General features: G+C 33.1%; 5 protein-coding genes, 1 long non-coding RNA gene and 2 pseudogenes across 9 annotated transcripts; 2 read left to right on the top strand and 6 right to left on the bottom strand.

Annotated features, from left to right (window-relative positions):
• Positions 1-8,534: 8,534 nt before the first annotated feature.
• Positions 8,535-11,113, bottom strand: LOC146897721 (rRNA 2'-O-methyltransferase fibrillarin 1-like; annotated as a pseudogene). Its single transcript, XR_015023087.1, has 6 exons — positions 10,802-11,113; positions 10,485-10,580; positions 9,936-10,013; positions 9,636-9,812; positions 9,192-9,260; positions 8,535-8,907 (listed from the first exon to the last, which is right to left on the bottom strand). The product of XR_015023087.1 is annotated as an rRNA 2'-O-methyltransferase fibrillarin 1-like (transcript).
• A 4,417-nt stretch (positions 11,114-15,530) lies between these two features.
• On the bottom strand, positions 15,531-19,535 carry LOC146897722 (uncharacterized). 3 transcript variants are annotated; one of them, XR_015022820.1, is made up of 5 exons: positions 19,232-19,535; positions 18,995-19,075; positions 17,771-17,871; positions 17,357-17,615; positions 15,531-15,980 (listed from the first exon to the last, which is right to left on the bottom strand). It is a non-coding gene; the product is annotated as an uncharacterized LOC146897722 (long non-coding RNA). The 3 variants fall into 3 exon arrangements; XR_015022819.1 differs by having other exon boundaries at positions 15,531-15,996; XR_015022818.1 differs by having other exon boundaries at positions 15,531-16,031.
• A 12,101-nt stretch (positions 19,536-31,636) lies between these two features.
• LOC146897723 (cytochrome P450 86A8-like) lies at positions 31,637-34,396 on the top strand. Its single transcript, XM_085734902.1, has 2 exons — positions 31,637-31,773; positions 32,309-34,396. Exon 2 carries the CDS (start codon positions 32,399-32,401, stop codon positions 34,019-34,021), a length of 1,623 nt encoding a protein of 540 aa, XP_085591028.1. The 5' UTR covers positions 31,637-31,773; positions 32,309-32,398; the 3' UTR covers positions 34,022-34,396.
• Positions 34,397-34,719: 323 nt separating this feature from the next.
• On the bottom strand, positions 34,720-40,630 carry LOC146897724 (ascorbate transporter, chloroplastic-like). The gene is made up of 11 exons (XM_085734901.1): positions 40,426-40,630; positions 39,090-39,622; positions 38,603-38,710; positions 38,214-38,369; positions 37,891-38,106; positions 37,079-37,288; positions 36,340-36,477; positions 36,017-36,118; positions 35,852-35,917; positions 35,252-35,336; positions 34,720-35,174 (listed from the first exon to the last, which is right to left on the bottom strand). Exons 1-11 carry the CDS (start codon positions 40,478-40,480, stop codon positions 35,077-35,079), a joined length of 1,767 nt encoding a protein of 588 aa, XP_085591027.1. The 5' UTR covers positions 40,481-40,630; the 3' UTR covers positions 34,720-35,076.
• Positions 40,631-48,252: 7,622 nt separating this feature from the next.
• On the bottom strand, positions 48,253-53,507 carry LOC146897725 (putative glycerol-3-phosphate acyltransferase 8). Its single transcript, XM_085731805.1, has 3 exons — positions 53,129-53,507; positions 52,532-52,844; positions 48,253-49,747 (listed from the first exon to the last, which is right to left on the bottom strand). Exons 1-3 carry the CDS (start codon positions 53,452-53,454, stop codon positions 48,869-48,871), a joined length of 1,518 nt encoding a protein of 505 aa, XP_085587931.1. The 5' UTR covers positions 53,455-53,507; the 3' UTR covers positions 48,253-48,868.
• Positions 53,508-58,889: 5,382 nt separating this feature from the next.
• On the top strand, positions 58,890-59,297 carry LOC146897726 (uncharacterized). Its single transcript, XM_085736454.1, has one exon. The coding sequence runs from the start codon at positions 58,890-58,892 to the stop codon at positions 59,295-59,297; it is 408 nt and encodes a 135-aa protein (XP_085592580.1).
• Positions 59,298-64,319: 5,022 nt separating this feature from the next.
• On the bottom strand, positions 64,320-67,833 carry LOC146897727 (F-box/kelch-repeat protein At3g06240-like; annotated as a pseudogene).
• On the bottom strand, positions 67,686-71,615 carry LOC146897728 (uncharacterized). Its single transcript, XM_085735748.1, has 5 exons — positions 71,334-71,615; positions 71,061-71,211; positions 70,468-70,863; positions 69,781-70,257; positions 67,686-68,661 (listed from the first exon to the last, which is right to left on the bottom strand). The coding sequence occupies exons 1-5, from the start codon at positions 71,492-71,494 to the stop codon at positions 68,347-68,349; spliced, it is 1,500 nt and encodes a 499-aa protein (XP_085591874.1). The 5' UTR covers positions 71,495-71,615; the 3' UTR covers positions 67,686-68,346.
• Between the last annotated feature and the right edge of the window lie 474 nt (positions 71,616-72,089).

A 72,089-nucleotide genomic window follows, 5' to 3' on the forward strand; every position in this document is an offset into this window, starting at 1 on the left:
ACTCGGTTGGTGCATCATGATCTACTTCACCATTTCTGGTAGATAACTCAAGTTAGTAAAGATCATGAGAGCCATGCGAAAGAAGAAAGATGAACCCTTTTGAGATTACATATAAAGGTTTAATATAATGGTCATTATAATGAGGGACATGTACGGTAGGATGAAGTGATACTTTCTCCAACAAGGTCTTTGGAAGGAGATGAAGTTTGTAGAAAACATCGGGATTGAAGCACTTATGGACTTTAATTACTTGCTTGCTCGAAAAGGCCAAAATAAATACATTTAATACGAGTAAATGTTAGAGGTGAAAAAATATGTATATAACAATTAAGAAAAGGCGTGAAGGGCAACTCGGGAAAGACAAAGACAATAAGGGTCCATCTTTAATGTACTGAGATTCTACAAGAATGTGTTAGCCCAGAATTCAAGAAGGAAGAAGTGGAGTTCTTGAAGGTATGAGATCGACCTGGAGTTTATTAGTAAGAGGGGAAGCTGAAAAATTATGCATCCCATAACAAAAGGGGGTACATGAGAGCATAAATCCAAATAGAGGTATTCTCCCCTTGATAAGAGGGTTGGGACCACAAATATGGCCAAAGAGGAGAAGGATTGTGAAGAAGACAGAGCTACATGTGGGTTTCAACATATTTGAAGGAATGTAAATCCCAAGGGGAAACATCCTCGTCGTTATGAGTGTATAAGAGAAGGTTTAAACATCTTGGGATAGTTTACCGATTATAACTACTACAATATATATTTTTTCTCGAAGATGGAACCACCTCCCAGCTAACAATGTTGTATCTAGTTATTTCCCAAACTCAAAATTAGTTTTACGAAACGAAAGTACAAGGAAATGATCTCGTTTACATATAAGCATGATGTTGGGTCAAGGAAGAAAATAAGGTTGATGTTAGCTTTTTACAATGAAGACTTAACCAACGGTGTGCCTAACCAACATGTCTCTGACACGCCTGTGGGTGTACATGAATGTCGTCGTAATAAAACGAGTATCGGATCCACAGGAACTTGTGAATCTCAAGACTACATTTTTCTCCAAAATATGTAATTAAAGAGTGTTTTTGTACTTTCGGAAGATCAATGTTCAAAATTATTGAAGATATGCAAATGGTTTAAAACACCTCAGATTCATTGGAGTACATCACTACCTTGAACTTTCCAAATCCTATTCATTTCTTTTGCCTTGGAAAAACAAGAGTAAGGATGAGGTAATCTCTAAAGTACCAATAAATCTATCTCTAGTAGTAAAAGAAGTGATTCACCAACTTGGCTTCCTATACGCATGGTTTCCATGTCGGCTCAACCCATTAAGTCTGATTACCCATTTCATCCAAAAAGTTCATAGGCGATTATCGTGTTTTGAAACTCTTATCTAGCCTTATATATTCAACAAATACCTTCACCTTTTGGGTTATCAATAGTTGCCTAAAAAAAATTCTTAAACACACGAAAGTTGTATTAGGTTTTAATTCCCCTAATAAGAAAATAATGGGAATATGAAAAGTTTGTCGTAGAACTACTTTCCATGATCCTAAGACACATAAAGACTACTCACTCATCATAGTAATGATCTATCTAATAAAATAAATAAAACAAGAAACTTTTATTAAAACAAATGCAAGATTTTAAAAGTTCTATGATAGAGTGTAGTTAGAAATCAAGGTTAATCTTGTCTTATTTATAGGTTAAGCCTTTTGATTTTGTGCATCTTCAAATAATACAAGATATTAAGGATAGTTTTAACACAAAACCATCCAAGTTATACTAAAGAAAAACCAAAAATTAAAACTATAAGGGTGTTATAACCGTAGCCTGGGGTTACGGCTAGCCGTAATAGGCTGTAACAACCACTACCATTTAAAGCCTTAATCTCTGGCTTGCTTGGTTCCTTCCTTGGTGACGGTTTTGGATCTTTACAATATGATTTTTTTTACAGTGTTTAATTCAGGAGGGTTCGATCATCATTGGGTTAGTTTTTTAAAACTAGACCTGCTAGTACTAAGTCACCCCAAACTGAAATTTTATGACCGACAATTTGATGTCCCGTAGTTACTCGCCCGTTTTATCATTTTTCAGTTTGGTTTTTCCGGTTTGGATCGATCCATGGGTTTTTGTCACCTATAGCCGGAACCATATGATGAGTTCACAAAGGTCCAACGGAGAAATGATTTGTCCAAGACTGTGAAAATTAGTGGTGATCGACCTTAAGAGGTCATGGATCACCTGACCAAATGTCTTCAGAGGAACGCAAACCTATTTGCATTGACAACTACAAAAATTCCAAGAATAGATCGTGAAATAGTCTGTTACAATTTATCCATCAACAAGAAGGATCACTACGTGGTGCGGTGTCGAAGTAAGCAATTACCTGAAAAAGGCAGAAGCCACTAAGAAAGACGTAGAAGACTTTCTAAAGGTCGGCTTTGTATTTGAAGCCAAATATACTACTCCCTCCGTCCCGGAATAACTGACCCATTTTCTAAAAAAAAGTGTCCCAAAATAACTGACTCATTTCAATTTTCAATACAACTTTCATCATTCCCAATACAATACTCCCTCCGGTCTCAAATATAAGAAAAGATTCATTTTTTAGGTTCATTGAGTAGTTAATGTATCTAGTCTACATTGTAAAGCAAATACATTAATTATTCAATGAACCTAAAAAATGAATCTTTTCTTATATCTGAGACCGGAGGGAGTATAACACTAAATAATACTACTTTTATCATTCCTAATACAATATATTCTACTTTCCCCTTCATTTATACACTTTTCTTAATCTGTGTGAAAAACCAAAGTAGGTCAATTATACCGGGACGGAGGGAGTACTTGGTTATCAAATGTTGTACTTGTTAAAAAGGTTTATAATAAGTGGGACATGTGTGTTGGCTACTTTCATCTTAACTGGGTTTATCCTAAGGATTCTTATCCCCACCATAACATTGATAAATTAGTGGAGACCTTAGTACACAATGAAATATTAATTCCCTAAAAAAATGAAATATTAATGATGACATCATACATTATTTAAGTTACTTCTATAACATTTATCATGTCAAGTTTCACAAATCAAGAAAAGAACGAATTCATTCTTTAACGAAACTAACTTAGGTACCCCATTATTCAATATCATTTGATAGATAATTGACTATTACTTTTTTTCCATCATATCCATTTCTCACTCGTCCTATTTTTCCAAAACACAATTTGGATAATAGAATCTGAAACCTTGTATTGCTCAAATTTACATTACATCATTGACGTATAATATTAAGAACTCATAATTGAAAATGACAAAAAAATGAATCAAATTCTCCTTGTATCAATTGATCATATTTCATAGTACATTTACTTACACAAAATTATTAAACACCTAATGCTAAACTTGTGGTGGAAGAACATGGAGGTTGAGGTAAGGCTTGTTTCCTTTCTTGGAACACCTTCCCATTCATCATCACTTATGTTATTTCACGCTGTTGAATTATGTTGTTTAGTTTTTCCTGTGTTGTTTAAGTTTTTTTTTTGTGTGTTATGAACCATGCAAAACTTTCCAAACCTCAGGCTTAAACACAGTCTTGACAGTTCAGATTATATAACCCGAATTGTTTTTGACGATTTCAGATTTTATAATTCGTAAACCCAACATAACATGGCACATTTCTTGTTTTTTCGGATTATAAAATTCGAACACTCCATATACATCACTATTGTGCCAAGAATTCAGGGAAAAATGGTTCAGATTATATAAGTTGAATTGGAACATCACAAAGACGGAGCTTATTTGTATCAGGGATAGTCGGTTTAAAAACCATACTAACTATCCTAACCTCCATCTTTGTGTTTTAGGTCATTGTTAACTGTTCCTGCTGTTTTTTAGTTGAAAATCCGATTTTCAGATTATTTGATTGGATTGCTCCGACACTTGCCCATAAAATTAGAAAAAAGCGTGTTTTTAATGATGTCTTCTTAATATCATGTCTTCATTTTTTTTGTTATTTTCAATTATGTCTTTTTAATATTATGTCTTCATTTTTTGTCATTTTCAATGATGTCTTCTTAATATTATACGTCAATGTTGTTCGGTAAATCTGGGCAATACAAGGTTTTAGATTCTTGAATCCAAACTGTGTTTGGATTATATAACTCGTACAAAGAATATTTTGGGGAAAAAATATGACGCGCGAGAAACAACTAGGGTGAAAAAAGTAATAGTCTAAATAATTAAGATTCTTCGTCGCATCTTATACAAATTCTTATTGGGTAGGATTATCGTTATTTTCCTTGAGAACAATGTTTCCTACACACACCCATTTTCCAACCCATCCTTTTACACATGCATATGTAGCAAAAAGCCAATAAAATATAAACAATTGACCATTTGATATCGATTGGCAAGCCCCACCCCATTTTCTATTTCTTTCTCACCCTTTTTTCTCTCTTCGATCACTTGTCACACCGCTCTGTTTTTCTCCACCAGCCACCGCCTCCTCTCTCGCTGTCTTCGATCTTTCGCTTTCTTTGAACTCTCACTCTCGTCGAATCTCTCTCATTTGACCTCACTTGCCCCTCTATCTGTCTCTCTCTATCTCTCAATGTAGTTCCTTTCTCATTGTATCCTCTGTCGGCCTCAACGCCCCTCTCATCCCCATCCTCACTCGTCTCTCTATCTTCTTTCTACTAGCATTACACTTGTTATGTTTCTTATTGGTCACTATGGATTTTCAAATCTGGGTTTGTGAACTAAGAAATTAAAATGAATTTGACGCGGTGGTGATCAAATGTGATGAGGTTGGAGTGAAGATCCAATGGATGGCAAGGTAGAGAAATGGGTTAGAGGTAAATAGAAAAAGAGGGGCGTGGCTGGTGGGCGATGAGGGTGAAGGAGGAGAGAGAAAAGAGAATGAGAAAGTTGTAGTTGCAGAATAAGTGGGACAAAATTGCCCCTATTTTTTTTGTTAATAAACAAAACTGCGCATGCCATATGGGATGGTGCAGACTAAAGTTTGCCACATGGGGGTGTTCAAATACTAGCACTCTTATCAATTCATCATCATCATAAAAACGATAGGGTGGGTTACCAATAAATCAAAAATGAAAGATACCTTCTAAATATTCAATAGATTTTGTTAATAAGTGCCTCCAATTAAGACACTTTTAAAGATTTTAAATTGAGAAATTATTCTTTAAAAAATTAAAATACTGTAATTTTTAATACATTGAACATACAAAATTTTATAAAAACTTAACATTTCCCTAGTTAAATGAGTTGTTTTTTGAAGAAAAAAATATTTTCTATCATATACAATGATATAATAAATAAATCTTATTTACCAAAAGTGTCGGCAAAATAAAAACCATAATAACTCCATATTATGGGTGATACAAATTTAGAATAATTAATTTCATTTCGCTGACACTTTTGGTAAATAAAAATTAATTATTTACTAAAATTGTCAGCGAAATTTGATACAGTTGATCAACTGGAACCAAAAAGTGTCAGCGAATTGAAATTTAACTTAATGTTAGTTAAATTTGACACTATTGATTGATTGGATCCGTTTCAGTCGACAAATAAGCGTCCTTCCATGTTGACTATGTTTTTGAATGGATCGTTTGTAGAATAAGCATTTACCGAATATTCTAATCGTCATCATTCGAGTTCCCGATTCATTATATTTGATATTGTTAATCTGTTGGATCCATTTTAGTCAACATACAAGTGCCCTTTCATATTGACTTAAACAAAGTACAAATATTTGTTTTAAATTACTTTAACAAAATACACAATTTCATAATCAAATAAATTACATAGCTTAACATCAAGAATCAGGAAAAATATAGGTTTGGAGAGAAAATAGGGTGATTGGAAACTTTGAAACACAAAAATAATGTAACTAACAGTTTTACTCATCATTCTATCATATAAAAATGTCATTTAGGACCCTTTGGAAGATAATTCGCTAATCCTCCGAGACATATCTACCTGAAATCTATATTAGGTGTAAAAATATATTCATAAGGGGCATGCCACATGGCACGTCACATGTGTTTTTTTCAAATAAAAATTAAATAAAAAAGCCAGATATATATAAATGAAATTTAATTCTATGGTTTATTGTTGTTTTTTGTCTTTTTGTATTATTTTTTGATTTGAGGGGCAAATAAAATAAGTTTTCTGGTTGTGTACTTTGATTTGATATAACCTTCTTTCTATTTTTGTATTTTTGGTTTGATATAACCATCTTTTAGTTTATGTATTTTTTTATTTGATAACGACTGGATCAAGAATTTGTTAAGGAATGGTCTTTAATGTATTTGGTCTTTATTCTATTTTGTGTATTTTTTGTCTTTCTAAGGGAATAGTCTTTTCTATAATTTTCAGAAATGATTTTCGCATGTTGTAGAATAAGTGGTGTGAGGTGTGAGGGTCAGGGTAGTTGCCCTTACTACCCATACTTCCAGAATGACGAAGAGTATCAGAACATACACAATGTGTTTGGTTTAAAAAATATAAGCGTTCAATGCAACTTTTCATGAGCAAATGGCAAATGCAACAATTGATTCCTACATTAACAATTCTTCGTTTCTTTGTTTAGATTTGGTCTTTTTTTTCACGTTCATTCATCTTTCTTCTTTTCCTGTCCAACTGTGAGAAAAAATATGTTTTTTTTTTAAGTTATTTTCATCTTTTCTTTGAATTCTTTATTGCTGTTTTATTTGTTTTTAATTGATTGTCACATTATAAATTCATCGTTTCTTCGTTTAGATTTGGTCTTTTTCATGTTCATTATCTTTCTTCTTTTTCTGTGCAAATGTGCGGAAAAAACGTGTTTTTTTTATAGTTATTTCATCTTTTTTTGAATTATATGGTTTATTGTTGTTTTATGTGTTTTTAATTGATTACCACATTAACACTTCATCGTTTCTTTGTTTAGATTTGGTCTTTTTCATGTTCATTAATCTTTCTTCTTATATTATGCAACTTTGAGAAAAATGTGTTTATTACCATTATTTCATCTTTTTTTAAATTCTATTATTTATTGTTGTTTTATGTGTTTTTAATTAATTACCCCGTTAACAATTCGTCCTTTCTTTTTTTCTTCTTCGGATTTGGTCTTTTTCCCATTCATTCATCTTTCGTCTTTTCTTACGCAATTGTCTTTTCAGAAAAAGTGTTTTTTATAGTTATTTCATCTCTTCTTTTTTGAATTCTATGGTTTATTATTGCTTTATGTATTTTTTATTCATCTGATTTTGTGTTCCTATTTATGTATTTTTGTATTTTATAATGTGAACATCGATTGAGAATTTGTTAAAGATTGGTATTTAATGTCACTTTCATTTTTTTAATTATATGATTTATTGTTGTTTTTTTGTCGTTTTGTATTATTTTTTTATTTGAGGAGCAAATAAAATAGGTTTTTTGGTTGTGTATTTTGATTTGATATAACCTTCTTTCTATTTTTGTATTTTTTATTTGATAACGAGATGATCAGGATTGAGAATTTGTTAAGTAATGGTTTTACTGTATTTGGTCTTTACTATATTTTGTGTATTTTTTTTTTGTCTTTCTTAACTAGCCGTCTTTTCTACAATTCGCAGAGATGGTTTGCTCATGCTGTAGAATAAGGGTTGAAAGGTGTGAGGGTCAAGGTCGCTCTTACTATCCTTACTTGCATAATGATGAAGATTATCATAACATATATAATGTGTTTGGTTTCAAAAATATGAGAATGTTCAGTGCAACTCCTCACAAGCAAAGACAATAATTGGCGGCTTCCTTTACTTGAGAAGCAAGGAACATGGACTTCATAACCAAACTATTTGAAGAAAAAAAAATCAGCGTTCATAACCACAACGAATGTTCAGTGCAACTCCTCACAAGCAAAGGCAATAATTGGCGGCTTCCTTTACTTGAGAAGCAAGGAACATGAACTTCATAACCAAACTATTTGAAGAAAAAAAAATCAGTGTCCATAACCACAACTTTACAAAATCAGCGTCCCAACCAAATCCAAATGTTACCACGAATGCTCAAAATCTTGCTGTAAATCCCAATCTTGTTGCTCGATAGCTACGTCTCCATAATTTCTTCCTATAAGTTGGGTGATCATTAAGATTATCAATAAAAATTCATATAAGATAATATGAAAGACTAACACTGAAATTTATGACAACCCGTGTTAATTGATCTATGGTTTGATTAACACAAACACCAATTTTACTCAATTCTTACAGAGTTTATTAATAAAAAAATATCTTTCACCTTATAAGTTGGATTTTGCATGAATGAGTTAGATTCAATATAAAAAAACTTAATAATTCTCTTCAAACTTGTAGGTTACAATTGATAAAAAGTTACTGAATTTTTCAAAGGGTGATAAAACAAAGTGTTGTTGTTTTTTCTTCCCTTTCTTTTATAGCCTAATATATTCTATCCTCTCAACTATAATCAAATATAACTTCCATATATAACAAACTTTTCAGTAAGTAGCAATTTTAGAATTGAACTCAAATTGAGCAAAATATAGTTGTTTTATTTAACAAACCAAATTCAATTATCCTAGTTTAGTAGAAAAAACTAATCAAGCACGAATTTTAATCCATGGTTAAAATCTCAAAAAACAGAAATAAGCAAAAGGAATCCAATCTAGTCTAGTAATGAAAAATCAAAATAGTTGCAAAGGTATAGCTAATATATAGAGTGGTGGTTATGACTTTAGTGGTTGTTTCTTTTGCTTCCTGTAAGTACCAACAACAACAGCAATGGTTCCTCTCATAAGTGTCAATTTCTATCATCTCTCTAGCCTTCAACTCCTCTTCCCTTAGTTTAGCCACTTCTCTTTCATATACTTTTTTAGCTGACATTGTGGAGTCTATGCAGTTTGCCTGAAAATTGCAACAAACAAAGAGGTTGATGTCAATCCAAAAAAGTGACATACAAAGTTTACATTTATTTTAGAAGTGGAATTAAAAAATCTACACTAATTAAAATATATAGGTATAAGTTATAATTGGTTCATTTTAAACTTTGTATTATTTTTTACTATTTTACTGTTTAATTTTTTTCATAAGAGAGTTACTATTAATATAATAATTTCAAAATTTTGGTTCAATTTAGATGATAGGTAAAGATAATGTACAAAATATATAAAGAGGCATAATTAACAAACCTTAACTGATAGTAGGAAGTGGCCTTCAACTTTGAGGAAATATGCTGCATTTAGAGCTAATATTCTTGCCTGCAGACAGGAGCAAACAAAATGGCAAAGAACACACTTGAAAAAATAAATGTACTAGTCTACACCAGTTTCTCCATCACCCTTTAAGAACAGAAAAAATTTATTTAGCATCAGATAAACTTGGTAATTGGTATTATGGCAGCAAAAATGCCAAAGTAAATTCCAAGTAAATCATCATGGCTTGTTTAAAGCATTGGAGAACAAGATTTTGAGGGAAAGAGTATATATTCTTTTGAGGGTTCTATAGGGTATTTATGCCGTTCGGATTCTATTACCCGAACTGCATATGGCGTGCGAGAAATCCTATAGGTTGGGAAAAGAAGGGGCCAAACAAAGCATAGCGAATAATGAAGAAATTAATAGTAGGGAATAGACCTGATCAGGTTGAGCAACATCAGCAAATATGACATCAACCATACCAACCAGAATTCTGTATCTAGCAGGGTATCTTGCATCTTCAATGATGGGAATAACATTTGTTCTCTTCTTAGCCATATTCAACAAGTCTCTTCCACTTCTAGGAGAAAATTCCACTGCATATACCAATCCAGTCTACCAAAGAAAAGAAAAATTAAAGACTAAACTTGCAATGCAATGAATGTATCACAACAAGTAGAGTCTCAAAACTCAAAAGCATCATTATATAAAAATAGTATCAAGAATGAAGTTACTAACTAGTCCAACAATGTCAGATACATGAGAGACTGATGTTCCTGATGCTGCTCCTAAGTAAAGAACGCGTGCTCTCGGTGCCTTTCAATGCAAAAGTAAATAAATTTGTAAAATTATCACAAGCATGATATGGAAGTCTTCTTCTGATGATGAACGAAAGAAATATTAAGCCTGAAGATTTCTGCCATTCATTCATAACAGATATGAAAACATTCAATAAGTTCAATCTTCCAATGATTAGGCCGAGTGCAATTATAAGTATTCATATAATAAACACTCAACATTAAGTTCAGATTAGTGTTGTCAGAAAATAGCAGTTTGCTCAAATTTCGCTACACTAGGGTGCCATAGCGCCACAATAGTCTCTATTTGACAACACTATTTGTACTAAATATTGTATAGAGGAACAATTGCGGTTTATTGACATTCCGCTTACTATAGCACTATAGCCGCCGCTATTTGACAACACCGGTTCACATGAATTTCATGAAAGTTTAATGTTATTCAATTTAAATATATATCATAGAAATTTTTATATATATAAGAACTCACTATCCAGATGTCATCAAGACCTCCCAATATTGCAGCTGCCAACTTAGAACGAAAAGGATTCCAAACTCTGTACTCAACTTTTGTTCCATCTTCACCCTGCAAGAGATGGTTTAATTGTTTAATCAATAATCACCCAAATAAAAATGTCAACAACTTGAAAACAAATTGGTAGAGATGATTAAAAAATAGCCAAGCAATTATATACTAAAATTCAATCGGCACAAGGACATAATACAAGAAAATAGCATGATTAAAAACTTTAGTAAATAACATTAACCACAAAAGTTCTCTATTGTGAGTTAAGAGATAAAAAAAACCTGAATTGCAATGCGTTTCTCATTGTAAACGGATTCACCAGGGACAAGGTTCTTGGTTAGAAGAGCATCACTATTACTAGTCTTGAAAATAAAAACTCCTTCATGTCTATGTGGAATGATTACTCCTTTACTACCACCTCTCATCCCTCCTCCACCATTGCCTCGACCACGACCTCTGCCTCCACCACCACCTCGACCACCACCTCTTCCCTGAAAACCACGTCCGCCTTCACCTCCTCTTCCTCCATTATTATGAGCTCTGAGTGGTCCACCACCACGGCCATTGCGTCCACCACCGCGCCCTAATTCATTGATTTACAAAAGAAAAAATAATAATTATATCTCAATGCATGTTTTGTTTTAAGTATATCTACAAGCAACAAGAGAAATACAAGTACAACCATAAATTATATTTATCTCAAAATGTTCTATTGAATTTTCTAAATGTCAATGCAAACAACCATTAGAGAACAAATAAAATAGAGAAAAAAAATAAAAAATAAACAGTTAGTGCCACATTATACTAGTATATTGAAAAAATTGGTAGAATAAGATAGATTTTTGTTAGAATTTGACTCGTGTTTAATTGATATTGTTTCTGTCAAGAAAAAAAGATAGATTTTTATATATAAAAAACTAAACGAAGAGAGATGAATACTCATCTCTAGCTCTCTTAAATTTACTTCATAAATCTTTTACACCTAACAATACCATAAATTTACTATATTTTTCACTTCTTTCTCTTCGCTCGTACTCTTTCTCGCCTATTTCTTTCTTCACAAGTAAGGTTGACATGTCTATTAACAAGTTAAACAAAAATGGGATCTAGATATATATGATGTTATAGAGATACACACATGTCCACACTAAAATTAATTATAACCATAGATTTGAGATCTGACGATTCATATTACACATCAATTGACGATCAAAGTAGACCATTGAACTTCAAAATATCGTCATTAATTATTAGTTTTGAATTATTATATTGTGTGTTTAATACTCTATATTTTTCTAGAAGTCAAAAATACTATAAAATCAAAACATAACATTAAATATTTTGTAAACAATTTTTCATACGCAAGATATAATATTATATAGACAAATGTTAGCATACCGACTTACTTTAATGTTTTCTCATTAGCTCAAAATTAGTTGATTTACACAAGATATTTTACTTTTTTTTTTTTTAAATCACTTGATCCCAAGATAGAGTTTTTGGTTACTCACACTAATATTTTCTCGGTTATTTAAGGGGTACAACCCATACTAAATGGTCCCTCAAAAAAAAAAAACCCATACTAAATGGATTAATGTCAATCCAAAAAAAATCTGACCAAATGCCACTTGTTGCTGCTACTTTGACAGTTGAAAAGTGAAGGGTATATTAAGGATGGAGAAGGGAGAAGAGAAGATGTGTACGGAAACTAAGGGTTCATTTTTTAAATAACTAAAAGGTATAACTTCAATTTGTTTCTTTTAGGTTTTGAAACATTTTAAGAGAATAACTTTTTTTTTTTGACAAGTTTTAGGAGAATAACTAAAAGCTATATTTTTTTAGTATACATATAAAATGACAATAATCATAAAAAAAACTTACACACATATGTGCATGAGTGGAGGTTCGAACTTCAGTCGTCTGTCGACCTAATAATTTTGACATTTTACCATCTGAGTTAGGATTTGTAGACTCTATAACTTCAATATTATCCTTTTTGTTTTGGATTTTTATTTTTAAATACGAGATGAGACTATTATTTATATTTCAAAATAATTACTAGAAACTCATAATCATCTTAAACACACCCAGACTATTGAATTGTGGTGATTGGAGATATTTCAAATGGAAATTCCATATGCTAGTGTATTGCAACATTTTAGTGACTTAATTAAAACTTTAAACATGTAAGACTGACTTAAGAGTCAATTATAACTAAGTGATTACCATATTAATTTTACCATATTTTACTTACCTTAGGAAGAATCATTTGCGAGAACTTGAATTTGATTTTTGATGGAAACAATTTTTAATCATATTATACTTGGTACTTCTCGGTCGAACTCCAAATTACTAGGACTCACTTTCCTAGAAACCCGAGGGTTATTACAAAACAAATGTGTTTATTTGTCAAGTAATCCAGTTGTTAGAAATTCACATTTTTTAGGTAAATAAGTGAGGTGTTTGAGTTTGAACTAGGCCTTTACACACACATTTTTAAGGTCACGAAGAGAATATACTTTCTTTTTCTTGGCATTGGTTTTCAATTGTAACGTAACTCTGTAACTTTTTTAAGTCCTCTCGGACACAATCATTTTGACCTTTTAAAAATAAATAAATAAATTAAGAGTCAATTAACCAATAGTATATGCTGAAGTATTAAAGGCTGAAAGAGTTAAGTATGTATAAAGTCAGGTTATGGAAGACACGATTCATATGGCAAGGAATCAACGTCAATTTTAAAATACATGGTCGAATATTATCACTTGGAATTTGTGTTACATTATAAGTCAACTCTATAAATTATTGAGTGTTAATGTTATTGGTGACACATCAATAAAGCACCTTCAAAGCTATAATGAGAAGACAATGACTAAGTCAACATTGTGCATTAACAATGGAATGCTAGCAAAATAATGATAAATGTTAGAGTAAACTACTCCCTCCGTTTCAAAATGAGTGTCGCTTTAGCCAAAAAAAATTGTTTCAAAATGAGTGTCGCTTTCAGTTTCCAATGCAATAATAACTTTTTCTTTTCAACTGTACCCTCCAATTAATACTCTGCACACTACTTCCAAAGTATTACTTTTAAAACTAACCAATAGTTAATAAGGATAATTTGGTAAAATAACCATTCTCTTTCTCTTAATCATTGCATTTCTTAATATGTGTGTAAACACCTAAAACGACACTCATTTTGAAACGGAGGGAGTATTAAATTGGCTCCCGTCTTTGTACCAAATTCTTAAATTGGTCCCTGACTCTATTAATAACTCAAAATGGTCCCTGTTTTTGTCAAATGTTTTTCAAATTGGTCCTTGACTCTATTAGTTGTTTCGTATTTTGAATGATAATGACTCAATGTCTTTTGGATATTATTTAGTGGTTAATGACATAATGTCTTTTGGATCTTATTTGGTATGTTAATGACTTAAAATACAAAACAACTAATAGAGTCGGGGGTCAATCTGAGAAACGTTTGACAAAGATAGGAACCATTTTGAGTTATTAATATAGTCAATAACAAATTTAAAAATTTGGTACAAAGATAGAGACCAATTCGATGATTTACTCTAAATGTTATGTATGGGGAAGGTGTCATCTCGAATCCTTCACGAATGCCCCTCATTGATTAATTAACACCAATGGTGGATCAACCCGTGCATTCAATATTATCAGAGTATAATTTGGCATAAGCAACAGTTTCATTGTTTGTTTGATGTCTTTTACATAACCGGATTTCAACCAAAGAAAACTTATTTTGATGAGATATTCTTCATCAGAAGTCTCAATTATGTGTGGCTAGTTGCGATTTGATTGAAACAGTGGATCATCTTTTTTTGCACTGTTATGTTTTCGGACCGGTTTGGCATTTGCTTAGGCACTGGATTGGTATCACATTTGTTGATTCACATTGTTTGTTGAATCACTTTATTCAGTTTGGACGGCTGGATGGTAACTCAAAATCTCTTCATTATGTTTTTTTATATTATTTTTTTACTTAATTTGGTTTTCGAGCATCTGAATGATTTGGAAATAAGGAAACAATAGGTTGTTTAACAATAAGGATGAATCATTACATCAAGTTTTGGATAGAACTAAGTTCCTCTCCTTTTGGTGATTGAAGACAAATAACATCACATTTGCTTTTGATTATCATAATCGATGGTTTAATCCTTTAGTTTGCTTGAGTTTTGACATGTAATTTGGTTGGTTGCCTAGTTGGTTTTGAGGGCTCTGTACTTTTGTTGGCTTGATTTTTGGTTTGTAATTTTGTTTTTTGTGTTTTTGATTGGACACGCGTTGTGCTTTTCTGAATGCTTTTTTTTATGAGTAATATATAATTTCATTTTGACTTGTTAAAAAAACACCACTACAATATTGTATTCCACAAATTCAAAAACTAAATCACAGAAGCAGTTTTGTCTATTCCATTTTCTTATTAATTTCAATATTTACCGATTCCTTTTTATTAATTGTTTAACATATTAAAGTTCCTTAAAAAACATATTAAAGTAAGATGCGAAAAAAAATATTAAAATAAGATATCCACCTTCTAATAAATGTTTACACGTTGTTTCGTGAAAATCTAAAAAAAAAAAACACATCTTCATTGTCTATAGTAGCACTCATCTTTATATTATAAAGAACGGCTTACAATATATTTTCTAAATGACAAAAAAAGTATTTTCTATTGTATTTGTAGCTCTACATTTTTGTGTGAATACCTTTACATATTTTACATAACAAATTAATGCTATATTATTAATTTATATCATATAGATTATCCTTGAAATATTTTTTTACTAAAACGTTTATTTGTACTTTTGTTTTTGTTAATTTGAAATAACAATTGACATGTCATTTATGTGAATTGAGATCAACTTTCTAATTTTTTTTAGTAAATAGCTTTAAATCTTGATGTATCTTAATGACATATCAAATAATTATTTAAATTTATATAAAAATTTCAATGGATAATCTACATTGCATAAACATTTAGTCCAAAAGTGAGTTGTATAAAACATGTATTTTTTTTTTGTGGAGAGAAACAAGCTTAATGCATTTCATTAATAATCAATAATTCAATACATGATAGGAATTTATAATGAATACATAAACTAGCTTCCGACAAAGCCGCCTTAACTAAGCTATGAGCAACTCTGTTTGGTTGTCTCCTAATGAGCTTCACATCAGAGTTCATAAGATCAGTGCCTAACAGGTGTATACATTTACTAATTAACACACTAAATTCCGATACACCATATTGTGTTATGTAAATGTTGTCAGCTACCGTCTTGGAATCCACCTCGAAATCCATATTCACCAACCGTAGGTCCTTCACCCATTCCATAGCCTGTAATAGCCCGAGAGCTTCTCCGGTGTCAACATCAATGATAGGAGAGAACCAGTCAATCCGAGCTAACACAAAAGCCCCATTTGCGTCTCTGATGCAGATGCCTATACCCACACGTATCTTTTTTTGGTGTTGTAAAAGTATAAAACATGTATCTGATAAAAAGTTATTGAGTCGTGCAACATCATCCAAAACAACTATGTAGTAACTTGATCCATCATCTAAATTAAACTCTAATTAAAATAGAAATTCCAATTATAGCCATTCAAAACAATTAATCCTATTATAATTTTGAATACTATCACGGGTTCTAGTTATGGGAAAAACTCCAACCACATGCATTGCCGCCAAAATCATGCATGTTGGCTCCTATGAATCCCGCTATTGACATAAATGCATAAAACAAAGATTTTTTTTGGTTACAGCATAAAACAAAGATTATATATTGCTAAAAAAAAGAAAGATTATATATAGGTATGTCCACTCAAAAATAAAAAGATTTTATAGGTAGTCTAATATTAATTAATAACCATGCCTGGCCAGAAAATTTAACATATATATACTTAACTTCATTTTTTATTCATAATATTTTTATTCTTAAACATTATTTTAGTATGACGAAAATGCATGTTGAATTGTTAACAAAAAAGATATTACGAAGTATGTATGGAGAGTGACATCAATAACGAACACTACAAGAAATGTTGCATTTTGCCAGGGGCAGAAGCCCTGGCAAAATGCAGAAAGCCTTGGCAAAAGGACGTTTGCCAGGAGTTTTGCCAGGAGCAGAATACCTAGCAAATCCGCTCATCGCAAATGACCCTGCCAGGGCTTTAGCTCCTGGCAAATGCGCTCCTGGCAAAGGCCCTGGCACAACCCCTGGCAACTTTTCTGACGCGTGCAGACAGCCCTGACCCACTTTTCAGAGATCAAATCAAACGCTGCCAGGAGCTTTGCCAGGGGTTAACCCCTGGCAAAATGCGTACGATTTTTAAAAAAAAAAAACGTTTTTAAATTGTTTCAAAAATCAAAATATTAAAATTTAATAATTAAAATAATTTTAAAGTTGTAGAACATTTATAAATTATCATTCAATACAACAGCAAAACAAAACTCTAAACATTTATAAATTTCATACCTCAATTTCAAGATCATCACACTCTCTCACCAATCTCTCTCCACATAAGAAAACAAACACACCAATACATTACAATCAAAATTTCTGATTACATTAACAAAAACCAACTTTAAGTCTTTTTAAAATAATTTAGCCATCTAAAGAAGAAAAAAATAAAATATGTATGTAGCTAACATCTTCGAGTAGATAAATTTTTTGAAAGAAAAAAAAAATATTAATCCAACTAAGACAGCCAAACCATGCATTTCACTCTTTGGCAATTAGCCAAGATACCGAATTAGAAAATTGAGTGATACAGAAAAACAAAGATTGAGAAAACACAATGCATTCAAGAGAGCTAACCTTAAATTTATTCAATGCAGTACTGATGACAAAATTTCCATAAGGATCCGTAAGGAGCCTTGTTACATTAAGATCATTTAGCAATTCTATAATGATGCAGGAAGATATATCCACTCCTGAATCATGCAAAAACTTTTCCACTACATTACTGCCATATTTATTGCAGGAAAGAGATACAAATTGCTGCTGAAGCTGGTGGTGTAGGTTGCCTGAGACTGTTGGTATTTTCAGAGATAATAGATGTTGAATCACATAGTTGCTGCAAGATGAAAAAACAAAACACAATGAAGATTAGTAAAGTTGGCTATATTGGCTAGAAAGAAAATAACTAAATGCCTGTAAAAACAAACCCGTAACAATCTTCAGCTAATAGTGGAGCATGAAGTATGATTTCATGAATCAGAAGATTCTTACCGTAATAGGCAGCAACGACCCTAGCTTATGCCACGTTCTTAGAACAAACTCTTTCAACATTCTTCAAACCGCGAGACTAACATGCATTTTCACTTTAACCCCTGCAAATAGAGAGCAAATATTTGAAGCTAGCACTTGAGGAAAAGAAATAAATTCAATGATCCTATATAGTGCTTACTACAATTACAATGTTCCCCTAAAATTAATAATTTATAGCAGCAAAAAATGAATTACCTAGGGAAGAGTCATAGTTACTAAGTTTGAAGAGTCACGTCAGTAAGAAATAAGAAATCATTCTTAGATGAAGCAGTCTTTAAAAACTATTAGAGAACAAGGCTAATAGTAGATTATGAAAACATGAAGTCAGTGAATATTGAAGCACTTTAAAAAGGTTAAGAAAGGAACTTTGCGCAGGAAAGTGTACATCTTGTGCCCAAAATTGTGTCTCTTAAAGTATGAGTCTGAATTTGTGAAGAATTTGGAAGATATCAAAATGGCTTGTTGCTTAACTATCTAAGGCTCACTAGGTGATTAAAGTAGACATAAGAGGATTAGCAGTTTATGACAGTAAGCTCCATTAATTAGGAGGGCCACTAAGCAACTATAATTTTGTAAACCAATTAATCAACTTCCAAGAGGGCAGCCACATGCTATAACTTTAAGCTGTAGAGTAAGACTTCAAGCATGGTTAAAGCATCTCAACACCATGATTCACAACACACCAAAATAATGCAGGAGCTGATCCACACCAGAAAAAGAAAAACATTCATCTATCAAAAAACATTGCATACTAGCCACCATTGTATGCTCAGGTTGGTCCCAAAACCTTCAGAAAAATTGTCGATTCTTGTATATATCATAATAATAAATCATTATTACTTTTATAAAATATGAAAGTTTAAAAAATACATAACAATTCAACCTTATCATTGAAGATTTCATAGTTAACTTTACAATATTAGCAGCAAAAGGAAAATTGGTATACAAAAATTTGTATTTTCTATATCATTTCAATTCAGAAACTACAGTTTACAAATAGATTTACAAGTGAATTAACCAAGTTATCACAAGTTCACAACAACAACAACAACAACAACAGTGATTCAATGATTTCACAGCAACAAATATGTTATTAATAGTCTCAATTGCATATTCAATCACAATTGAAGTTATGAAAAAATCCCAAATCAACAACCCTAAATAATGAGATTTTTAGATCGGTACCTTCATAGTTGTTTAATTGCTGTTGGAAGCAAAAATCGGTTGATTCTTGATTGTCTCTTACTCCTTCATGGTCGGCAGCGGCTGGGTAGAGAGAGGTTGAAACATAAAAATGAGTGAGTTGAAAGTGCAAAAAAGAGTTGAGGGTATGCAATAAAAAAAAACTCAGGGGGTTTATAAACGAAGAGAAATAGAAAAGTGAAAGCTCTAAGTAAGCAAGCTAAATAATAGATGGCTTACATGAACAAAGAGAACACAACATTGAAGCTGCAAACTCCGGCGTGGTGGCTAACTACACGCGGCGGGAGAAAAATGGGTCAGCAAAAAGTTCCTCTTTTGGGGAAACAGAAGGGACCAATGGAAAGCCCTCGTCGAGGGGATGAAGAAAACGGTCTCACTTTGTTTGATCGGTGAAAAGGACGCTCAAAATGGAACCAAAAATGGTGGTAGGTGGTGTGGTTGTGTGAAGGAAGAAGAAAGGATGGTACGCTTGGTGTGTGTTTGCTTTGCACATGGTTGTGTTCTTGGAGAGAGAACAAGTGATAAAAGAAAAGAAAGAAAAGCTTGTGACGTGTCTATATTCGTATGGAACACAATATAGAATTAGGTCCCACATTTTCTAAAGTCATTTTGCCAGGGGCACCCCTGGCATTCCTCCTGGCAAATTTGCCAGGAGTTCTTGCTCCTGGCATACTTCCCTAGCAAAATGCAACATTTCTAATGATGCTGAATGGATGATTAAATATCCTATATTTATCGATAAAAAAAAGCTATAAATGAAAGTAAAAAGGTTATCATGAATGATGCTGAAGGTTTGGTTATTTGGAGGATAATGAATATATGAAATATGAAATAAAGTAATAAAAAGCTATGCAAAATGATGTCTGTTGATCTTGATATTGTTTAAACCATTTTGGGATTGGTTTTTTAACTCTTATTTTCCTTCTTTTTTTAGGTTACCATGATATAAGTATAAAGTTTTCACCGCCGGTTAACAATGAGTAATCTTCATTGGAAAACTTGTAGGGCACACAAGTTGCGTTCCTTCCTTTAATCAAATTTTTTTCTATACGTATGAGTCATGAGTCAAACCTTTGATATCATATGCTTAAGAAGCCCAAATCTCTTACTCCCTCCGTTTCAAAATGAGTGTCGCTTTAGGCTTTGGCACACAGATTAAGAAATGGAATGAAATAATCATTGGATATAACGTTTTTACTAAACTGCCCTTACTTTATAAGAGAAAGACAAAATTAAAGTTGCATTGAAAATTGTGTGAGAGAAAAGTTGGAGTATTTATTGAGGGTAAAGTTAGAAGAAAAAAATTAAAGTTGTATTGGAAATGTAAAGTGACATTTATTCTGAAACAATTTTTTTTTGGCTAAAGTGACACTCATTTTGAAACGGAGGGAGTACCATTTAGACCAATTCATTATTGATACTTTTTTTTCCCTTTCTAAATATGTCATTTAAGTATTTGAAAGTGCACGTCGTGGTCTTCTTTTTCAATTTTAGTTGAACACAGTTAAATAAAAATTATCTCACATTGAAAATAATATGACATGAACAAATATTTATAAGTGAAGGTAATTACCACTTTACAAGTCGGCTTTATGAAGATGAATTATGTCCAATATAAAGTCCTAATATGATATAAGAGCATATGGATTTAGGTCACCCACAATTTATATTCATGCATCAAGCTCAAGTCACACATATGGTAAAGATAACACTTGAAATGAGTTTATAAATAGTGGCATCTCTCACCTTACAAGTCAGTTTTATAGGGTTGTGTTAGGTTCAACCATAAATTCTAAGATGTTATCAGAGCATATCTAAGATCCATTTGACAACCTGTTATCAAGTTATACTGACATCGGTCCATTTAGGTCACACTCTAGATCTTTTAAGTCAAATAATTTTCTATGACTATTACTTTTTCCACCCTATTCATTTCCTCGTGCGCCCTATTTTTTTCTTTCCAAAAATGTCCTTGAAATTTTCGGATTTCATAATCCGAATTGGTGTTTTCCTTTGTTATAGGGCAAAAAAAATGAGTTACGAATTTTTTCGGATTTTGTAATCCGAAAATATCAAAAAAATAGGGCGCATTACATGATTTTTTCGGATTACCTAATCCAAACACCCCCTAAACACCCTTTTTCAAGGGAAAAACAGTTCGGATTATATAATCTGAACTGTATCAGCACAAATTCTGAACATGTTTGTAACATGGATAGTCATTTTATATATGGACAATATTAATCTTCCTAACTCTCATCATTTTGTTTTGGGTCATTGTTACCTATTCTTGGTCAAAAATCGGTTTTTCGGGCTACTTGATCGGATTGCTTCGAAACTTCTCCAAAAAATCAGAAAAAATTCAAGGATCATGACTCCCTCAGAAGAAACTTCTTATAGGACTCCGCCCCTCAAAATCCAAAATTCCATCGTTTAGACCCATTTTTCATTTTTTTAAAATTTTTCATATTCTCAGAAAAATCCGAAAAAATTTGCATTAGTTTTATTTTATTTTTAAAATTATTGTGAAAAAATATCAATGTGGAAGTAGGTTTAAATAAAGTATTTTTTTAAAAAAATAATAACAATGTGTGTGAATACTCACTTAAGTAAAGAAAAGTGTGTATACTCACTCCAAGTGGGTGAGAAATGGTTGTGCACATGTAATGTTCCAAGAGAAGCATATAGCCCACAGACAAAAATGTTTATTACTTCGTTACCACACTGGGAAGAAATGATTAGCATTAGCAACCGTCCCAACTACGATTCATGAAGTTTTCACCTAATAAGCTATACTCGTCTTTAAAATTGCCACTTGTAATATATCAAACAATTATTCGTTATTCAATGCTTTGTGTTGTATAGCATCAACCAGTAAAATCACCATGGATTGAATTTTAGCATAACTTTCTTCTTAAAAAAGAAAAGCTTAACTTTAATTGTTTAAGCCAAGTCATAAACTAGACAGCAGTCACTTTCTGTTTATATTAATGAATCCCCAATCCAACGTGCATTATTTTCTTTTTATCAAAGGAAAATGAAGAAATGAAAATAAAGAAAAGCAAGAAAAATAAATTGTTCCCTTAGGTGATGAACACTAGAGCATCAGCAAGAATAGTACTCGCAATCCCGCTAGGATAGGATGTTTTATAGTAAGTGTGAATTAAAAGTCTTAAATTGGATGGAAAAATCGATGTTGAGCAACATATTAATGAGAGAATCCATAAATTCAATGGTTTAAGATTTTGGGTTAAGATATGATGTTAAATTCTTTTTATGTCATGGCCAGGATGGATCTACCTTATTACGATTTGGGGCAGCTGACCCCTCAACTTAAATCATTTTGTAGCTAATCATATGATATTTTGATCACATGCCCCCACTTCAAATAGTGTTGTGCCCCCACATAAGATCACTCACTAATAACATATTGTTAAAACATTGATACTACATATGTTTTAAAAGCGATGACTTTACCTTATGAACAAACACGTTTGTAAAATTCATAGAAGTTGTGGCTGTATCTTAAACAAAAAGAGAGAAATGGGTTAGTGGAAGAGGTTAATGACATCATACGAAAGTAAAAAAAATGGGCCTATCCATTCATGCATCAAACCCAGAATTGCACAATATGCAAAAAAAAGAAGAAAAAAAAAATTAAACCTCACTCTCTTCTCTTTATCTCAAAATTTTATATTGTCCAATCACACAAAGAGAGTGATAAATTTAATAGTTTAAAAATAGAAAATATACATTTGAAATATATGCAGGAACAATATATATTTTTTTTTAATTTTCAATCTTTTACTTAATGAAAATAACCATGCCTCCGCTAGTTACAATTTCGGGATCCGTCACTGGCTCTAGCCAAATATGATGATCCCCTGGGCTCCCCTTAAGATCCAACAGTGGTATTACAGTTGATAAATTCTCTAAATAGGGACTCGCTCCTTGCATTAAATGTGTTTCTAACAGGGGTGGCCAGCTAACAACTGGCAGCGTGTTGCGTTGATGCAAAAGTAACAGATGTACAAGTGTACGTGGATGAAAAAGGTTCGACTTAAGGACTAATTTCCTTATGCCCACTATAACCAGTTGTTTTGGTTTTCTACTAGCAGTTTTAACAATAATTATGAGTCTTTCTATTAGTCTGAATAAGATATGACTTGTTTGATTTGAAATTTTGAGATGAATTAACAAATTTTGGAATAGTTAGATATTCTATATTTTCTTATCATGTCAATTTCCAATTCTTGGTCATTGAAATTTATGGTCAATCCAAATTCCTATTTACCCCCCCCCCCCCCCCCAAACCACCTTTTTCCTTTCATACCAAGATGAATGAATGGGCTTGCATTTAAGGGTGAGATTGGTGTGTAACAAGTGAGTTAGAAGTCTCACATTAGATAAAAAAAAAAAGTAGATGTTGAATAACATATAAGTGAGACGACCCATAAACTTGATGTGTTGAGGTTTTGGATTAAGATATGGTGTCAAACTATCCTATGACTATTACTTTTCCCACTCAATGCCTTACTAGCGCGCCCTGTAATTTTTCCGAAAATGCCCTTGAGCAATTCGGATTTTAAAATCCGAATTCATTTTTCACTAATTCGGATTTTATAATCCGAACTATGCATATGTATAATCAGCAATCAGAATCTCTCACATTTCAGCAGTTTTGAATTTTGCTTTTAAAAACAACAAAAAAAAAAAAACAAAGTAAAAAAATGCTAAAAGGCAGTCAAATAAAATCATAAAAATACCACAAAAAAATTTTAAAAATCAAATAAAAACTAATGCAAATTTTTTCGGATTTGTCTGAGAATATGAAAAATTAAAAAAAGAAAATGAAAAATGGGTCTAAACGATGGAATTTTGAATTTTGAGGGGCGGTGTCCCGTAAGAAGTTCCTTCTAAGGGAGTCTTGATCCTTGATTTTATTCTGATTTTCTGGGGAAGTTTCGGAGCAAGCAGATCAAGTTGCCCGAAAACCCAATTTTTGACTAAGAACAGCTAACAATGACCGAAAACAGAAGGATGAGAGTTAGAAAGATTAATATTGTCCATAAAATGACTATCCATGTTGCAAACATGTTTATAATTTGTGCTGATACAGTTCGGATTATATAATCTGAAAAAATCATAAAACGCGCCCTATTTTTTTGAAGTTTTCGGATTATAAAATCCGAATTGCTGAAGAACCCATTTTTTCACCCTATAACAAAGGAAAAACTCAGTTCGGATTTTAAAATCCGAATTGCTCAAGGACATTTTTAGAAAATTTACAGGGCGCGCTAGTAAGGCATAGGGTGAGAAATGTAATAGCCCTATCCTATATATTGATAGTTTGTGCCTGCATTAATGTGAATTTTCCGGATTATAAAATCCGATTCGGATTATATAAACTATCGCGCCCTCTTGGTCCAATGCGATGATATATTGAATTCCCCTCAAGGCCCAACACAAGCATCACAAACCTTTGATAGTTTATTAGCGGTGTAAAGTATTGTTTTATCGTACCCATAAAAACTTGGGTTATTTCTAAGACATTCAATAATTAGTAAGGTTCTAAATTAAAAATTTCAAGAGTTTGTTTTTGAATAAGTTCAAGAAATGTTAACGACAATGAGATTGTTGGGATTAAAATTCATTAACCAATTTCTATTGTATCTTCGCGATCAATTGTATGAATTTTAGTTACCATTAAATATCTTCTTCGTCACTCTTCAGACATTATTTATTCCTACATAACGACAATATATCAATCATATTGTTTAAACGTCGATTCCTCATACTCTTAATCTAGTATATGATAGTATTAACCTCATACTCTTAATCTAGTATATGATAGTATTAACGATTTGGCGATGTTTGTGCCTGCATTAATGTGAATTTTCCTATTATACCCTTACCCATTATTATCTTCCCTTCTTTCAATTCTTCAATTTATCTTTTCCATAACATTTATCAAGGATAATTCTGTAAAGTAACACATAATTTATCTTTCTCATATAAAATTAATTAGGTTTCTTGAATTGGCCAAAACAACTTATAATTTGGAAGGTAGCTCATTGTGCCTGTAAGCAATTGTATTAGTATATATCTATAACAATATATAAAAGACTAATGGAATAAAAGTAATGCTAACTACACTCTCTTTCGAACAATGATGGACGAAATTGACAAGTGCACCAAAGTGTCACAAGTAATAAAGTAGTAAGTTTATCGTTCTCCACATGGATTGTCGTTCAACTTAGTAATTGATAAAACTTATTTCAAAGAGTGAAATTAAAATAGAATTGCATGATTGAATTTTCCTGCCCAATGCAAGATTAGGTTTGTGATTCAGATTTTTAACGGTGATTAGAGAATCCTTGAATCCCCCCTTCGTCTTTGTTGGAATTAAACTTTGAGAAACAAACAACTATGTGGTGCCTACATATGATTTAATGAAACCAACAAATAAAACTCATACGAAGCTTCTCACAATAACTATAGGTCGGACTAACCTAGGTTATGTACGGCGCTGTCTAAAGAAGAGAGTAGTAATAGTTAGATTTCAAACTTGAATTTCATTAACCACTTTAAGAAATAAGTAATTAGAAAAGTCAATGAACAAATATAATTTCGGGTTGTCAGTGCCTAATTTTATCCTACGGATCATTCTTCAAGATTACAATTCAAATTAACCAATTGAAAAAAGCATTATGAACATGCATGATCTAATTTAAATTGGGCACGATAAAAGCATAAACTGAATGAAAAACTTTATTAATAATATCCAACAAAATAAGAAGAGGTTCATCTTGGAACCCTAGTCAAGATGTTTAGTTGTTCATGGCAACAAACATCATAACAAAACAATAGAAAAACATACACTAGAGAGAGCAAGAGGAGGAAGGAATCTCGCCTTGAAGTTCTGATGCTTGACCCTTGTCTTGAACCGCCAGTGTACTGACTGAATAATAATGAGTGCAAGGGTCTCTATTTATAGAAAATAATTAACTAGGGTTTAGGAGAAGAAATTTGGGATTTTTGCATCGATCCAGCTTAGAAAACAAGCTTCAGGCAACTTCTGACTGCAGCCAGACGCAGATGGCGCATGGCCAAGTGCAAATGGCGCCTGAGGCAGTCCCTAAGGTGCGAATTCTTGCGTTTTCCTCCCGTTTTCAATTGTTCTTCCGTCTAGAAACTCCTAGGAACTTGAAATGAATTTTTTTCACTTTGTATTGTCTTCAAAAACCTTCTAAGAACCATTGACTTCAATCTTCATATCCTTGATCTTTCACATGATGTCTTGATTTGTCGATTTACACGATTTCTCACTACAAAACACTCAAAACACCTATGGAATGAAAACAAAACAATATGTTCCTCAAACCATTGACAACTTCTCTATCTCTCAACTTATTTTTCTTCAAATGCAAAGAAAAGTACTAAAAAAGCATAGCAAAAAATGTCATATGATGCTTCGTCATCAAACACTCTCTCTAACACTCCCTTTTTATTGAGTTAAATCAATACGAGTCATACACTTTGAAAATGGAATTCACATAATATGGTAGGACATACATTGATTTCACCCAATAAGAAAGTGAATGTTAGAGAGATTGTACAAAAAAGAGTGTTTGTTAGAATTGCTCATTGACTAATAATAATAGCAAGCAATTGTATTAGTATATATCTAAACCAATATATAAAGGAAATATACCCAATTTTTGGGCTGAATTTTTTCTTTCCAATTTTTTTCTTTCACTTAAATTATTTTATCATTTTCACTTAAATAATTAGTTAAAAAGTTAAGTATTTCCAATTAAAATATGAACAAAAATACAATGATAGGAGGAAAAATCAATAACAATAGAAACAGTATTATACACCATAAAAATTATTATTTTGACATAATATATATAGAGAAATGATATTTGAACAACAATTTTTAAACAACTTTTGTGATAACTCTCTCATACTCTTATTGTACTTGTATTTTTTCTCTTCCTCTTTCTCTCTAAGAAGAGAGTAAAAAAGGTTGTCATAACAGTTGTTTAAAATTGATTGTGCAAATATCATTCCTCATATATAAAATATCGTGTTTTTTTTTATAACATTTTTGTTTCAATTTTACCATTTACTTCATTATTTTTTACCACACTATTTTATTTATCGTTTCTTACAATAAAAGCGAAACATGTCCATCTTAACGCTAGTTATGAAAAAGTATAAACAAACACACTTACATAGCTTATAGAACTCAAAGTTTTCTTAGAAAGTGCGTGTATAGTTGTGTAATTAACACCGATATTTTTTTAATGATAGTTATGGAGTATTTTATTTGGTTTTTACGAAAATAGTTTATTTGTTTAAGGGGTTAAATGATGTTTGCTCCTTGCCACTTGGGTGTATTTTGGTTTACCTCTCTGTTAAAAATGCTGCATTTCAAACTTATAATTTGAAGATTCTATGATTTTGAATTTTCATGATATCAAATTTCAAAATTTAAGGTATTTTTGTCCCTTGTAATTTGTATAGTCAAAATTCATGAACGTCCTTTGTAATTTGTGCGGCAAAAATTCAGGAACATCAAAAACCAAATAATCTTTAAATTACAAGGTTGAAAAAGGCTAAACCAAAATTCATTCAAATAACATGAGCTAAACACCATTTAGCCTCTTTTTTTTTATTTTTTTTTATAGAAACTTCGCCAAATTGCTCTCCCATGTCAAAATAAAAATGCATAATATTGTATATTGTCCAAGTCACTTTAACTTGATGAGTTAAACATTAAATTTATTAATTTCATAGCAATTTCTTTGTCATTTTCCTCATCACTTTCACTCATAGTCTTGAGGTGATATTCAAACCTCAATAGCTTAAACTTTACCTCAACCCACTCAAATCAATTTCTAGATCTAGGTTTTAGAATACTTAATTACAACAAATTAAGTTAATTTCTCAAATAATGGAGTGATCATAACACTAACCATTTGTATTTGTATATAGTATAAATAACTATAAACAAACATACACATACATAACTTATAGTACTCAAATTTTTCTTTAGCTACCACTTTTTTCTTTCTAGCGTGTTACTTACATATATTTTCCTTGTCTTACTTGCTCTCTCAATGTTTGAATCAGTCAAGGCTCATTTTCTTTGAGGTTAAGAGGGTGAAAATAAGCCAAACAAAATTTATACTTCTCGTGAAGAATACTGCATTGGAATGAGCAAAGGTTTGAGCCAATGTTTTGTATTGAATAATTCTGTGATCTTAAGTTTGACTTTTGCTCTAACCAACCATACAGGCATATGGTCATTGAAATCTCACCATAAATGAGAAGGGTAGGTCAACTCTGCGACTGTGATGAATCCTAGAATTGTTGTTTTTATTGCTGTTCTGAATTTTGTTTTTCAATTTTATATTCTACTTCTTTTTAGAGGAATTTTATATTCTAGGGGCATAAGTTAAAAAGCTAAATGTAGACAAAAATTCTTGGAAATTGTGCATTCAATGCATTAAAAGTTTAAAAAGTCGTCTTTTAATTATAAAAGTTATTTTGAATTTCCATTTTAAGCTCCTTAACTTGTGCTCTTAGGGCACAAGTTAACATGACCCTATATTCTACTAAGATATTACTCCATCCGTCCTGAAATTTAAGCAAAAAAGACTCATTTTCTTTGTCCCAAAATATAAGCAAAAAAGACAAACTTTTATTCTATTTAATCTTGTTTTTAAAAAAAATCTTTTCCAATAAAAACTTTTGCTTATTCTCATGAAATTAAATGCAAATTACATTTAATTTTCTCTCTCTTCCATTTTTTCCATAACCAATAGGCAATGAAAATTGTTTTTATATCTTCCCATAAAACTTATTCCAAAGAAAACACAAAAAACTATGCTACAAATTCTTATGCTTTAGTTTTCTTAATAAGTGTGATTTTTGTTTTTTTGTTTATAATTTGGGACGGAGGGAGTAGTAAATTGTATTGCTCAAAAAAATAATATTAAATTGTATAAATAAAAGAGAGTTGTAGCTTTATTACATTACCTTTCTTAAATATTGATATATCTATATTTCTCATGAATGTAAAATAGAAGATATTAAATTGCAAACGATGTTGTAGTGTTATTTTTAATTTTGTTTTTTAGTTACAATAATATTGTTATGAAGTTTCTACGTCGCTTAATATAGAGTAGTTTTCATCGGGGAACATGTGGAACACACGAAGTGGGTTATCCCTTTCAAATCAATTTTTTTGTATGCATGAACCAGAAATCAAACCCTTGAAAAAACAAAATTAAGGAGAGAAATTAGTGACAAAAAATTAATTTTATATTCTACTAAGATATTAGTCACTAATAAAATTAATATTAAATTCATCTTAAACTTTGAAAGTGGAAATTATTTTAAAATACAATACTTTTTTTGTTGTTATTTTTTTTACCAAATACAATACTTTTTTTTGTTGTGTTAATAGGCCAATTATTATGCTACCGAGTGAGTATTTTAAGAGGGGTGAAAATGAATACATATAGTCATTACATATAGTCATTGATGTATCTATCATTCTCATCTCATGAATGTAAAATAGAAGATGTGTTAAATTGAATTTTGTTTTTTAATTACGATAATATTGGTATGAAGTTTTTACTGCCACTTAATAAAAGTAATTTTTGTCGTCAGGAAATTTGTGGGACATATAAAGTGAGTTATCTATTTTCAATCAAATTTTTCTATACGTACGAATCAGGAGTCGAACCCCTGATCACATGTTTAATGGGCTCAAATCTCTTACCACTTAGATCAATCCATCATTGGTATGTAGTAGTGTTAATTAGTGGATACAATATGAAAAAAATAATTAACATCATCATAAAAATTGAAAGTATAAATTATTTTGAAATACAATACTTTTCTTTATGGTTGTCAATTGGCAAATTATTATGCGACCGAGTGAGTATTTTATATTTATTTAATTTTTGTACAACCGAGTGAGTATTTTAAGGGGGTGAAAATGAATACATATAGATAAGAAAACAGTTCACCCACATAAATGTTATAAATTGCAGGTAGGTTGCTCACCAAAACGATAACCAAACCTCACATAGCAAAACCTCTAATCATATTATTTTATTTTATGTTTTCAACTATATATATAAATTGTTGGTATATTACTAGTATACTATAATATTGGTAGATGGACAACTCTTGTTCTAAAAACAGTACCCTCATTTTGCTAAAAAAGTTTATATATTTGAATATGTGACCCCAAAAACTTTATGCTTGTTTGTTTCCCTAGCTTTTCCCTCACCATGTTCCTCAACTACTCTCATTTATTTCTCTTCATTCATTGCTTGCCACACTTAAACGGTGGCATTTACCATGTGAAGGTTTAATCCTTTCCCACCATGGAAAATGTTACTTTTTACCTCCATGTGGCACTCAAACAAGTTGTTTTTATTTTGTTTGTTTTTTCAATAATTAAAAAAGCTAATATTTAATAGTATTATCAAGTTTACTAGTACAGCCCCTATTTCTATAAAATCATATATGCACCTCATCCATTAACAAGTAAATGCTTTATCACGTAATTTTTTTTTTTTGATATCTAACCTTTTTTTTTTAATTTGACAAACTTTTTTTTTTATGGTAAGGGTTTAATTTACGAGTTTTTGACCAAATTTGCAATGTTTTTAAGGACATTTGCAATTAATGTTTAGTTTTTATTGGCATAAGTTCAATACGTTTCACGATAACTACTGATAAGCATGTTAATTCACCGCAAAAAAAAATATGTGTTCCGGTTATTTTTTGTTACTTGTACGTTTTGGTTTGTGAGTATTAATTTATATTTTTGCAACGACATTGAATGTTTTTGAATTAACTATTTTTTATACAAATTTAATTAGAGAACATAATTTTTTTTTAAATAATTAGAGAACATAATATCTCATGCACAATGAGATATATATCATTTACTGGTTGTTTAAAATATATCATTTAGTGATCAAAGGACTAAAACCTTATTTATCTTAATATTATGTAATGTTTTGATTATATGATGAGATTGAAATTTGTAAGTGGGGGTTTTGATAGAGTGTTGGTTCAGGTTTTGTGAGTTTATTTTCGGATGACTACAAGCCCATAAAAAAGGCCCACTCACTTAACATTACTCTATATGTTGTGGGGTCCCAATTTTTGTTTCAAGTAAAAAACCAAAAAGTTGAAAAAGGGTAGCAAGTAAAATATCACAACCATTGAATTTTTTTATTATTATATCTATGGTCAAAAAACACCTTTCCTATGGTGGAAAAGGATTAGTCATTCCCATGGTAAATGCCACCCACTTAAACACCCTGTTATAATTTGTGTAAGAAATTACAACGAAGAAGCCCTAGCTAGTTGTACATTACATGCTTAATTTTTTCAAATTTTTTAGAGTAAAAAATAAAAAAGACAGGTGGGGTGATTTCAACTTTAAAGTTTTTCAACAACCTCTCAGAGCATTTATAGTGACACATCTTATGAGATTAAGAAGAGACGGTGTAATGTGAAGAAAACCAGTCTGGCCTTATTAACTTCTTCACCTATAAATCTCTTCTCCATTACACACTCACATTGTACACTTGGATCTATATCATCACAATAATAATACACTACTCTCACTCTCTCTTCCTCCTCCTTCTTCATTCTTCACATTTACAACAACTAGATCAACCTTCTCATCATAATCCTCTTGAACCATTATTTCTTGAAAGGTAAACGTGTATTTTGTTCTCATGCATTTTCCCATGCACCCCATTTCTAGTAGGCTTAAGATATTGATTCATGGGATGACACCATTATTACTATCTTGTTTTTGTATTTATCGATGAATTTTTTTTACATTTGATTAAACTTTCTAGTAGGCTTGAGATTTTGATTATTTGATTGATAACATTACTATTTACTACACATTTTTTAATTATGGAAAAATTAAAATTTTAATTGAATTTTCTTGTATGCTTGAGCTTTTGATTCTTGGATTGTGATAACATTATACTATACCTCATTTTTTTCTTTTATTAATGAAAAAATATTAGACTTTTGATTGAATTTTCTTGTAGGTTTTAGCATTTGATTCATAGGTTGTGACAACATTATTACCCCATTTTTTTAATTATGTAAAAAGATTAAACTTTTGATTGAATTTTCTTGTAGTTTAAGCTTTTGAATTTTTGGGTTGTGACAATATTATTACCCCATTTTTTAATTATGTAAAAAGACTAAAGTTTTGATTGAATTTTCTTGTAGGGTTGAGCTTTTGATTCTTGGGTTGTGACAACATTAAACTACACATCAAAGTTCACAAGTTTAAGACTGTTTGGTTGGTGTGTTCAAAAAATGGAAACTTGTACGGCTCTATTACTTTTAACGGCCATAACAGCTTACTTGCTTTGGTTCACCTTCATCTCACGGTCATTGAGAGGCCCACGTGTCTGGCCACTATTGGGCAGTCTACCAGGCCTCATTGAGAATTGTGAACGTATGCATGATTGGATCTGTGACAACCTACGCGCGTGTGGTGGCACGTACCAGACCTGCATCTGTGCAATCCCATTTTTAGCTAAGAAGCAAGGTCTCGTGACTGTCACATGCGACCCGAGGAATTTGGAGCATATACTAAAGACCCGGTTCGACAATTACCCGAAAGGGCCTACGTGGCAAGCAGTGTTTCATGATTTGTTGGGTGATGGGATCTTTAACTCTGATGGTAACACGTGGGTGTTCCAGCGCAAGACAGCCGCGCTGGAATTTACCACGCGTACTTTGCGCCAAGCCATGGCTAGATGGGTTAGCCGAGCCATTAAGGATCGACTTTGCACGATTTTGAAGAAAGCTGAGGTGCAAGGTGAGCCGGTGGATCTACAAGATGTGATGCTCCGACTCACTTTTGACAATATTTGTGGTTTGGCTTTTGGAAGAGACCCGCAAACATGTGCCACGGGTTTGCCTGAAAATGGTTTTGCAGCCGCTTTTGATCGAGCCACTGAAGCCACGCTTCAGCGGTTTATATTACCTGAGGTGTTATGGAAGGTGAAGAAATGGCTTGGGCTTGGTATGGAAGTTGGCTTGAGTCGAAGCCTTGCTTTTGTGGACCAACATTTGTCAAGTGTGATTGAGAAGCGCAAAGTGGAATTGCTGAGTCAGCAAAAAGATGGGTCCCTTCTTCATGATGACTTGCTGACTAGGTTTATGAGGAAGAAAGAATCCTATTCGGACAAGTTTCTTCAACACGTGGCGTTGAACTTCATCCTAGCTGGACGTGACACATCATCGGTTGCACTGAGCTGGTTTTTTTGGTTGGTGATTCAGAATCCAAAGGTGGAAGAGAAGATCTTACATGAGATTTGCATGGTCTTGATGGAGACACGTGGTGCTGACATGGAAAAGTGGACCGATGAGCCTTTGGGATTTGAAGAAGTTGACCGTTTGGTTTATCTTAAGGCTGCCTTGTCGGAAACACTAAGGCTGTACCCTTCGGTGCCAGAGGATTCAAAGCATGTGGTGAAGGACGACGTGTTGCCGGATGGAACCTTTGTTCCGGCTGGATCATCTGTGACATATTCGATATATTCGGCTGGGAGGTTGAAGTCTACATGGGGTGAGGATTGCATGGAGTTTAGGCCAGAGAGGTGGTTGTCATTGGATGGGACAACGTTCATCATGCATGACTCTTTCAAGTTTGTTGCATTCAATGCTGGTCCAAGAATATGTTTGGGGAAGGACCTGGCTTACCTTCAGATGAAGTCAATTGCTGCTGCTGTGCTTCTCCGTCATCGTCTTGCGGTGGTTCCTGGCCACCGGGTGGAGCAAAAGATGTCACTCACCTTGTTCATGAAAAATGGTCTCAGGGTTAATGTTTACAATAGGGATTTGAAGGGTGTTTTTGCAACTATACAAAATGAAAAGGAGGGAGAGATTCAGGGGAAAGTGTTGAATGATTTGAAATGCAATGGAACTTAGTGTGGTGTTTCACAATTCAGCCATTTGGGGGCTGTAATTTATAGAAGAGAGAACAGGGTGGAAAAAAAAAAACAAGAAGAGAAAAACAATAAAAATAACAGGGTATATTTTATTCATGGTATGTTATATAAATTTATTATAATTCATATGAGAATTGTCAATGGATTGATTTCTTTTATCTTAGGGTGGATGAATGCTTTCTCTCAGCTCATCTTACTTGTAGAATCCTTGCAAATATTCATTTGTAATTCTTTATTTCTATTTTATTTTTACTGCTTTCAAGACATTATTATGTAGTAAGAGCTAAACTCACATTTAACAATGTTGAATGACGATGTTCATAAAAGAACACCTGACGTTTTGATTGGATTTGAATGTCCTGGCTGGTTCATGTCCTAATGATGATGATATGATAACAAGTGTGTCATAATCATATTGTTTGTGGTGGTATTGTTTTTTAGAGAAATATTAATTGTACATCATTTTTTATGTCCAAACACTATATTTATATACAATTTGGATAATGTTTTTTTTTCTTCTTTCCTCTCTCTTCTATCTACATCAAAAGTTATAAAAATTTCATAACATGAACAAGAGGCATTGAATCAGAAAGAAACTGTGAGCCTGCAACCTATTTTCTCAGCTGAGTACGATGAGGCAGAGTTTTTCTTTTTTTTGACAAGAATGATGAGGCAGAGTTGAAAAGTCAAATAACATTGTACTCCTTATTCTAAGTATAGATATAAATATGCTTGAATGAAGTTATAGGGGCAAAAATTACCCACAAACTATATCTATACAGAAAGCATTTAGATCATGGGACAAGGCATGTTAATCCAAGATTTCTTTCTGGTAAAAATATAGAAGCCTAGCTATTTTGATCAAAAAATTGATAGTGACTCTTCTATTTCAGCAGGGTGCTTATAGTTATATGCTTCCAAGTGCATGACATATTTGGTCATCTGATTTTTGTTCCACCTTTACTTTTCCCTCTTTGAAAATCTCTACGGCTTATATAGCCTACACGTTCCTTGACATCGTCATAACATTCTTCATCAGTCAAGAATTTTCTCACCGGTTGAAAAGATATTCCAGACCAAAGTGCCAATTAAGTACAATACAACAGAGACTTTAAATACATCATTCCATGAACCTGCAACAACAAATCGCTTTTAAATGAATGGCCTAAACTAGGAAAAAATGTTTTAAATTCAAATGAAGAATTGTCACCTCGTTGGAGTATGTATCCAGTCGCAGCTGTACCGAAGACACCGGCAAGCACTCCTGCGGTATTCGATAGTCCCAGTAACACTCCCTGGTATTATAAAATGGTTAGCATTCATATAGAAACATAATGGATAAATATAATAAACTAGAACAAACTTGTATAATAAATTTATAAAACTCAAGATTACTTGCATTAATGGTACTAGTTAATGGTACTAGTTACTGACAATCAAAGCGTTAATGGTACTAGTTACTCGTGACGTGATGACCTCATTAATCATGAAACAAATAAGAAGGGATATAGATGTTTTAAGTGATTGACTCGGACAGATGCATAGTAAAATGATTTTGGCAATTAGCATCAGGGCTGAGTGTCAACAAAATCCTCGGAGGTGAAGCTCGCAAAAAAGGTCCTAACTTGAGCAAGAAGACAGTAACAACTTATTAACTTAGTCTTTAGCATGATCAATCGCTTCATTGCTGTTTTTTTTACATATTTTTTTCTATTAAAAAAATTATAAAAACTTCTTATGTTAAATTAGTTATGTAACAGTTTATTGGTCCTGGACTCCTGGTAAATGAATAATTAAAATAGAAACTCACAGCATAGCGTGGTCCAATGTCTTGGTGATTGGAATATAGACCAGATTGTGAGAATGCGTCACATCCCTGTAAAGAAAATAATAGATTGTGTAAGAATGGTAACATGTTTTATTGGCATCTACATTTTATATCAGAATGAATTAAGGAAGATATATATGTTCAAACCTGACTGCAAGCCATACACAATACTGCCAAGGCGGGTGTTCTGACATTGCTTAGCTGTGTAAGAAAAAATGCAGGACCCAAAAACCCGATCGATTGCATGATCTGCCAAATAAAGGAAATAGTTAAAGAAAAAATATTTTAAGAAGTAAAAAAGGAACTCAATTCCTCTGTACATTGCCATATAATCAATATTTGCTTCCACATTAGGCAGTTAGTTGTAGTCTAGGGAAACAAAACGTAAATTATTGAGCACACATATAATAGCTGTACAGCAGTTGGAAATGTATGAAAAAATATCAAAAACAAAAGTATGATTTGCTTGCCTTTCGAACAGTTGTTATGGAAAAACCTTTGCTCACAAGTGTATCAGCTATCCAACCTCCTATATTTGCAAAAACGGCCATGGTTAACCATGGAAGGACACATAATAGTCCAGATTCCGTGAGGTTGAACTTCAGAACCTGAGAAAATAAGACAAAGTTCATTCATCAAATTTATCTATTTCTATCTATTTGATTACATCACCTAACCGTTCAAGTTAGATCAAGACAATGATCACAATCTTGTGTGGACTTGTCTAATTTGATAATATCAGCAATTGTAGTGAGGTAAATTTGCTTCACATATCTTTAGAGAAATTACCAAGCGATAATATATATAGTTGTCTGCTCAATTTTGACATAGTCGAGAGCAAATGGTAAGATGTACCTTAACATCAAGGAGTTGAAAATAAAAAAAAATCAACATTTTTATCAATGAACAAAAAAACTGCAGCCAATTGAAGCTCAGCTTGAAAACAATGAGGAAATGTAATGTACAAAATTCTACAAGTTTCATGAGAATAGGAGCAGAATTATACAGACAGTTGGATGCGTATGCCCCACCTTCACAGGTAGAAAAAATTTACATATTTTCGTGACTTTCATATAAAAAAAACTAAATGTGGTTTCATTCCTACTTGAAAATATATGAAATAGTATAAAAAGTTTCATCAAGAACATTCATATTCTTAAACCCATGTATCAATACCATATCAAAAAATAAAATTGAACAGGTAAGTACCTGATTGTAGTACGTAGGCATCCAGGTTAATAGAATAAATGTCCCCCAATTGTGGCAGAAGTGAGAGACTATTAAAGCCCAGACAGGTGCTTTTGACAAAATCAATTTCCAAGGAATAACTGTCACAGGTTCTTTTGATACGTTGCCTCCAAGTATGAGCCTTTTCTCTTCATCCCCAAGATCTGGATCATCCTTTGGTGTGCTGTATGCCTGGAAGATCCCAACAAAAGGAATTACAAAGTATGCCTCACAATTATACATGCCATGGTAAAATGCCAAAAATATTGTACAAGATAACCTATTTACTCATGCATCCAGTCAAGGGAACACTAACTCGAATAAACATAACTTTTATAATTATTTATTGGTCATATCTCATATATTCAATCATATTGCTCATAGTGGATAAGTGTGCAGGTCGCTCGAGCTGACAAGTTCAGCTGTAACCTTGTAAATGGACCGTAGTATTTAAGCACAAGTTGTAATCTGTAAACTCTATGCTTGAATAATATAAAGATACTACCGCCGCTCTGTAGTTGGAGGCGTAGGCACAATTAGCCGAACTCCGTGATCAAACCTCGTGTGTTCTTTGCTTGTGTTTTTCGTATCTGTTTACTTTTGAACTAGGGTTGCTATTCTAACACATGTTATGAAACACTTCATGAGATAGTCCCTAACAAATCAGCACAAAACATGATAATACACTTCATACAGTAGGCAAAGTAGAAATGATTGAATTCCTATTAAAACATTTTCGCAAGCAGAAATAGATACAATAGTGTATATCATTGAAACTGTGAAAGCTGACTTACGTTTCTCAACCACAAGGCAAACCAGATACTGCCAAGTGATCCAAATGAGTAGAACACAGATGGCCATCCAAATTTTTGGATTAGAAAAGGCGAGAATCCCAAGCCTGTGACAGAACCAAGGTACATGCCACTATATACTAGCGCAAGTGATCTGCTTCTCTCCGATACTGGAATCCATTTGGAAAGAATGTTATTCATTGCAGGCATAGCAACACCCTGAAAACAAAGAATCAGAAAAATTTGTTGCCGAGTGATAAGTGCAAAAATCACTTCAATTACAGGCACCACATGACAAATGTAGTACAGCAATAGAAAGGACCAACCTCGCCAATTCCCATAAAGGCACGCATAACAAGCAGATATGGTAGCCCAAGTTTTGCAGCAATAGGAGTTAAAACTGTTGCAATTGACCACCATACAACTCCAAAACCCAGTACTAGCTTCCCACCAACTCTGTCTGCCCATATGCCACCAGCAATCTGAACCCAAAACTCATTCGGTCAGTTTCAAAGCATTATAATCAGAATGTTTTATGTACAGTCGGTGAAATGAAAAGGCACTTTGAACATTAGAGCGTGCTAGATTAGTACACATTATGGCAGGTTCAACCAGCAGTATTGCTTAAAATATTAGAAGATTTTTTATATGAGAGTATGAAACCAATTTCTAGTTAAGTTAACTAATCTCATGCATATCGCTATATCAGTTATACCTGTGTGAGTAGATAACCCCAGAAAAAAGAGGACTGAATGAGGCCAACTGTTGCACTGTTCCAGTTGAACTGTTGAGACATTGGAAGTATTGCTATGCTCATGTTTACCTATAAAAAAATAAAAATTAAAGCATATCAGTAAGGAATATCAGTAATGTTAGGTTAGTAAGATTGTGGAAATTTAGAAACAAACGCCTGATATAGTTCGAGATAAAGTCTAAATAATAACTTAAGTAAGACAAAGGTAGAATTTTGAAAAGGGTATTTGAAACTTGGCAGTTATAACCAACATCTACAACGAAAGGTGAAATGGTCTATTTTTTTGGTATAATTAGTTGATGGAATAATGAAACAAATTAGGCTACCAGGATTAATGATCAACTAAACACCTTGTCTATATTCAACTATTCAAGTAACTAAACACCCTGCAGTGATAATCATATGAATTATGTAACTGAAACCGTAAACATAAGAAAATGGTACTCACACGATCCATATTACAAAGCAGAAATGCTGTAAAACATAGCAGTACAATAACCCATCGCTTAGGAAACTGCTGCCACCAAGGAGATGTTTGAAGCAGATTTCCTTCCAGAAGAATGGCTTCACCGGTCCCATCAGTTGGTTGCAGCCTATCTATATTCGGTTCTGCAAATTCGTACTCTTCAGCCTTGTAACGAACATGAAACTTATTTGCTTTCCTTTGTTCAACATCGCTACTGCTAAAGGGAGCTGAAGAAAGGTAACAATGACTTCTTTTGCAAGCTTTTAATTTGAAGTTCGAGCCGTGGCTGCATTGCCGAGATAATGGAGAAAAAAGCTCCCTTTTGTTATCGGATGTTTGTATTTGTATTGGTACTCTCTCTCCCAAAGAAGAATCAATACGAGAATGCATTGCATTTTGACATCTTGAAAGAGAACCCTTCGCTACCCAACCATCACACCGTGTAACTGATACACCAGAAACCAAAATGCCTCCTCTTTGATGGGACAGATCCTTTTGTGATCTATACGAATTCCCTGCCAATAACAAATAATGTCTCAAATTTTCTTACTTTACAATAGTGATCAACATAACCGAAGTTTAAAGGATTTCATCCTACCAAAATGACCATTTATTGTAAAAGTAATCTTGAGCCATAAAAATAAATTAAAAAAAAGGCTAAAACTTAAGCTTATCCTAGTCCTAGTACATAATTTTATAATAGTATTTGTCATATAAGTATGATAGAAACTATCATACAGGGTAGGCTCCTAAACCTATGTGTTTTATTTTTCAAATTAATACCAGACCGTCTTAACTCAGGATTCAGGAACTAAATTGACTTACAGAATGCATATTCTAGGAACATGTGTAGTAATTTTCTTTTTTCAGGGACTGATATAACAAAAAAAAAAAATTATATTTTTTTAAGCTAATAATAATTTTTGTGCATAGTTCAACTGATTAATCACAAAAGATATGTATTTTAGTTTAATATCTATAACTAACATAACCACCGTCCATTCATATTTTCCTATCTATTCACAAGATAATATTAATTTTTATAATCTGTTTGCATTGTAAAAAAATAAAAATAGATAATTAAAAAAATAAAGATATATAATTAAATGTATGTGTTTACTTCCATTTCTAGTTTCTAGAGTACACAGTTACTACATTTGTGAGCATAAATTCCATTGCTATAAAAAACTTATTAGATAAATATCTAATGAATAATTATGCTTAATTCACACAACAATTATGAGTAAAAAAAGTAACGAAATCTTATGAGTAAAATATGCATAATTGAGAAAATGCAAGTAAGAAATGAAGTGTGAACCTGAGGCAATGAAAGAACCGAAATTGCGGTTGGAAATCAAACCGCTCATAGCCATTGATAGTGAGTGATGACAGTGCACACAACACAACGACGTCGTTTCTAAGTGGAAAGTGTTGTTACTCTGTTTTTATCTATTCTTCTCTTCTGTGAAAGAAGAAGAAGAAGAAAGAGGATAAGCAACGAAAAAAGCACAGAAAAACACTCTATTTTGTTTGGTATTTCCCAACGACATAAAACTAGTATTTTTTTTTTAATTTCTTTCTTTTTATTTTATTTTATTTCTAACATACTTTTTTTTTTTTAAATATAAATTATAAATTGTAACTCAAAGAATATAAAATATAAATGAATTTTGTTCAAAATGAGATATATATTAAACAACCAAAATAAATCCACGGGCACAAGTAAGAATCAACTTATTAAAAAGTAAACAAGGTAAAGTACAACAATTAAACAAGGAATTCTTTCAACAAAAAAAAAAATTAAACAAGGAATATGATCAAGCCTCCAAAGTAGTAATCAAAATTAAGAATAATGCTATATTTTTGACTTCAACCCCAAAAAGACCGAAGCTTAATCCTTGAAGTTAACGTCAGTAGATATTCTTCTTGCGCTGAAAAATATGTCTATTGCACTTAGGGGTGGGAATAGGCCAGACCGTCCGACAGGGGCCTACGGCCTAGCCTATTTAAAGCCTAGCTCGGCCCAGCTCGTTTATTAACAAGGTCAGGCTCAAGCTTTTTATAAGGCCTATTTAATTAAATAGGCCAGGCTAAGGCTTGCAAAAAAGCCTATTAAGCTCATCGGGCCGGCCTATTAAGCTTTTCATATATAATATATCTTCCATTATTGATATTTTTGAAGTTTTTTTTTCCATAATCACAAGCCTTCATATGATTGGTTATTTAGTAGCTGATATATTGGTGTGATTAGACCTTCGTAAGAATTCATTATTTAGTAGCAAGCATATTTGTGTGCTTTAGGCCTTAATAAGTTTTGGCCTATTTAGGAGTAGGCTTACATGTGTTGCCAGACCTTAGCATAAAATAGGCTTTTAAATAGGCTTTCAGGCTTCATCAGACCTTTAAAAAGGTCAGGTCAGGCCTCGAAAATTAGCCTATGACGGGTAATAGGCCAGGCTCAGGCCTAGCATTTTTGAAGTAGGTCAAGCTTAGGCCTTACAAAGCCCGGCCCGGCCTAGCCCATTTCCACCCCTAATTGCACTCTTTCTAGATGGCTCAAACCACAAAAACTTATGTACACTATATTCAAATTAAATTAAACTCAAATGTGCATAAAAAAATCTAAAATCCTTCCCACAAAAAAAATCTAAAATAAAATCCTAGTGTGGCGTTATAAACAAGAGATAGGGAGGGTCTAGAACAACACACGTAGCACATCATCCTCTACAAAATATTACTCACTCCGTTTTAAAATGAGTGTCGCTTTAGCCAAAAAAAATTGTTTCAAAATGAGTGTCGCTTTCAGTTTACAATGCAATAATAATTTTTTCTTTTCAATTGTACCCTCCAATTAATACTCTGCACACTACTTCTAAAATATTACTTTTAAAACTAACCAATAGTTAATAAGGATAATTTGGTAAAATAACCATTATCTTTCTCTTAATCATTGCATTTCTTAATATGTGTGTAAACACCTAAAACGACACTCATTTTGAAACGGAGGGAGTAATTTATAATTGCTGAGATACCCTTCCTCCGGACGGGGAAATACTTGTGTGACATTAATGTCACGGTGACATTAAATCTGGGCCACACATTGTGTGACATTAGATGTGTTGTGTGACCCAGATGCAATGACACTGACAATGTGTGGTCCAGATGCAATGACACGGTGCCATTAATGTCACCAAAGTGCCACCCCTCCGGACGTGGAAGTTGCTTGAAAAGTGCTTTTACTTTTTTTAATTATTTAACTAATTGTTTTGTCAACGTCACCTTAAAGTGCATATAATGGAAAAATAATTGCCAAAATAGTGAAAATTCTTATTGTCGTTATTATTGTTATATTTTTCGTGATTTTTTTTTTGTTGAAAAATCTTTAGGAATTCATGGTATTTTCATATTCATGCTTGGAATATTCTGGTTCTGGACCATGGCTATTGTCAAACGTCAAAAGAGATTTGTCATTTTGTTTTTGAACCGTGTGGGAGATTTTATTAGAGTGACCAAAAAATAATTTTTGAGGTAGAGTTGCAAAAATTATCCCTTGAAAAATTTGAAGAATTAGAAACTATCATATACCTTTTTTTAGAGAGAAACTATCATATACATTTTTTTTTTACGAGAAACTATCATACCTATATATTATTATTATTACTGTTATTATTTTGGACAAGTTATCATCATTATTATTATTTGTACATGAAACAGTTTTTTATTTAGTGAGTTGTTTTCTTCGGGAGAACCACGCGATCCTTAAAGAAAGACTTCGACTTTTTCAACCAAATGATTTATTTTTAATACGATCAATTAAAGGATACTAAAAATTCATCACGCACGACTCCTCATCAATAAGTAGGCTCAAGTAAAGGAATGGGAGACAACCAATTTTGCAATTTATAACCATAGAAGCCTCTTTCAACCAAGAATTTAACACAAACCAACAAGCTCTTATGAAAATTGACTTTCAACCCCGATATCACCTCAAAAATAATAAGAACATCTTTCAAAGTTCTTACATTTCCCCAACTTTTTTCCTCCCACCCACAAGGTATTGTCCGCAAACTGCAAATGTGAGATTGAAACGACTTGTGATGTGCCCAACTTATAACCCATAAACAAACTTGTTTCCATCGTGGCAATCATCATAACATTCAACCCTTCAGCCGTTATCAAGAATAAAAATGGAGATCTAGGATCTCCTTAGTGCAACTCTCTTTTCAACTTAAACTCATTTGTCGGACTACCATTAACTAGAACTGATCGTGTTGTCGTAGTTACACATTTCATAATCCACTTATGCCATAAAGTTGGGAATTGAATTTTAACCATAACATCATCGAGATACCTCCAATCCACATAATCATAAGCTTTTGCAATGTCAACTTTAAATAATAATAAAAATTGAGACGGCGTGCATCATCCACCATCTCATTAGCTATATGAATCCCATCTAAAATTTGACTGCCTATGATGAATGGTGACGTGACTATGAAATAACGCTACCAATGATATTTCTTAACCTATTAACCAACACCATATATAGGCATCCAACCAAAGAAATAGGACGGAAACCAGGCAGACGTTGATGACTCTCAACTTTTGGAATAAGAACTATAAAAGTATTGTTGAGCCCTTTGTTAGTTTGTCATTCGGATGAAAATCAGAAAGAAAAAAAAACATCAAATCGTCTTTTAAATCCACCCAAAAATTCTTGGCGAACCCAAAATTTATTCCACCCGGTCCAGGACTCTTAAATTTGTCGCAGTTCCAAACTGCCTGTTTCACCTCCTTAAGAGAACACATGTTTGACTAAATCCACTTTGTTCATTACACCCAAAGACTTAAAATTCAAAGTATACACCCTAGGTCGATTGACATTTCTAAACTTAAAATGAGACTCAAAATGATTAAATATAGGGTTTCTAACACTGACACCCCCCACCCCCCCCCCCCCCCCCCCCCACTCGAGTATCATCGATAGTGTTTTTAATAATAGCATTAGACCTGAGCGTGGATGACATTATTCCATGGATTTTTTTTTAATCTACATCACCTTCGTTCCCACCAATTTGATCTTGATTTTGTTCATTGCATACTAAAATTTAGATGAGAAAATGAAAAAAAATTCCAGATAAAGAATGCAACGCCTCCCTTTTAACATCAAGGTAAAAAATTCTATCTTTAACAAATTGTAATTAAGAATACATAAATGCTTTCATGAGAAACTTCTTGATGAACAAGTTCATCTTCATTATCTTCTTATTTGTTGTCTTCATCGAGATAATCGATTATGACAAACAATGTTTCCATTGAAGTCTCCTCTATAGTCTCATACTTATCTCTATGAATTCCTCTCTATCTTCTCATCAGTTATGCCATCGGGAGATAGGTGATGAGACCTCTAACCAATGGAAGGTTAGGCGATGTTGAGACAGTTGAGTGAGAGAAGCTAATTCTTTCTCAAAACCATTAACTAAGTATGTGGGTCGCAACGACCTTGTACTTAGTAAAGACTTGTTGGGACTGGACAAAGATGCACAAAATACATGTTTGTACCGCTACTAACTACAACAGATCATACATGATGTAAAATCATATACCACCCGTGAAATTAGTTGAGCAGAGGCTCATCACTATAGGCCATGTTGTTTGGCTAATATACATAGTTTTTGCTATAATACTCAGTTTGTACAATGTATTATACACATGCAATCAATCAAACAAGTTTATTTCACTTTTTTTTTTATCCCTTTACCTTTATGTCATCATATGTTTTCTTTATGCATTTCTTAGTGTAGCTCAAAAACTTCAAAAAACAATTGTACCTAACACTCTATTAGTGAATTTAAAAAAAAATCTATTAGAGAAGTTAAGGAACCCATGATTGAGGGACGAAGTTTATCTTTAAGCGTCGGAGGAGAACCCATATTGATGGAGAAGTTAGGGAACCCATGATTGAGGGAACCCAACTTGTTTCAAATGAAGTCATTGTTTAAGGATGAGACATTACTCTCATCTTCACACAATATTTGATAAGCACACAGGGCCGGCCTAAGGGTCAAACAACCCAAGCAAGGGCTTTAGGCCTCAAAATTATGGGTGAAAAAAAGGCCTCTAAAAAATTAATTTGGTTATAACTTATAAGTATATCATATGATAGATATATTACAGACATTTGCATAACATAACTGATTACTAAAAAGGCCTCAATTACTCTTGGTCATGAATTCAAATTTTGATCTCCATAAAATTGATTTTATATAAATATTTTGTTAGAAAATATATTTTTAAAGGCCACATTAAAAATTTTCTTTAGGCCTCTTAATCTCTAGGGCCGGTCCTGTAAGCACTTATGACAAAGTAATCATAGCGAAAAGCATTTCATCGTGACCACCTTTTAAATGCACTATCCTGCAAAGAAAAGTTTTCCACCAGAGAAATACATTCTAAACACAAGATCATCTCATTGAAGGAGATTTCTACTCCAACACCACCCAACACCTTTACACCAAAACCATTAACAAAGACAGGGACAATTTTGAAATATTAATAGAGTTGATGACAAACTTGAAAGTGACTTACAATGACAATAACGAATTTAGTGGTCTACTTATTGATTAATCATACAATTAGTTCATGATTCGCTACATTTTATTAAATTCGTGTGTCAAAATGTAATTTGCTCGGTCTAAATTATCCCACACTCCATCATATCCTATTTTTTTTAGGTGATTTATCATATGATAAGGTTTTGAATAGCGGTCGCGGTCGCATATAGGATTTCACGATTTCGGTTGTTACGGATGTTGTGTTACGTATTGCGGTTGTCACGGTGTGAATTAATCACAACATTGCACAATTTTTAAATAATGATAGTAACGTAAATAACTTAAACTAGAGATAGATTTTGAGTTCTAACTTCTAAGCTAGATAAGGAGATAACATTATGTAATTTACGATCAAATATGTACTAAAAATATGATTTTTATCTATCTCAATAGAAAAAATGTATGGATTATGTATCTATTGTCATGAAGTGACATTTTTTTGCGGCCGTAAAGGTGTTTTGTCGCAGCTGTAGCGATGTTCCGTTGTGAATTTTGTCCGCTCTATAAAAACGGTGAAAAACATAACGTCGGTTACATATACCTTTTTGTCGCGGCCTTTTTATCGGTAATTATCGGTAATAGAGAGTTTCTTAAAACCTAGATATATATATATAGTTGTTCAACTTACATACGGTACAGTGTACTCTCAAAATGACATCATTTTCCAAATGATAGAAACCAACTGATATAGAAGAATAAAATAGGGAAAATCCCTTTTGATTACAGAATAATATTGCAGAACTTCGAGGGTCTGCACCTCCGTAATGCCAAAATGGCCCCTTCCCAGTCAAATCCTCCGATGCCCCTCAATCTTCCCTTCTCTCCCCTATTTATTCTTAAAACTTAACCTCCCACTACTGACTTAATTAATTATTAATCATAATATATTAATAAACCATAACTGCATAATTAACTACTATAATTATAATAAAACTGACACAATTCTAATAAGATATCTAACAAATACTCCCCCCTAAAGATTCACCTTGTCCTCAAGGTGAAGGATATCATAAGTGTCCACCTGGGTCCCATAACTTGAAGTATAATGACAGAGCGATGTGTGAATCATGCAAACTTATGCCTTGATCATATACTCTGTTTGTAATGATATTTTTGAGAAAAAAATGCAGGATGATTGATGTCGTGGTGCCCATAGTAGTTCCCCTTATCTCTGACCCCATATTCATTTCTTTATTGCAAATAAGTTTGCACAAATCCGTTTTGCTCTCCTGTTCCATTTCCACAATCATGACATGCATATGGGCATTTTCTACATATCTCTCTATTTTCCCCATTTCTACATCTTCCAAACCTTTCTCTTCTCCTATCGCGGTGGGATTTGGATTTCCCTGGTCACTATCTTGTGGTTGAATATTGAATGAACCTTGAGTCGTCAACCACTCCAATTCAGTTTCAGGTTCCTCTTCTTCATCAGACATAGGCATGATATCCCGATATTCCAGTTTAAAACGCCAAATAAATGCAAGTGAGAACATATGCCAACTAACCTGTTGATGGCGTCGATTCCACCAGTGTGACCATTGGCGAGCACGACCTCTGAGTAACATCAACGCATCTGTCAGTTTCTCCTCATCTGGTGTATCTCTCTTTTTGAAATGTTCCTCAATGCATAGCAGCCACCAATATGCATCTTCTTTGCCATCAAACACTCGAAACTCCATTTCTGCCATAATGGTACCACGGTTCCAAGATCGATGCTCTGATACCAGTTGATAGAAACCAACTGATATAGAAGAATAAAATAGGGAAAATCCCTTTTGATTACAGAATAATATTTTAGAACTTCGAGGGTCTGCACCTCCCTAATGCCAAAATGGCCCCTTCCCAGTCAAATCCTCCGATGCCCCTCAATCTTCCCTTATCTCCCCTATTTATTCTTAAAACTTAACCTCCCACTACTGACTTAATTAATTATTAATCATAATATATTAATAAACCATAACTGCATAATTAACTACTATAATTATAATAAAACTGACACAATTCTAATAAGATATCTAACACCAAATTTATCCAAGCATCCCCAGCATCCTGTCTCGCTCCCTGCTTCACTCACCAATCACCATGTGACATTTATTCCAAAATGACTCAAAATTTATGATGTAACAGAAGTCCAAACCCCAACCAGAAACAGTATCCGTATGTATTGCTGTTTCATTTGTTCTCACCTTCATGATCTCATAAATTCCACTGGGTATAAAGTACCTCTCTTTTTTTTTATCTTCCATCCCTGCTAAATGAACAACGCTGTAAATAGTGCTGCACTTCACCGTCTATCATATAATGATTAATGATATACATATACTCCAGAAATTCTCAGCCACGATTGCACATTCATCCAAATATTATAAAATCAGTAACAGTAGTAAGTATTTTTGACGTGCATTATTTAGCAATTTCAATTAGAAATCAAAGCAAAGCAATATCTATAAATAAAAGAAATCAAAGAAAACTGACTTAATGATATCAAATGGATTAGCGACCATCAAAATAAGAAGCTATACTATAGATAGTTTGCAACATTCTAAATGATTAAATTATTTGTAATCCATTATACAATCCCATATCAAAAGTTCATCAAAAACACCAATTTCTATTTGCTAACTAATTAATCAAACATTTTTCTAATCCATCAAACAGGGCTCTAATAATCAAAAGAGCAACCAAACCTCTTGCTTAATTCTTCTAAACAATGAGAGAATCAAGTCTTCTCATTATTTTGGAAAATTCAACTTCCACAATTAATTTTCACTCAATTCAATAATGTTACTATTATCAAGTGTGATATGAAGGGAAAGACAAAGAAGTGAGGAGATACAAAGAAAGAAGAAAAGAAAAAGAAAAAAAAGCAGGGAGATAAGATGAATAATGTGATAGACAAAAATAAGCCAGATGAAGAAAAACTTAAAAGGAATCTGGATTTGTTACTTTCCAAAAATTATGCAATTCATTTGGATAAAAATCGTACTAGTAGTACTCAAATTCCAATCTTCAAAACCCAAACTCTGAAATTCAAATGGTTTAATATTCTTGAATCAGGCTTACTAATTAAGCTATATATGCTTAATGCACCAAATTTTTAGTGATAGTTGGTTGTAAAAGGAGTTGATTTGTGGTATTTTCCCTTCACTTTTTGGCACCATACATGGACTCCACCTTCCCATCATTTCCTCCAAGCAACAAATACTTATCTTTCCTTGTCAATCCAGTACACTCAAAACCAAGTACATCACCCAAAACCTTCTGCACATGATTAGCAACCTCAATGGAAGATTTCCCACCAGCCTTGACAGACATCTCTTCCGGTAACCGGTCAAGGAAATTAATCTCATAAACAGGCCTAGGATTCATGAAGAAGAAATAAGGATCCCAGAATTTGACTCCTCGAACAGTGGTTCCAAAGAACATGTTCTGCTTACAATCAACAGCTACTGGCACAATCCTATCACTTAGTTCAGCAAACAGAGCACTGAAACGTAGCAAGAACGGTTCACGACAAGTTGTGCCTTCTGGACACACAACAAGATCACCCTTTTCGAGAATTTCGGTGATTCTGGCTGCGTCTGCGGCACGGTCACGGGTGAGGGCAACTGCTGGGATGGGAGAAAGGAACCGGGAGAGCTTGCTTACACTGTAAGTAACACATGAGACTTTACGGCCAAGGGCAATGGCGATGACAATAGGGTCAAGGGCAGTGCGGTGGTTGCAGACGTAGAGGTTGCCGGGGGTTCCTCGTGATGGTGGTGGAGGGCGGTTGCCACGGATTACGAGCTTGATGCCAAGTAATTCGTAGGTGTAGCGGACAATGCGTTCAGGGAGAGGGAGGTTGAAGTAGACTCTGAAGATGGAGAGGATGAAGCCAAAGGGGAGCCATGCGAAGGTGATGATGGCGTTGAGTGGGTCTGGACGCTGTACAAAGCGACCGTCGTGGAAGATGAGTCGGCTTTTGAGACGCTCTAGTGGGACTGGTTTTGCTGATTTGCTTGGTGGCACCATGTAACCTTCCTGTTATTGATCATCAACATTAATGTGATTAGATAAAAGTTTAGAGTTTAGGGATAGTAGTTTTGTTGCAAGCATTTCTGATCAATACATAATAATATTTGGTCATTTCATTTATCAAAGGTAAAATACAGGGGAAGTGTCATTTTAATTAATTAGATAGAATTGATGAACATTCACGCAAAAAGCAATGGTAAAAGTTTAATTTTATGCAATGGCTATATGGTTGATCAGTAACACAAGCATGCAAGTCTAAGTAAATAACAAGCAGGCATGAGGGCACGTCAAACACTTAATTAGGCCTCGAGCAAATTATGAACTGAACCCGTTTTTTAACAAAGAACTGAGGCCTTTTTAACACTTACGTTAAATGTTATTATTGTACATGTGAAAAAAAGAAAAAAAACCAAAGTGGCATAACAAAGACACAGGAAATTTCAGTAAAAAAAAAAAAATGCACAAGAAATTCATTTCATTTTTATTGGCAATATACAGGGGCCCAACAATATGCTCCTTTGTATTTGTGAAAATAACATTAATTTTGGATAGTTTAGGCGTTTTTGACATGTTCCAATTGTGTAGTTTAGGCAAATAAGTGTTTTGACCGCACCAACCTTGACCATGTTAATGGGGGAGATTGGATGACATTAGAGTATAGGGGTTTTGCATCATATATTATGTGTAAACAGTACATGCGGTCCCTTGTCGGTAAAAATTATAAATGGAGTGATATCGACTACTGAAATTAAAATGAATGAATATTGATGCAAAGACAATAGCAGTAAATAACTAAATACTCCAATTCTGTATATAAATGGAGTGATATTGAGTGTATAGTAAGCTTTCTTTGGTCACAATTTCAAATGAAAAATATTTAGACAAACACACACATGAAAAAAGTTAAAGGAGAAAATAATTAAATATTAAAAAAATGTGACAGTTTTTTAGTTTAAAAGAATTTCATGCGTTGAGTCCAAAAATATTTTTCATTTGGGGTTGTGAGTTAAGATTTGCTCCTAAATATAAAAGGAATTTCCTGCTTTGGCCATGTTTATATTTAATGTGTAACACAACCATGTGTCTCTTTCACATGAGCTAAACAAGTTAGCTAGTACCATGTTAAAGGAAGACTAATTGGATTAAACAAAACTATATATGATGACTGTGATGTGATGATGCCAAGTCATCTAACAAATTATATTAAGGAAAGTGAGAGTTAGGCCAAAGATTGCTTTAGCCAAACCAAGATTGGATTAATAAAGGGTATTGTCAATTTGTACATTCATTCATTCATTCTGCCATTTCACCGGTTGGGATTGAAATACTATAGCTTTCACTTTAGTACGCACAGATCAGGAATTATATCCTTCTAGGGTCAATTTCATGTATGCTAAGATAGTAATAAAGGGAGCAGTTTCTTGTGGGCTAGTGAGTAGTTCAGAAACCATATGAGTGAATTAATTGAGTAGGAAATTGTGGGTGGCCAATTTCCTACTTAAGAAGTATATGGACCATGACTGCATTAATTAAACCGTGATCGACACTACAGTAGTATGAAGACTGAATGGACCACGAAAAGCATAAGCTGGTAGTTGGTTGGGATGGTTAATAAGGTGGGTCCCACTTGGTTTACAATTGGCAAAAGAAACAAAATGAAAATTAAACCATTCACTCAACCGTATAAGTTAATGATAATGCAACAGCTACTACTTCAATTCAAATCCCAATTTAACCCATCATGACCCATGCCCTACGGACACGCCATTGAACATTTGAACCTATCCCATAAATTGATACTCCCTCCGTCCCATATTACTTGACCTAGTTGACTCTGTCACGTATGCCAATGCACAATTTTAAACTTAAATTTCTTTAATAATCTAGTAGAAAAAATTACGAAAATTTGATATTTTGAAAATATTAATTGAGACGAATCTAACAACATCTTATATGCTATATTTTGTTTTTATATATTAGTAGAAAAATAGAGTCAAAACATGTTACATGAATAGTGTAAATATTCTAAATAGGTCAAGTAATATGGGACGGAGGGAGTAGTACCATAGGTTAAATAACTTGGGTAAGTAACTACACCACCATCCAGTATACACAACCGACATTAGTATAACGTTTTACGTGGCAATTAAGTTGGGAAAAATTCTTTTCTTCAAAAGAAAGTTAGGAAAAGTTAACCAATTTTCAAATGTTACATCTAGTTTACACAATAGAGTGATGTACTCAAGCATCTGTTAATTAATTAAGCACATCATTTTTCTATCCAAACTTTATACTACTTGGTTTGTTAATATCACCTTTGGATCGTCAAAAGTTTCAAGAACTATTCTTCTGTAATCACAAACATGAATTAATAGTGTTTAGGCACACATATAAACTTTTTACGTGTGTACCTAAACAATATTGATTTAACCATAGAAAAATACCTCAAATTACAATGTAATTTCAATAAATGTATTGTCATACCGAACATGCATTCAATCAAATGGAAACTGTTATCATCACAAAAAAAAAGTTGAAAATAGTACTGTGTCTTTCAACCATATTGAAAAAATTTAAATGTCGTTTTCTCAAGGAAAAAAATGGAATGCCTTAAAAATCATACCATCAATTTTCATATATTTTTACATCTTACTGATAACTCAAAAAAAACAAAGTGTTTAGATCATAAACTAATGCAGATTATTCTTCAAAGACACAGTTAACCAGCGATTAACAAAATATTCAATATATAAAAACTTGATAATTAATTAGTAGTAGAAGAAACCAAACCTTGCAAATAGACATGAAATCATGATCAGTTTTACGATCTCCAAGTCCAATATCAGGCACTTCATCACCAAACTCTTTCACAACCGCCAAACGCTTCAAATCTCCAACAAGCACCCCAGGCTTCTTCACAAATCCAGTCGCCTTCTTCGTCTTCGGATTCACCTCGATCTCCGTTCCCAAAACCTTATCCCCGCCAAGATAATCCTTCACAAATGCATCCACCATCACCGTCGGATTCGCCGTCACCACTACCTTCCGTTTACACTTATCAAACACCTCGAAACTCTCTCTCCGTACATCCGCAGCATAAAACCTACATAATCACACATCAACTTTAATCTAACGTGCACCGCAATGACAAACAGTAATACAACACTGACACATTGACACCAGTAATAAATTAAATAAAATGAATGATTTGAACATAATCAGTATCATGTGAGATACCGACACATATCAGACACCAGACACCGAACACATCCTTCATCAAATGTGTCGAAAGCGTCTTTCATCAGAGGTGTCGGTACTAGAGTCTAGCAATACCGAAACAGAAATTGATTGCATCGAATAGTGAAGTTAGTTAGTTCCAGTACGCACCTTGGAAGAACGGCGCGTGAAGCGAGTTCAATATCGCGAACTTTGAGACCGGCGAAGGAGATGAAGATAAGTATCTGAATACCAAGAGCTTCAGAAATGAAGAGATAAGCGATGATAACTAACGGAAGGGAGAGGAGAAGGATGAAGCCACGGAGGAGGCTACCAGCTTCAACAGCGACGAGCATGAAGTAAGGAAAAGAGCTTCTCTTAATGAGAAGCGTGCCATCGAGATCAGCGGCAACGGATTCACGCGGCGAAGACGAGGAAGTTTTTCCGTTGCATTCCGATATCGGAGGGAAGCTACGTTTCGGTTTCGGCGGTGACATTTTCTGTTACGGTGGTGAGAGGTTTTGAAGAAGAAAGGAATAAGAGTGAGCGCGAGAGGGGAAGGTGTGGGAAAGTTTCGGTTTTAAATGTTGGTTCAGAAAGGGCGAATTACGGATTTAGCCTTGGAGATTCTCCCGGTTTTTTGTTGTTTTCTTGGGGTTAAGAAGTCATTGCCGTATTCTCTTGCAGTTGCACCAACTAGATTTATGACTAGATTTAATATATTTTTTTTCCTTTCGAAAATGACTAGACTTAATATTAGTAAGTTCTGAAAAAACTAGTTAATCAAGCTTTTACGATACCATTTATTTATTTTAATAAATCACTCTATTTATAATAATATTACTCCGTATATATTATTGAAGTGAATCATAACTTCGTCTTCTATTTATAAGGACCAATCGGTTTTGTCCTCCAATTTGTCGAAATATCAAATTAATTCTTGAATTTAATTGACGTCCATCAAATTCATCCCTCTATTCAATCTCTCCGTTAGTGAAGCTGATGTGTCAATCTGCATGCTATGTTGTGTTATCTACGTGTTATCCAGTCCTCCGCATGTACGAGGACCATTTTGATGGAAAAGTTACAAATGTCACTTTTAACTTTTCACTTTAATTTTTTTTTTCCTCTTTTATCCCTCTTTTTAGGGACCATTTTGATGGATTGTGAGATAATTCAGGGACTATTTTGATGGATTGTGAGATAATTCAGGGACTATTTTGAGACTTATTTGTTGAAATTGGCAGGGTCTGATTTTAGCCATGCAGGAAGTGATGTCAAAGGTGCCACATAGATATTGTGTGATTCACCTATGGAGGAACTTCACAAAGCAGTAGAAGGATAAGGAATTGAGAGGAGTGGTCTCGGAGTGTGCAACGACAACAACTCCCACTTGGTTCAATCACATTATGGAGAGGGTGAAGAGGCTTAATGAGACAGCATGCGAGTATCTCAATAAATGGCCAAAGGAAGCATAGACTAAAGCACATTTCATAGAAAATTGCAAGGCAGATAACATAATGAACAATGTTTGTGAGGTTTTCAATGCAAAGATTCTGAACTATATAGGAAAACCAATACTAACTTTGGCTAAGGAAGTTAGATGTTATGTTATGAGAAAAAAGAATCATAACAAGATGAAACTTGATGGGAGAGTTATTAGAGTACCATATCCTCTTTACTTTGTTACTTTGTTCTGAACATATATGCATCAAGGATCAAATTGACATCTGTTTATATAATTCAATGACTTATTTGATGATAGTTTCATATAATGCAGGGATCAATTTGATAGTTAGTCAAATAATTCATGGACTAATTTGATGGTAATATTATGACAGGAAGGTTACATTCATTCTTTAACCTCTTTTCGTTAGAACATTACACACTCCTAGTACAACACAGTAGTATGTTAAAAAACACAAACAAGCAAATTAAGACTATCAAATACTTAATCAACCTATGCTCACTTCTTACACAGTCAACTTTGTCCATCAATATTGCCCTCCAAACCTCTTCATTGCCAATTTCCTTAGCCTTAACCATGGATTGAACCTTATCCATCAATCTTATCATTATTCCATGACCAACACCAATTCCATTGTTTTTAAAGTATCCTAGTTCTTCAACTTCATCAACCCAGACAAAAAATTCATAATTATTCTATGACCAACACCCATCATTTTGGATTCAATCCGAACAATTTTGCTTGAAGAAATTTTGAGGATTTTGGATTTCGGATTCAATCAATTTTTTTAGGGAGTTTTTAGAATTGGGGAAGAACGTTGTCATTAATTAATGGAAGAAATTTTGGAGATTTTGGACTGTAGATTACAAATTGTAAAATTAGGGTTCCAATTTGATAGATTTGGGGAAGAAATTAAGAGCCGTTGTATAACGGCCATGAACATGCCAAGGATTTTCTGCAACTCAATTAATTTCGTCCTTGGAAATTTTGTCACTTTCGACCAAATTAGTCCCTGCTTGTGTGACATCTGAAATGGCAAGCCATGTGAGAGGTTAATGGCCCGCGTCAGCGCCGTTAACACCCCAACTTGACATAGGGATTAAATTGATTGACATTTGACAAATTCAAGGACTAATTAAATATTTCGGTAAATTGAAGGATAAATTTGATTGGTCCTTACAAATTTAAAGACGAAGTTGATGATTCACACTATATTATTGAATTGATTTTTTTTTTACATGGACCAGAAATTTCATTAATCACGAGAGAAATCATTATAGAGGATATGGTAGATTTGGTGAGGGGCATTTCCTATCCAAGTTCCTACTGATTTTGCTAAACCAACTAGATTACAATTTCTTCTAACGAAAACAACATTGCAATTACATAAACGGAAAATAATCTCTGAACAATCTTTGGATCAGAAAATTCATGGTTGTTGCTCTTCTACCCATAGCAGGCACCATCTAATTCCCAAGGTCTCCGCCATCAAAAGGGTTACTACAGTCAATTCCTTACGCGTTGTAGAGAAGTGAGCATTACCCAAGTGGTCTCGCGAACAAATGTTTAGTTTTCAATTGAGAGGGAGATATTTATATTTAGTGCTCAATGCATTTGAAATATGGTTATTTTCGGTATATAGAATCTAGGGTTAAATATGTTTTTGGTCCCTATAAATATACCAACTTTTCGTTTTAGTCCCTCTAAAATTTTCCTTCAACTTTTAATCCCTCAAAAATTTTCTATCTTCACTTTTGGTCCCTCTTTTAAAGTAAACTCATATGTAGAATACATATTTTTGAATAAAAGTTTGCAGAAAAATTCATAATATTATAAGAATCCCTCCCAAAAAAATTAGAATTTTTTAACAAAACATGAATTTAATATGAATTTTTATATGTTTGACGGTTAAAAATTCATAATTAATTTATGTTTTGTTAAAAAATTCTAATTTTTTGGGGGATTTTTTTTTACAATATTCTAGTCATTTCTGCACAATTTCATTAAAAAAATACAAAAATTAACTTAAAAATAGGGACCAAAAGTAGTGATTGAAAATTTTATAGGGACTAAAAGTTGAAGGAAAATTTTAGAGGGACTAAAACGAAAAGTTGATATATTTATAGGGACCAAAAACATATTTAACCCTAAAATCTATGCAAAAAAAGGTATGGATGTGTTATACCGATCGTATTAACTCTAGATAAGTATATAATAAGATAAGAGTGATTCATTTTGGTAATTTACAATTTTTTTGGGAATTAATTTAGACCCCAACGAAATTAATTTAGTCACTTTATTACTAAGTTACTGACTAATTTAGAAGGCTAATTTACACTGATTATATATTTATTAATAATTAATTTTTTAAAATTAAAATTACAAGGGTAAATTAAGATAAATGATGATAAACTAAAATCGTTAGTTTATAAGCTAGTTTAAATAAGCTATAAATTCGTGAGAAAATATTTATTACCAAAAGAATTTTTTAACCAAGTGAACATATATATCAACAATTTTTTTTTTTTTTTAAAGAATGAATCTTATCAACATTGTGACTACTTCTTTATTTTATTTCTCCTTAAATTAAAATCTGCTCCATTTTAAATGGAGTTGTATCCAACTTTTGTCAATCGTCACACACACATAGTAGGGACATGCATGGAGGATGGGTGGCAAAAGAAATTAATTAGTCTGCTTTGGATAAGATTTCATTAACCGGAAACGTTCCTTTTCACCGCTTCAAAATGCACATTACAAAAATGCGATATGTATTTTAAAATGGATGGAGTATTACATAACATTGACCATTAATATTTTTAGTTATTTATGATAAAAAATATTTTAATTTGATATTTTAAAAATAATCATTGAGATAAATTGAACATCTTATATACTAACATTTAAATTCATATATTAGTTAAAAAAATATGGTAAAAATAAGTTATACAAATAATATACATATCGTGAAATTACAAAATGTATTTAAGAACAAAGGAAGTACGTTTTTCTAAAATACTCCCTTCGTCCCTATATCTAAGCACCCTTTTATTAGAGACAAATGATACTTACATATAAGGAATAAAGGGAGTATAAAGACTAAATTTAGTGTCTCATAAATTTCTCACAATCCAAATTACTTGTCAAAAAAAAGCAAGTTCCTAAAACAACATTTTTATCGAATTACCACATTTTTCATGAGAACGGGAGAGTCAACAATGGAAAACTATCAGAGACCAAAGTCTTCCCTCTCTTTTCAACTTATGGTTGAGCTACATGTACTTTGCAGTTTCCCATAAGCTAATAGAGATTAATAAATCGGTTTAAAGTTCGGTTACCACCCATTCTTAATTGTGTGCCGTTTTTGGTTGGTTGGTTGGTTGCAACTTCCAACAAAAAAATACTGCAGTGGGTCTTTTTATTAATTTGGTGTACTAGTGTATGTTTTTGTCTTGTCAAAAGTTGACTAAAGAGACAGCAATTCTATTCTTATTTTTTTTTAAAATATTTGGTATTTTAAAATTTGAAAAATACAACTTGTGCCTTTAGGACATAAGATAAGGATCTTAAAATAGAAATTAACAATAAATATTGTATTGAAAATATAAGTTTTTAAACTTTTAAGATTATGAATGCACAATTTTCAAGAATGAATTTCTTTATTTAGTTTCTTATCTTATGCCCTTAGGGAACAAGTTAACAAGACCCTTAAAATTTTGGTGGTGTCGATATTCTAAAGAAAAAATTAATTTAAAATTCACTACATATATTAATTAAACAATATTCCCTTCGTTCTAAAATGTAAGAAAAAAAACTCATTTTCTTTGTCATAAAATGCAAGCAAAAAAGACAAATATTTATCCTATTTAATCTTGTTTTTTAAAAAACCATTTTTTCCATAAAAAAAAAACTTTTGTTTATTCTCATGAAACTAAATGCAAATTACATTCAATTTTCTCTCTCTTCCATTTTTTTTCATAATCAATTGCCAATGAAAATTGTTTTTACATCTTCTCATGAAACTTACTCCTTCCGTCCCATATTATAAGCCAAAAACAAAACAAAAAAACACACTTATTAAGAAAACTAAAACATAGTAGTTTGCAACATAGTTTCTTGTGTTAACCTTGAAATAAGTTTTATAGGAAGATGTAAAAACAATTTTCATTGGTTATTGGTTATTGAGAAAATGAAAGAGAGAGCAAATTGAATGCACTTTGCATTTATTTTTCCTTTGGAAAAGATAATTTTTTGACACAACATAATCAAATATGTTAAAAGTTGGTCTTTTTTGCTTATAATTTGGGACAAAGAAAATGATTTTTTTTTTTGTTTATAATTTGGGACTGAGGGAGTATTTCAAAGAAAATCCAAATTGTAGGTGCAACTGTTGTGTCTGCAACAAAGATGTTTTTCACTTTGGTAGAAACTCTTCCAACCGAACAGAAATAGGTGTTTGCGGCCATGGTGTGGAGCATTTGGAAACATCGGAATCTGAAGGTGTGGGAGGACAAGACGGAAGCTGCTTCTGTTGTAGAACATGCTCGTGCCTTGATTTCTGACTGGCAGCTAGCAAATCTCAGTAGTCTGAATGTTCCTTTTGCTGCAACAACAGATTCAGCTGTTCACGTGGCTCCCAACGCTGCAGCAACCACCTCATCAGCTATTAATCGGATTGTATGGCAGAAGCCGAGCCCGGGGCGTAACAAATGCAATGTTTATGCAGCGTTTTCGTCAAACTTTAACCGTACGGGGATTGGTATATGCATCCGTGATGAAGAAGGCACTTTTGTTCTAGCTAAGATGTTGAGTTTACCGTGTTTACATCAAGTTACGGTTGGTGAAGCTGTAGGTTTATTTGAAGCACTTTAATGGCTTAGCGACATGTCTCTCGACAATGTTGATTTTGAGCTAGACTTACATGTGATGCCTTCTATGCCTGTCGAGATGATATTTCCGAGTTTGGGCACGTCATTGTATCTTGCAAAGCTCTTTTCTCCGCTTTGTTTACAAACTCCAGGGTAAAGTTCACTCGGCGACAAGCAAATGCAGTTGCTCATTTTCTTGCAGGAGAGGCTACATTTCTAGCTAGTCCCGTCATTCATTATCACATCCAATCTTGTATTAACAATATTATTATTAATGAAATGCAATGAGCATGTTTCCTTAAAGAAAAAAAAAACACAAAATATTGTACTCCAAATTCTTATGTTTTAGTTTTCTTAATAAATGTGATTTAGTTTTTTTTCTTACAATTTGGGATAGAGGGAGTATTATGTCTATTTTAAAATAAGGATTTTTCTTGTTAAAAGAATAAGAATTGTTAAAGTTATTGCACATATTGTACCAAAAAACAAGTTATTGTACATGGAAATCAAGAAATGAATAAAAAGTAGGAAAATGCTACCGATGTTTTTGACACTAGTTAAGGAAGAAAATAAAGTAGTATTGCATTGAAATTTGTGTAATTAATTCTTCAAAAGCGTACAAGGTGTTGTTTTCAACTTAAAACTTGCTTTTTTTTAATTACCTTAATCAGTGCTTCAGGGTCACTGGTTACCATGATCCATAAAAGTAATATTCCACTGTCTCAAAATTATCGACTATCATAAATGCATATGTATAGATGATTCCACTGTCCCAAGATAAACGACTTTGTTAATTGGTGCACACATGACAATGCACATAAAGAAATGCTAGGGTCACATCCACTAACACATTCTTTTAAGGGTTAATAGGGCTTTATCCCCCTGTAATATAAAACACTTTTGGTTTTGCCCCCTCTAAAAAAAAAGTTTTAGATTCCGTCCTTGTAAAATAAAGATTCTTCAGGATTGTCCCCTGAGACCTATGACTCAGCAGAATCTCTGATGTGGCAGTTATGTGGCTTTTTCTTTTTCTTTTTTTTTATTTTTTTTGGATGCCACATGTAAAAAAAGTTTACACGTCATTTATAATTAAAAAAATTTAAAAAATAAAAATATTTTTTAATTCGTTTTTTTTAATTTTAATTTTTTTTATTTTAAAAAAAATTAAAATTTTAGTTTACAAAATCTTTTTTATTTGGTTTTTAAAAACAAAATTATATATGAAAAAAAAAATCCTCTTCTCTGTTCCTCGTTTTCTTCTTCTTTCTATCTCTATTTCTCTTCTCTTCTATTCGCCCCTTTCTTTCTCCCAAACCAACAACATAGCTCCTTCTCCTTCCCACTGAACCATCAAACTCATATAATTCCTTCTCTGTCAATCATCCATCAAACCCTCCTCTTCTTTCTTTCTTGGTTCATATCTATTCCTCCTAATTTTTGGTTCATCAAAAAATGCTGAGTCAATGTGCCACATCAACACCACATCAGAGATTTCATAGGGTTCAGGGGGCAATCTTGAAGAATCTTTATTTTACAAGGACGCAATCCAAAACTTTTTTTTACAGGAGGCAAAACCAAAAGTGTCCTGTATTACAGGGGGTAAAACCCTATTAACCATTCTTTTAACACACTCAATAAGAATTGACCATGTGTCCCATTTTTTTTTTTAATTCAGTTAACTAGAAATAAAATTTTTGGTTGTCCAGTTATCTTTGGTTTTTGTTTCTATACATATGATATCTAGTTTAATATTTAGACGTGAAGTTTCCTGTGACCATTTGTTCTGGAGCATCCTCAGAGACTATTTGTTCTCAACATCATTTGCTACTTTGCCCTTGTCATTAACACCTCGCCTCAAATAAAATACTGGTTATATTTAATCTGCCTTTTCAATTTTATATCAAAACCAGAATGGGAAAAAGAGATGCTCACTATCAATTTTATGTCAATTTTTGCTTCAACTGTAAAGGTACAGTGAAAATTCAGAACTACAAGTACATGATCTTGCCAGGGCCGTTCCTAAAGTTTTACGGGCGTTAGGCATAATATGAAAAAGGGCACTTATATAATACATCATAATTTTTTTTAGCTCATTGTTGTGCTTTTTAAGCTCTTCATTTCGTTTTTTTATTTCGCTTTTCACTACCAAGTAAATGTTTTTTAGACAACATCTGAAAATAAATTAAATACTCTAGATACACCAAAACAAAACAAAATATTTTAGAAGTAGAGAAAAATAGCACATGCGAAGTAGACTGAAATTTTAGCACCCCATTTTCAACTAAAATAGAATTTGCTTTGTTATGAAAATTATCCCAATTTCTTGGATAATAAATATCGTCGATATTTTTAATATTAGTGAAGCACATTATTAGGAACAAAGGGCCCAAAAAATATCACCAATTTCTTCAATAATAAATTTTTGAGCATATTATTAAGAACAACCAAATTTTTTTTATAGGAGGGCGTATATAGAAATTTTGGTGCTACATGGGATATATATAGCAAATCTCACTAAAAGGGCCAAAATCATTAACAGATTTCAGCCCATTCCTTTATCATGTCAAAGTTTGGGTCTTTTCAGAGAATTTTTCTATATATACCCCCAGAATCCAAATATTTCTATAGACACCCCCACCTTAAATTTTTTTTGGACCCCTACCGACATGGGCCCTAGGCCATCGCAATCGCGGCCTATGCCCTAGGGTAGGCCCTGGATCTTGGGGAAACTGTGTTTTGGGGAGAGTGGGCAAAGGAGATGAAAAGTTAAAACCTAATTTAAAAATAAAAAATAAAAAAAATGATTTCCAGCACTAAATGATTTAACCGGTTTCAAGTTAATTGAAATAAAAGTGTGGGACACATGACCAATTCTTATTGGGTGTGTTAAAAGAGTGTGTGAGTGGATGTAATCGTAGCCTTTCTCGTAAATATTGATGCATGCTTGTAATATATTGTAACATATTGGATTAAGAGTTCCTTATCTATTTACTTACCTTACTTCGAAATATGATTTTTGTTTTTGTAAAAGTTACGTTATTTTTAATTTTTTTTTTCATTTCTATGTAACATAAGTATTAATAATTTCTATTTTAAATATGTTTACCTCTACAAAATTTCCTCAGATAAAAGTTAAATGTGACATTATGATCAATAAACACTTTCCCAATTCTTTGAGAAGTAGGTGATTAGGTAGAAGATGCTCGGTTCTTCATTATAATTTTGATGGAAATATATAAATAAAAATATTTGAGACAAGAAAAAACTTGAGAACCATTTTTTTAGAGAAGGCTTCATTAACATTGCACTTGAAATAAATCAATTTTGCTGATGTTCTTGAGATTTGACCTCCAACTAATCCTTCAAGGTGGTATCAACTTCAGGTTCGTGAAATAGTTATGAAGGAGTTATTTCATAAGATATTTCATACGATTCAAAATACACCAAAAGGTCATAACAAATATATTCCTTGCAAAACTAATGAGTGCTTATTTGTCTCTAAATCAGAGTTGAACCTTTCATAAACATAATAACTTCTCAAAGGACAGACTATATGCATTCATAGAGTATGAACACAGACAACTATAAGCTTATTGTTATGGAAAGTGAGAAATGGAAAATAGCTTCATTTGTCATAGATGTGAAAGAGAGTACATAGACAATAGGTAAAGTACATTAAGCCTAATTACATGATAAATAACAAGATTAAGCCTAAGTACAATTAAGTAGCTTGCAGCTCAAGTATAGAAGGAGCAATGTGGTTATTTTGTTCTTCTTTCTCTAATACTTATCTATGGATCCATAGAATGTGTTTCTCTTGAGTTTTGATCAGACAAGTACTTTCCACACTTGATTTTATTTATTTATTTTATCTAATCTTAACTTTCTGAATTTTCAATAATTTGTGATATTTCCGCATGCAACTGCAAAGACAAATCTCTTTATCACAATTTTTGATAGTGCAATACTTTGAATCAATAGATGCGACTGCATTTGGTTTCAATAATGTAGACTTAAATTTGAAGTATACCGACTTGTCAAGCAGACTTCCATAACAATAATTCTTTCCTAACATGCCGATGATTGGTTTCTTTTACAGAATTCAGAATTTTAGATTATAATCAATAGATGTTAATAAATTGGTTCAACTGGTTTAGAAAACCAGCCAAAATCTTGGTCCAAAACGGACTTATCAAATCGATATCAAATCTTAAATTAGAAGACTCTGAATACTATTAGTCATTGACGATTCCAGACACTTGACGGGTATCCACGATTATAATATATAGGTATTTAACTATCCGTGACTTTGCATATACGGACAGAGATTTGATGGTAAGGTACCTGTTACTTTTTTCGTGTATGATTATGTGAAGCTACCTTACAGAACACAGTACTTTGAATCGTAAGTGTAGAAGATTGAGAGATCATCCAACATGTTAGCAGAAGCCAACAAAGAAATAAGAATTCCTGACATATTTGCTGATGGAATAGTCCTAGAACAAGATAATGTCTTTAGAATAGGTGATCGATTACACACACATATAATGAATATAAGCTTATATATAAGTTGAAATATCATATATAAGTTATCAATCCCTAAAAAAAACGCGAAATGATGATTACTGTCTCATTGTACATAATCAAACAAATTGTAACATCCATCATCAGTCTTCACAAGATCAATGTCATTTATTTTATTTCCTCATAACAAAGGCTTCTTCCACTCTACATTCAAGTAACTCTCTAATTTCACTTAGTCCAATTTCACTTCGAGACCTATAATTCAAAAATATCCATAAGACTAGAAGTAAAACAACAAAACATAACAGGCACAAAAGGAGAAAATGAATGCATAATGAAAATGGTCAAAAGTATCAATTAAAGAAGGAAATATAGCAGCCTTTAACCATGATGCCATGAATCTCAGCCTGTTGTACAGGCTATAATACTACGGCCATGTCATTAAAAAATAGATTCCAATGCAATATCAATATCATTACAATTGAAAATAGTAAAAAGAAACTTACTTCCAACAAGTTGAAGTCAAATTTTCAACATAAGAGAATCGACATAGTTTGCCCGAAATTCTAATTATCTTTACTTTATTTTCTCTCTGATTATAGATAACTGCTTGGTCATCTCCACGATATGCTAATATCAAGGTATCACCATTCTCATAAAGGCACAATGGCAACAACAATGGATAACCGCGTCTAATTGGAAGGTTATGAATATCAAGATTAAAGTAGTCAACTCTAAATAATTGAGACCAAGATTCTTGAAATCCAAACTCTTTCATTTGCCATATAACAAATTCAGTTTGCTTGAAATCATGCGAAAAGCAAAGTCGATCCAAAAGAACCTGAAGAGTTGGCTGAAAGCATGGGATCTCATCAAGACCAGAAGGCAAACAAAATTGCATGTATGTCTCAGTTGAAAGATCAAGGGAAACAATCTTGAATTGATCAACATGAGTAATAGACTTGTGATCATAAAAAGGATAAAAATAGTTTTGAATAGCCAACCAGTAAATAGTGCCTCTCAAATACACACCGTTATTAAATGGAGAGATAAGAGGAATCAAAGGAAAACTGTTAATATTTCTCCAACAATCATCACTCAAACTGAGAACTCTGACATGATTTCTCCATAGACCATTTGTTGTCTTCATCATCTTGTATTGCGCGAAACTCCACGACTTTGTAATTTCCAGTTAAAATGTCACAACCAAAACTGAACTTCAAAGAGCCTAATAGAGACCGTCGTTGGTTATAGTCATGATCACAACTCACAAATGCTTCAGAACCAAAACTGAACTTCAAACCGTATAGCTGAAGGTGATAGTCATGATATGTCCCAAATGCTTTAGATCTTGTTCCCGTGGCAGGGAACCAGTACTTATGATACCCCATATTATCAGAACAGAAAATAAAGCATACCAATCCGTTGCAGGAATTAACAACCTTGCAGTTGTCATTCAAACCACCACCGCGGTGGCAAAAGTCACCGGAAACAGTGATGGACGGATTCTGGAGTAAACGAGCTACGGGGAGGGATTGGACAGTTTTCATAGGGTATACCCAACATGGTGGTGTGAGTATGAGGCGCGGGGACTTTATTTTTTGGACGAAAGTTGGATTAGAGATGAGAGCGTTCCATGACTTGCTCACGCATTTGAATCTGACAATGGTTTTAAAGTTAAGGAGTGATAGGATTTCAGCAATGAGTTCCTCGGGAAGGAACACCATCGGTAATGGTAGCTTGTTCTTTTTCTTTTCCTTCCTCTTCTTCCTCATCCTCATCAACTTGGAATACCTCATTATCTTCTTCAACCTTTGGAAGGGTTTCTGAGTTTGGCGGGATGAGTAGTAGTGGTTTAGGTTGAAGTGTTGAACCCTAACAAAACAAAAGCAAAACAATTTGTGCAGCAACAAGAATATATATATATATATATATATATATATATATATATATATATATATATATATATATATATATATATATATATATATATATATATATAGTTTTTGCGTTGAACCCTAACATACCACCGGTCACACCAAGACTATTAATATATCAAGATTATTACTTTTTCCACCCTATCCGTTTCTCACGCGCCCTATTTTTTTTTTCTTTCAAAATTACCCTTTGTTCGGATTATATAATCCGAATTATGTTTTGCCCGAATTTTTAAAGAAAGAGTGGCATATATTATTTCAATGATATAATTATAAATGTCAAAAACATAAAATAAATGTAAATATAAACAAAACAAAGGGACAAAGATGATACAAATTTTTTATTTTATTAATATATCAATACATTTACAATAAAGTTGAAGTTTAAACACGTAATGCTAATTTATTAAAGTAAGGTTTGTTTCCTCTCTAGGGCGAAAGAGACCTTGATGATCGACCTTACACCCAAGCAGACAAACCTCTTACCCAGACAGATGACATTTCTTTGCAGTGTGGCACCATCTCCATTGACTGTGCATACAATCTCCGAAATTCTAGAGTAGTCTTTTTGTATGAAAAACCAACGATGAAAACACATTGTTGTAGAAGAAAGGAGGATGAGAGAGTGTGAGATGATGAGAGGAGAAGTTGTGAATGTTTAAAGGTATTTATAGTGGAAATTGGTGATGAATGAGTTGCATAGAGTGTAACGATTCATAAATGAGGGTCAAAAAACGTGTTCAAAGAACCTAACCATCCATTAAAGCCGATAAAACCCTTTGAAAAATATTTTCCATGAATTAGTCTTGGTGAGCAAGTAACCGTCCAACACTCTGAGTTGATTCAGATTATACAATCCGAAAATATTCCAGATACTTTGGGATAATACAATCCGAAATGCTTCAATAATGAGTTAAACTTCGTACTTTGTAGGGTGAAGGATATTTCGGATTTTACAATCCAAAATTCTTATGTAAATGATTTTTTTATGTAGTCCACATTGCACGAACAATTTCTTTGGTCCACGATGTCCTAAAATTTCTATAAATTAGTGTGCCTGTTTCATAAGCAGTAAACCACACCAAAAAATTCATGGACATTTATGTCATTGATCCGAACACCAACGGAGGAAAACCACCCCATCTGTTTAGGATTCGCACTGATGTCACGCTCTCTGGTTTGAAGGTTCAGCTGGATCAAATCAATTGTCAACTCAACCACAGAGATACAAAGAGGGTAGATGGTGTTAAGTATCGATGTCCATCGACCGATGTTGCGACACAATTAGGAAATATCTTTATGTCGATCAAGACATCTTCAATACGTTTTTTATCTTGCAAAATTTTCGGCAGAGTTTCCTCTGTTTGTACCACGTTTGCTAGAGCTCTAAACTCTGCCAACCTGTACAAATTCATCGACAATATTTATCAAAAATCATTCCGCACATTCTAGCGCTCAAATATTCAGCGAAAAATTTTCGTCAGTCACATGTCAAGTCTGATTATGACACCCTTTTTGTAGAAATTATAATTGAATGAATACACGTTCAAATTGACCAAGAATCGACACTTTTCAAAAACTTACCTGAAAAAAATCATAGACATGCTTGTTTAAAACAAATATCTCTAATAAAAATCATGCTTTGAAAAAAAAATCAAAATCGCTAACATTTTAAAATAATCTGATCACAAATATTCTTTGATAACTTCGTCTTCCGCCACTCGTTTGTGCCGTCATCACCCTCACCACCACCGTCACTACAAGAATTTCCCTTATTACTGGTGGAAATAATCCCCCAGTAATGCAAAAAATCCCTCAGTAATACGCATTACTGGCGGATTCGAGTCCCTCAGTAATATGAGCGTCAGAAATGTTACTGGCGGAATTTTTCGTCAGTAGTGTTTGGGGTGATTTGAGGAAACAATACTGAGGGATTTTTCCGCCAGTAATTACTGGCTGAATATTCCGCCAGTAATTACTGTCAGAATAATCCGCCAGTAATGTATTACAAGGTTTTTGACAAATAAATACTGGCTGATTTATTCCGACAGTAATGTTACGTCCAAATGTACTGGCCATTTTATCCGCCAGTAATTTCGCTTTAAAAATAATATTAAAAAGAAAATCCGCCAGTAATCAATGTGGTCCGCCAGTAATCAATGTGGTGAAAGACACTACTGGCTAAAATATCTGCCAGTAATTCTCTTTATATTTAAATAAAAAATAGGTCTAATTAATTACAGCACATCCTAATGAAATAAAATTAATTTGACAAATAAATTAAAGAAATCATTTTTTTTTTGTTGGATCAACAATTTTCATTAGCATAGGAAGGTATAAGAACTACCAACTCTAGCAAAGTACACAAATACAAGGTTATAACAGCAGCAAGTTCAACAAGCAGCAAAAAACAACAAAATATAACAAGGGAAGCACACACAAACAGTCCTTGTGTGCTCCCTGATTCTGCACAGCTAAGACACACATTCTAACAGCAGCAAAATAAAGACCAACCAACTAGTCTACAAAACAAACAAAAAAAAAACCACTGCCTAGTTCCCTAAACCACCACATCACAGAGAATTGTCAAAACTAATCATCATAGTATTGAGGCAAATTTGATCCGGATCTCCCACCTGATGATCTATTTCCTCCTCTACCCATATTCTGGGGATTATCTTGTGAAGCATTATCCAGAAAATTACTATAGTTTCGCAAAAATATTTCACCATCTGGTATGTTGAAATCAGCAGCATTGATAGCGGATCTCGTCGAACAAGACGTCTGGCGATCACCTACAGGAATATGAGGTCTATGATGCTCTTCATGATCACCACGCACATGTTGGGGTTGTAGGCGAGGGCGTTTGTTTAAGTGCGGTATTATGCTCCTAACCATCGACGGCTGCTGTGATGATAGGAAAAGAAAATGATTATTTTGGAAATAAAAGAATTCCAGTGAAATATTGAATTCATATTTATATATACCTGCAAAAATCATATGTTTTTCCTGGAAAGCCTCGGACTAAATGTTCTGATTTTAGGAACAGAATAGTTTTCAGGAAATGAATGGTAGACCAATTAGCATAGAGTTTCTAAATACCAATTATTTGAAAAGAAAACTAATTTATTCATCTACCTAGAACAAGAGTTTGAGCAAGGACAATGATATTAAAAGAAATGCATATATCAACTAAGGTTATGCGTGTTCTCTCAATTTTGATAACATATTTCAAATCTAAACAGTAATAAACTCAAAGGCCACCCACACAAAACAAGGACAGTCGCCACAAACCAAACTGCCGAAGCAGAACCCAGAATGACACACCAGAACAGCAGCTGACAGCAGGAAAAAATACCCCAGGCAAACACTCCCTTCCGACACTAACAGAACCGAGCCCAGCAGAAGCCAGCACAGACGGTGCACACCCAAAAAGAGAGTCCAGACAGCCTAAAAGAAGCACCACAGGACCAACTGACAGCCCCCAGCAACAGGACGCAAGCTGCCAGGCTCACAACAGCAACAAACCAGGAACAGAACCACCAAAAAGGTAGCACAGCAGCAGAAAACCAGAAGGCAAGGCGCGGACACAAAGAGAGTTGCACCTAAACATCTTTATACCAAAACTATCTTGACAGACGAGAGACGGGAAAGCCTTGCCTTTTCAAATTGCTAAGATGTTCATCATAACCTTACCATACAATTGGACAAATTTAAGCGAGCTCACCATTAAAGCTCTCATGCATATCTAACTTATGACCCAATCAAATGCAAAAAGGATATGTCAATTAAATCACTCAACTAAAGGAAGCTATCTTATTGTATACAACTGTTATTTTCAAGGAAGCTATCTTATTATTCTCTACCTTATGTACTGAACGGATAAAGGAAAGAATGAATTAAGCAGAATATAATGTAGCCAGAATCCACCAGAAATCTTAGTACTAAATTGCTAATAAAACAGAACAAAAAAAAGTAATAAAACTTAAAAATAAAATAAAAAATGAATCAGATATAAGATCATACCCCAAAATCATCATATTGCGGTGTTCTCGCGTGATCATATGGTTCAAGTTGTGATGTATCCCCACGAGATCGCCGTTGTTGCTCTAGCATGGTTCTTTGCATTTGCATCAATTCAGCTACTTGGCTCTTCATTTCTTCTTGTGATTCAACAAGTTGTTCTTGTTGTGCCTTCAATATCGCATTCTCAGCCCTCAACTGCTCAACCTCAGTATAAATAGGATCGTCGTGTCTACGAGATGACCGACTTGTGCTACCATATGAGTTAAGGCGAGTATCTATAAATTTGCCAGACGAATCCTTTTGATATAACGAAGAGTTGCTACCAGCACCAACAATACGGCCCTTGTTCTTCCCACCCGTAGTCTCTATATATTTGTTCATTATAATTTCACTAGCAGTGTCGGAATCAACTCGATCAGAAGGGGAAAGACTATCCTGCTGACTTTGAAAAACTTCAATAAATTCTTTCATGGTCTCCTGCACATATATTCAAAATAAAATTGAAGTTATCTTGTCTAAAACAAACCAAACATCTGAACTGCTCTAAACGCAACAGTGAAAAAACCAACAGTCCAACTTGAACTATTGAGTGAAAGCCAAAAGTGAAACCATAAAAACACCAACAGTGAAGCCATTAATTGATATATTTAATAAAAATAAAAATATTAATATTAATATTATACGTACATGTATGCTTTCTGATCTTTTATCACGAGGCAATCCATCTTTAAAATGAAAATAATCAAAAGTCTCCAATAAGGTTGGAAGTCGTCCATATTGTGCTTCGTGTCTGAAGCTCGATGTAGTAGCATTTACAGACCCCCCTGAGTGTGTGTTGGTAACTGCCTTTGCTGAATGTCTATTAAGTTTATTCTGTGCACACTTCTTTTGGTATTCTGGTGTATTCCACTTCTTACACAACTCAGGCCATGTGCCTTCGCCAATCCATTTTGGACGATTTTCATCGTTCGGTCCACGCTTGTTGCGCGCAACCAAAAGCATGCTTGAGAGGCGCGTGCAGCATGCACTGTCAAAAGCTTTACTAATTTCACGATCCTCATCTTTTTTCCAAGTACATTTCTCCTGCAAAAATAATAACAGTAGCCAATTACCAAAAAACACTTACTTAAATAAATGTGATGTTAAATAATAACAGTAGCCAATTACCTAATATCTTTCTTAAATAAATGTGATGTTAAAATATATTTAGTTAAAATAACAGCATGCTTGAAAGGCTTCCATAAAATATATTTAGTTAAATATATTAATTTTTAACTTACTTTGAACATATTCCAAAATTCATCCCTTGGCTTGTTGTTAGCCATATTCTTGCCTTCATTAATGATTTCACCCCATGATAGCCATGGTTTCTGATATCTGGCTTCAATAACTGCTGTGATCGACTCCGTGGCCAACCTGTTAGGCAAAAACCTAAATGAAAAAAAAAAACTTAATTGTTGATCAACATTAGAACACATTAGGAACAACCAAAATCTTACAGCATTACCAACACATTAGAATCACATATTAGGACCAAGATTATAAACACTTACGTCCCAGAGACGGCGGTAATGACATATCGGTCATGTCGATCAACTAAAATCTTCACATTAGGATCAAAGATGTCTAGACGTGTATATTCGAATTCCGGAAGATTAGGATCAGCAGGAGGATCTAACTGTGGTTGTCCATCGGGTCGCTGAGTCTGTGGCATCGGAACAAAGGAAGAGTTGTGGATTCTTATTTTTGGTCCTCTCCTATTTGATCGTGGCTGTGGTGGCAGGCGTGGCTGTGGTGGTTGTAGTGGCAGGGGTGGCTGTGGTGGCTCTTCTCCATCCGTCTATATATAGCAAACGAAAGAAGAAAAGAAAATGAATTATAAGAACATATAAGAACAGAGTTGAAAAGAAAAATGAGATTAAACCAACAAATATTGCAATTCTGTAAGGATGTTGGTATAGATATAAAATTCTCTTGGCCATGAAATTTACACTATAAACAGGGACAAACAGAAAAATTCTCTTGATATAAAATATACACTATGCAGCATCAAAATACAAAGTCTAGCATACAACAACAGAAAAATATTATATAGAGATGATATCATAATGTTCTATCCTTAAGTGACAATCTCTATACATACAATCCTCTGAAATAGTTCACAAGTTAAAGTAAAACAACAGAATTTTTTATAAAGAAAACAAGGTTTTGGCCATTAAATTTACACTATAAACAGGGACAATCTTTCACAGAAAAGGGGACAGAAAAATTGGCTTCTAAACAAAATAATAGAGTTTGAAATTAGGGTA

This window comes from Medicago sativa, chromosome 8, assembly GCF_051527215.1.
Source record: "Medicago sativa cultivar Bolivia chromosome 8, Bolivia_mono, whole genome shotgun sequence".
Lineage (NCBI taxonomy): Eukaryota > Viridiplantae > Streptophyta > Magnoliopsida > Fabales > Fabaceae > Medicago > Medicago sativa.

Bases quoted from the DNA above. Each gene is read 5' to 3' on its own strand.
- LOC146897728 (XM_085735748.1), bottom strand. From the start codon at position 71,494: ATGCCACAGACTCAGCGACCCGATGGACAACCACAGTTAGATCCTCCT. The intron at 70,258-70,467 runs GTACGTATAATA...ATATATGTGCAG, and splicing joins AAAGATCAGAAAGCATACAT to GAGACCATGAAAGAATTTAT. The intron at 68,662-69,780 runs GTATGATCTTAT...CTATCATCACAG, and splicing joins CGCAATATGATGATTTTGGG to CAGCCGTCGATGGTTAGGAG.
- LOC146897723 (XM_085734902.1), top strand. From the start codon at position 32,399: ATGGAAACTTGTACGGCTCTATTACTTTTAACGGCCATAACAGCTTAC.
- LOC146897724 (XM_085734901.1), bottom strand. From the start codon at position 40,480: ATGGCTATGAGCGGTTTGATTTCCAACCGCAATTTCGGTTCTTTCATT. The intron at 39,623-40,425 runs GTTCACACTTCA...TGTTATTGGCAG, and splicing joins CGGTTCTTTCATTGCCTCAG to GGAATTCGTATAGATCACAA. The intron at 38,370-38,602 runs GTATAACTGATA...TTTTGGGTTCAG, and splicing joins GGGGTTATCTACTCACACAG to ATTGCTGGTGGCATATGGGC.
- LOC146897726 (XM_085736454.1), top strand. From the start codon at position 58,890: ATGGTGTGGAGCATTTGGAAACATCGGAATCTGAAGGTGTGGGAGGAC.
- LOC146897725 (XM_085731805.1), bottom strand. From the start codon at position 53,454: ATGTCACCGCCGAAACCGAAACGTAGCTTCCCTCCGATATCGGAATGC. The intron at 52,845-53,128 runs GTGCGTACTGGA...GTGATTATGTAG, and splicing joins TCACGCGCCGTTCTTCCAAG to GTTTTATGCTGCGGATGTAC. The intron at 49,748-52,531 runs GTTTGGTTTCTT...GATCAATAACAG, and splicing joins ATTTCATGTCTATTTGCAAG to GAAGGTTACATGGTGCCACC.